Here is a 72,089-nt window from a genome sequence, read left to right as displayed (position 1 = left end):
TATATGTAATATAAAGTTATATATATAATTTTAGCTATATATTTGTATATCTATATATTTGCATATCTCTATACTATATTCACACACACATATATGTATAGATAGGTATTATAGATAAGAAGGGTCACAGCCCTTACATAAGAAAGGTAACAACCAACCTCAACATTTTTCATGTCTAGATTTGAAGTACGTTGGTTCTAAATGTACTGCTCAAAGTATGTTTATTACCAATGTTGTCCTTCACAAATAAAAACTTTCCTCAACTTTGAGAGCTAAACAATTGTTTTCCATTATATACGTCATGAAACTGAGCCTTAGAGAAGTGAAATATCTTGCCAAATGTCTCACAGATAGTAAAGTGACACAGTTATGTGCCCATCTCAGTTGTGAATGAGTTGGACTCCTCACTAGGGGTAGGAGTAGAGTCAACCATGTTAGGACGCCCCCTGACCTGCCAGGTGACATCTACCATACCACAACAGGAAGCATTTAACTCCTTCTGAGTTACCTTGGCAAAAACTCAGAAAAGAAAAAACACCTGGTGCTTTGAAAAATAACCATCTCAGAAGGAATGGCTAGATGGCCTCACTGCCTTAGAGTTTAGCTTAAAGGAATCACTGGTGTAACAGAAATTCTCTTTGAGCAGAATTTTAAAGGACACATCTCCCTATAGGTCTAATATGAGAGATATTTTCTAAGGAGGTTGGGGATGGGAAGGAAGTACTATAAAGAAGAAGCATCCTCCAGAAGATTCCCTGAATAGGTCAGGATGCTCCATTTCAGCAAGTAGGTATTAGGCAAGGATTGCACTGACCTCATTCACAGTGGGAACGTCAACCTTGTCTATAGCTATCTAGTAAACCACCTGCTCCTAGCTCAAATCCTTGTACTTATTTATTAACTTATGGGTTTAATATATTCCTTTATATTGACATACAAGGAAAACCCCAAAAGGCTATCAGATTTTTCACCAGAAACTTTGTGGATAGAAGGGAGTGGCATGATATACTATAAGGGCTGAAAGGGAAAAATCTGCAGCCAGGAATACTCTATCTAGCAAGGCTGTCATTCCAAATAGAAGAACAAGTAAAGAGATTCCCACACAAACAAAAACTAAAGGAGTTCATGATCACTAAACCAGCCCTACAAGAAATATTAAAGGAGACTCTTTGAGTAGAACAGAAAGACCATAATTAAGAGTATAAAAAGTAAAAAAAACCCACAAAAGCATAAAAATAATTATTTCTGCAACATCAGTCAAGGGATTCATAAAAGGATATAAAATATGACACCATATACCTAAAATGTGGGTGGGGAAGGAGTGAAGAATGGGTTCAAACTTAAGCAACTCTCAACTTAATATAGACTGATACATGCAGAAGATGTTATATATAAACCATACGGTAACCACAAATCAAAAACAAGTAATGGATATGCAAATAATAAAGAGAAAGGAATCCAAGTATATCACTAAAGAAAGCCACCAAACTATGAAAGCAAGGGAAGAAAGGATCAGAGAAAATGTATAGAAACAATCACAAAACAGGCAATAAGTACTTATCTGTCAATAATTACTTTGGAGCATTTAGTCCATTTACATTCAGTCAGAAGACAGAGTGACATAATAGGCAAAAACAAAACAAAACAAGACCCATCTATATTCTGACTACAAGGGAATCATTCAAGACTGAAAGTAAGGGCATGGGGAAACATTTATCATATAAATGCATGTCAAAAGAAAGCCAGGGTAGCAATATTTATATCAGACAAAATGGACTTTCAAACAAAGACTGTAATAAGAGAAAAAGGACACTAGATAATAATAAAGAGGACAATCCAAACAAGAGAACATAACAATTGTATTTATACACCCAACATGGAAGCAGCCAAATACTTAATAATGTTAATAGCGAACATAAAGGAAATAATCGGTAGTAATACAGTAATAGTGGGGGACTAAAAAGCCTACCTGAATCAATGGACAGATTATCCCAACAGAAAATCAAAATGGACATAGTGGCTTTGAATGACACACTGGACCAGATGGTTTTAACAGATATATTCAGAACATTCCATCCTAAAACAGAATACATATTCTTTGCAAGCACACATGGAACATTTTCCACAATAGAGCACATGTTAGGTCACAAAACAAGTCTCAACAAATTCAAAGAGATTGAAGTCATACCATGTATCTTTTCTAATGACAATGTTATGAAACTAAAAATCAACCACAAGAAAAAATCTGTAAAGAGCACAAATACATGGAGGTTAAATAATATGCTGCTGGGGCGCCTGGGTGGCTCAGTCGGTTGAGCGTCCGACTTCAGCTCAGGTCACGATCTCGCGGTCCGTGAGTTCGAGCCCCGCGTCGGGCTCTGGGCTGATGGCTTGGAGCCTGAAGCCTGCTTCCGATTCTGTGTCTCCCTCTCTCTCTGACCCTCCCCCGTTCATGGTCTGTCTCTGTCTCAAAAATAAATAAACATTAAAAAAAAAAATAAAAAAAAATAAAAAAATAAAAAAAATAATATGCTGCTAAACAATGAATGGATCAACCAAAACATCAAAGAAGAAATAAAAAATACATTAAAACAAATGAAACTACAATGGACAAAAATCTTTGGGATGCAGCAAAAGTGATTCTAAGAGAAGTTTATAGCATTACCTACTTTAACACAAGAAGCAAGAAAAGTTCTAACTCAAGAAGCAAGAAAATTCTCAAATAAAACATATCTGACACCTAAAGGAGCTATAAAGAGAACAAACAAAATGCAAACCCAAGAAAAAGAAGGAAATAATAAAAATTAGAGGAGAAATAAGTGGTATAGAAGCTAAAGAAAATAGAATAGGTCAATGAAACCAGGAGCTGGTTCTTTGAAAAGATCAACAAAATTGATAAACATTTGAAAAGACTCCACAAAAAAGAGGACCTAAATAAACTAAAGATCTAAAGAAATAACAACCAACACCACAGAAATACAAACAGTTGTAACAGAGTATTATGAAAACCTATAAGCCAACAAATTGGACAACCTAGAAGGAATGAATTCCTAAAAACATGTAGTCTATCAAAACTGAAGCAGGAAGAAACAAAAAATTTGAAGAGACCAATTGCCAGCAATGAAATTAGATCAGTAATCCAAAGACTCCCACCAAACAAAAGTCCAGGACCAGACGGCCTCACTGGCGAATTCTACCAAATAAGAAAGGAGGAGTTAATACCCATTCTTCTCAAATTCCCGCCCCCCCCCAAAAAAAAAAAAAAAAAAAAAAAACTAGAAGAGGAAGGAAAACTTCCAAATTCATTCCATGAGGCCAGAATAATCCTGATAACAAAACCAGATAAAGACACCACAAAAAAAGAGAACTACAGGCCAGGATCTCTCATTTTTGCATCTGCTTAGATGCAAAAATCCTAAGCAGAATATTAGCAAACTGAATCCAATAATACATTAACAAAACCTACACCAAGACCAGGTGGGATATGTTCTTGGTATACAAGGGTGGTTCAATATTTGAAAAAAAAAATTAGCATGATATGTCACATCAAAAAATAAAGGATAAAAACCTATGATAATTTTAATAGAATCAGAAAAAATATTCAACAAATGACACACATTCATTATAAACACCCTCTGCAAAGTAAATCTAGAGGGAATATACCTCAACATAATAAAGGCCTCATATGAAAAGCCCACAGCTAACACCATACTCAATAAAGAAAAGCTGAGAGTTTTACCCCAAGGTCAGGAACAAGACAAGGATGTCTACTCTCACCCCTTTTATTCATCATAGTACTGGAGGTCCTAGCCACAGCAATTAGAAAACATAAAGAAATAAAAGGCATCCAAAATTGGTAAGGAAGAAGTCAAACTTTCACTGTTTGCAGATGACATAATACCGTGTATAGAAAACCCAAAAGATTCCACCAAAAAACTACTAGAACTGATAAACTAACTCAATGAAGTCACAGGATACAAAATCAATGTACAGTTTATTGCATTCCTGTACAGTAATAATGAGGCAGTAGAAAGAGAAATTAAGAAAACAATCCATTTGCAATTGCTCCAAAAATAATAAAATATCTAGGAATACACTTAAGCAAAGAGGTCAAAGAATGTACTCTGAAAACTATAAAACACTGATGAAAGAAATTCAAGGTGATGTAAAGAAATGGAAAGATATTCCATATTCATGGGTTGGAATACTGTGAAAATGTCTCTATTCCCCAAAGTAATCTACAGATTTAATGTAATCCCTATCAAAATACCAAAATCATTTTTCACCTAACTAGAACAAACAATCCTAAAATTTATATGGAACCATAAAAAGACTTCAAATAGCCAAAACAATCTTGAAAAAGAAAAACAAAACTGGAGGTATCACAATTCCAGATTTCAAATTATATTACAAATCTGTAGTAATCAAGACAGTATGGTAGTGGCACAAAAATAGACACAGAGTTCAATAGAACAGGATAGGAATCCTAAACCCACAATTATATGGTCAATTAATGTTTGACAACAGAGGCAAAAATATGCAATGGGAAAAATAGAGTCTCTTCAACAGTTTGTATTGGGGAAACTGGACAGATAACATATAAAAGAATGAAACTAGACTACTTTCTTTCACCATAAACAAATATAAATTCAAATTGATTAAGGACCTAAATGTGAGGCCTTAAACAATAAAAATAATTGAAGGGATCACAGGAGTAATTTCTCTAACATTGGTGATAGCAACATTTTTTAAGATATGTCTCCTGAGGCAAGGGCAACAAACACAAAAATAAACTATTAGGTGAGACTACATCAAAATAAAAAGTTTCTGCACAGCAAAGGAAACAATTAACAAAACCAAAAGACAACCTACTGAATGAGAAGATATTTGCAAATGACATATCTGATAAAGGGTTAGTATCCAAAATATATTTTTAAAAATTGATAAAACTCAACACCCAAAAAAACAAAAAATCCAATTAAAATAGGGAGAAGACATGAACAAATGTTTCTCCAAAGAAGACATCCAGATAGCCAATAGACACATGAAAAGATGCGCAATATCACTCATCATCCTGGAAATGCAAGTCAAAACTACAATGTGATACCACCTCACACCTATCGGAATGGCTAAAATCAAAACACATGAAACAACATGTGTTAGCAAGGATGTGAACAAAGAGGAAGCTTTGTGCACTGTTGGTGGGAATACAAACTGGAGCAGCCATAGCTGGGAACCAGTATGGAGGTTCCTCAAAAAATTGAAAATAGAACTAGCCTATGATCCAGGAATTATACTATGAGGTATTTACTCCCCATGAAAAAACAAAACAAAACAAACAAAAACACTAATTCAAAGGGATACATGGAGCCTATGTGTATTGCAGTATTATTTATGATAGTCAAACTATGGAAACAACTCAAAAGTTCATCAATAGATGAATGGATAAAGATATATAGATATAGATATATACACACACACACATACAATGGAATATTATTGAGCTATAAAAATAATGAAATCTTGCTATTTGAAACAACATGGATAGAGCTATAGAGTATAACGCTAAATGAGGTAAGTCAGAAAAAGACCAATACCATATGATCTCACTCATATGTGCATTTAAGAAACAAACAAGCAATTTGACAATAAATTTCATATATTGAAAAAAAAAAAAAAAGAAACAAACAAGCAAAGGAGAAAAAGAGAGAAACCAAGAAACAGATTCCTAACTATAGAGAACAAACTAATGATTACTAGAGAGGAGGTGGGGGGGGGGGGAATGGGTGAAATAAGGGATGTGGATTAAAGAGTACACTTAACATAATGAAAAAAATTATATATATATATACATATACATATATGTATTCCTTTATTACAAGAGGAGATCTCATACCCACATACCATTATCTGGATGCTTTCTTATTCTCATTATACCATGTTATTTCTTTCCTTATTATTTTTATTTCCACTTAGTAATGCTTTCATTCTTTTTGCATATATGTTGATTTACTTAATAACCATATGAGGATTTTATACCATTAGATTTTCTCCATCTCATGCTTTTTTCAAACATATTTTAATAATACAGGAGTATCAATTTCACCTTCCTTCTTTATTCTGGCTACCACACTATTTCTGAATTTCTTTTCCAAAATTCATAGCCTCCTCAAATATGATCTCCAGCCCTCTTTAATTTCAGAACCAATGGAATGCACATATGAAAAGATATGCTTTCTTCTTCTTTGTTTACTCCGCCCTATCATCCATATTACAGAACACAGTTCTTGTCCTATGCTATGTTTAACATAAGAAACACACATTAAATGTTTGTGGGAGTGAATTAGAACACACAAAAAAAGAAAACATTATGTAATTTTTGAGCTTTTTAAAAATTTTTATTCATTAAATTTATTTAAATAAAAAAAAAATCACCCATCCCCCACCCCCACCCCTGCAACCATCAATTTGTTTTCTGTATATGAGCTGGGTTTTGTTTTGTTTTGAAATTCCATTTATGAGAAATCATACAGTATTTGTCTTTTTTGGACTTATTCCACTTAGCATAATGCCTTCCAGGTACATCCATGTTGTTGCAAATGGCAAGATTTGCTTATCCATTTGTCCACAAGTAGACACTTAGATTGTTTCCATATCTTGGCTATTGTTAAATAATGCTGCAGCGAACATGGGCATGTATGTATCTTTTCAAATTAGTGATTTAATGTTCTCTGGATAAAATACCCAGAAGTAGAATTGCTGGATCATATAATATTCTGTTTTTAATTTTTTGAGGAACCTCTATCCTGTTTTCCATAATGGTTACGCCAATTTACATCCCCACCAACAATGAACAAAAGTACCCTTTTCTCCAAATCCTTGCTAACACTTGGTATTTCTTGTATTTTTGATGACAGCAATTTCAACGGGTATGAGGTCATATCCTCCTTGAGGCTTTGATTTGCATTTCCCTGATGATTAATGATGTTGAACAACTTTTCATGTATCTGTTGGCCATCTGTAGGTCTTCTTTGGAAAAATGTGTATTCAGGGGTGTCTGGGTGGCTTAGTTAAGCATCCAACTTCGTCTTAGGTCATGATCTCGCAGTTCATGAATTTGAGCCCTGTGTCGGGCTCTGTGCTGACAGCTCAGAGCCTGGAGCCTGCTTCAAATTCTGTGTCTCCCTCTCTCTCAGTCCCTCCCTTGCTTGCTCTCTGTCTCTCTTACTCTCAAAAATATATAAGTATAAAAAAAAATGTGTAGTCAGATCCTCTTCCCATTGTTTATTAGGTTGTTGGTTTTCTGTTTGTTATTTGTTCTGCTATGTTTTTTTTTATTTTATTAATTTTCTTATGTTTATTATTTTAGACAGAGAATAAGTCGGGGAGGGCAAAGAGAGGGGAGATACAGAATCCAAAGCAGGTTCCAGGCTCCGAGCTGTCAGCACAGAGCTCGACACGGGGCTCAAACCCATGAACCATAAGATCATGACCCGAGCTGAAGTTAGGTGCTTAACTGACTGAGCCACCCAGGCGCCCAAGTTTTTGCTATATTTTAGATATTAGTCTCCTTACCATATATATGATTTACAATTATTTTCTCCCTTTAGTTGGTTGCCTTTTCATTTTGTTGATGGTTTCCTTTGTTGTGCAGAAGCTTTTTAGCTTGATGTAGCCCCACGTGTTTATTTTTGCTTTTGGTGTCAGATTTAAAATAATAATAATAAATCATCACTAAGACCTATGTCAAGGAGATAACTGCCTGTGTTTTCTTCCAAGAGTTTTATGGTTTCGGGTCTTAAATTCAAATCTTTTTTCCATTTTGAGTTAATTTTTGCATATGGTATAAGGCAGGGGTCCAGTTTCATTCTTTTCCATTGGCTGTTTTCCCAACACCATTTACTGAAGAGAGTGTCCAAATTATTATTATTTTGCTGAAAAATTGACTCCACTTTGATGAATACTCCTCCCACAACTTCTCAGCTGTTCCCCTCAGAGTGCTGGCTTACATGTTCTCTAACTTTTCTTGTAACCTTACAGCTCAATCACATTCGTTCTTTCCTTTGAAATTTTGGAAGATCTTTATTTACAGAGTGCTTTCTTACCCCAAAACAGGGGAAGCATTTTGCTTTTCAGAACAAGTCTGAACAAGCTAAAGTGGTAAGTAAAAAGAAACTACGATTCAACTTAGAAAAGAAAATCTCACCAATGAGAAAGTTAACTGCATAGGTTTAGTTTCCCAGACTTTGAAATCCCAGGGTTCAGATAGAAATATCACTCAACAGGGGTGCCTGGGTGGCTCAGGCAGTTAAGTGTCCAACTTTGGCTCAGGTCATGATCTCATGGTTTGTGGGTTCGAGCCTCACGTTGGATTCTGTGCTGATAGCTCATGCTATGTCTCTCATAAATAAATAAACGTTAGAAATAGCACTGGGTGTTGCATGGAAACCAGTTTGACAAATTTCATATTAAAAAAAATTTAAAAATATGTATATATATTACACTATATATATATGTATATATATATACATATATATGTACATATATATATATATACATATATATATACACACACACACACATTATTACACTAAAAAAAAAAGAAATATCACCCAGCAAATGTAACCTGCCTCTTTCCTGTAAACAATGGGGGTCATGTTTATATTATTGGGTCACAGAGAAACCATTTAGTCATAAGGGGACTAGGTATGGGCTTTGACAGGATACGGCTTATATCTCTAATTGCCTCAGAGCCTGGCATGAAGGAATGCAATGGAAGTAAAGAAAGATGGCAGGTTTTGCAGTCTGACAGACCTGCCCTTGCATTGTCCCCCTGCCACATTCCACCTGAGCTTTACGATTAATGCCCAGAGAAGACTTACTTGCATCAGTGCCCTACATGCATTATCTCATTTCATCCTCGGAACCCTCAGCTACTATTGCTACTGATTTTATGGATGAGGAAACAGATATAAAAGCAGTTGAAAGGACTTATCCAAGGTCACATAGCCTGAAGGTAGTGGTCTTATAATTTGATCCCAAGTTTACCTATCTGTAAAGTTTATCCTCTACCTTTATTATTTTTAGTTTTTAAATGAGAAACGCTTACAGAACTTGGACTTAACTTTTAGATTATTGTCAGGTAACATGTATGCCTTGTAGTGTTCATTAAAAAAAGTTGACAACAGATCTCCTTCATTGTGATGACTGAAACTCCCAGCATATGTGATTATTCATCTAGAATCACTCGCTAATAGGCAAATGCATTAACAGCCAAGCTAGAATGTCAAAGAATGAAAGATCCTGCCTGGGAAGAAGAAACTGCTGGGACTCCAGACAAGCTCTCCCCAGACTTGGAATCACTGAAGTATTCCTGCATGACCGGGAGAAGGATAGGGCCCTGGTCACTTAGAAATGGTGAATTAGAAAGGAGAGAGATGGACTAGCACAATGCAAAGAGCTTTGGAGGGCCAACATGGTGGAGAAGTAGGGGGATCCAAAGTTCCCTCATCTCTCCAACAAAGCAATGTTGAAGCTAAAGGACTCTGAACTCTGAGAGTCTGGGGGGCAAAGAGACAGTCACTTCCAGGGACCCACTGGGACAACCTGACAGACCATAGGTGCATGATTGCGAACTGGGAGAGATAAAATGAATGGAGGGGAGGGACCCCCTTCTGTGGAGAGACCAAGGGAAGAGAAAGAGCGGCTGGGGAAGCATAGGACTATATCGTGACAAGAAAAAAACAAAACAAAAAAAACAAAACATGGACCAGGGAGGAGAAAGAGCCAATGTCTAAATGAAGGGCTTTCTCCAGACCAGAGCAGGCTGCCTGGATCACACATCTGGGGAGGAGCCACCCCTGGCCTGGTGGCAAGGTCAGGGGCACAGTCCACCATAGGAGAAAGTGATCCCATCCCTGGAGTGCTGTGGGACAGGACAAAGCCTGCCTGCACCCGCCAGCCAAGAACCACATACCTGGTGGCACAGAGCGGTACTCCCCTAGTGCCAGGGCGTACAAAGCAGGAGTTTGAATACCAGTGGAGTGCCAGGGCCAGGATTTGGTGGAGTGAGACAAACCACCTTGTTTTCATCCACGGCACAGTAAGGATGACTCAAACAGAGTGGCTTGGGACACCGGATTCATGGAGGAGCAACTGAGGGTCACCATTTTTCTCACCACCACCACCAAGGCAGGGACTCAGGGATCAGGCCATGGGGCCCACAGTGGAGGTAGGACCAACCTACACCAAACCACGCCCCTCCACGCCTGCTAACTGCGTATCTACCCGAGCGGGATAGACACTGAGGAACCAGAAGGACCCCTCCTCTCGACCAGAGCTGCTGCATTGCCTGGATTAATTCTCAGACAATTCTTGTTATATAGATATATTCTTCCTTCCTTTTCTCCTTCTTATCTATTCCCTCCTCTAGTCTGGTTACTCTCGCTGTTGGTTTGTTTAAACAGACATATTTAATCCATTCTCTGGATACATGTTCCACACCTCCTTCTTTACTCTTTCTCTCTCTCTCTCTCTCTCAGAATTAAGCCATATAGTTTCTCTGTCTGGATAAGTTTTCTTTTCTTTTTTTCCCCCTCTTCCATCTTTATTTTCCTCTCTCTCTCTCTGGATTAAGCCATATAGTTTCTCTATCTGGTCAATTTTTATTTTTTCTTTTTCCCCACCCCCACCTTTTCTCTCTTTGTATGGAATAAGGCCTCTTCCATCAGCACCACCTCCACCCTGTTTACTTGTAGCTGGTGTTTCTGGTTTTCTTTTGGGGGGGGTTGTTTGTTTAATGTGTTTTTGTTTTCTGTTTGTTTTTTGTTTACTTTCTTTTCCAGGGCTCCTTCAACAAACAAATCAAAGCACACCTGGTGGAAGGTTCAAAACATCACTATAGTAGGGAGATAAAGTAACCAAAGTCACAACAACAGAGAGCAAGTAACACTCTCCAAAAAACACCTCCTAAAGGGCCAGGCCCTGGACAGTGTATGACCCCTTTTTAACATACTAGTGCTCGCAGGTGCAGGGCACATAACAGGCTTTAAAAACACATAAGGGACAGAAACTACCCAAAACGATGAAAGGGAAGAATTCTCAAAAGGAATTCCAGGAAAAATGGCAGCTAAAGAACTGCTCAAAACATACATAAACAACATAACTGAACAGGAATTTAGAGTAATAGTCATGAGATTAATCGCTAGAATTTAAAAAAGCATGGAAGACAGCAGAGAATCTATTGCTGCAGAGATCAAGGAACTAAAAAATAGTCATGATGAATTTAAAAAATGCTGTAAATGAGGTGCAAAATAGACTAAAGGTGGTGACAGTGAGAATTGAAGAGGCAGAGGGGAAAATAGGTGAAATAGAAGATAAAATTATGGGAAAGGATGAAGCTGAGAAAAAGAGAGATACAAGAATTCTGGATCATGAGGGGAGAATTAGAGAACTAAGTGATTCAATGAAATTGAACAATATCCATATCATAGGAGTTCCAGAGGAAGGAGAGAGAGAGAAAGGAGCCAAAGGTGTGCTTGAACAAATAATAGCTGAGAACTTCCCCAATCTGGGGAAGGAAACAGACATTACCCAGGAGGCACAGAGAACTCCCTTCAGACGTAACTTGAATTGATCTTCTGCACAACATATCATAGTGAAACTGGCAAAATACAAAGATAAATAGAGAATTCTGAAGGCAGCTAGGGATAAATGGGCCTTAACCTACAAAGGTAGACACATAAGGGTAGTAGCAAACATATCTACTAAAACTTGTCAGGCCAGAAAGGAATGGCAGGAAATTTTCAACGTGATGAATAGGAAAAATATGCAGCCAAGAATCCTTTATCCAGCAAGCCTGTCATTCAGAATAGGAGAGATAAAAGTTTTCCCAAACAAACAACATTGAAGGAATTCATCACCCCTAAACCGCCCTACAAGAGATCCTAAGGGGGAATCTGAGAGTGTTGCAAAGACTGCAATGACCAGAGGCATTACTACAAGCATGAAACCTACAGATAACACAATGACCCTAAACCCATATCTTTCAATAATAACACTGAATGTAGTCCATTTAGTCCATTGACTAAATGCTCCAATCAAAAGACATAGGGTATCATAAAGAATAAAAAAAAAACAAGACCCATCTATTTGCTCTCTACAAAAGACCCATTTTAGACCTGAGGACACCTTCAGATTGAAAGTGAGGGGATGGAGAACCATCTATCATGCTAATGGAAGTCAAAGAAAGCTGGAGTAGCCATACTTACACCAGACAAACTAGATTTTAAACTAAAGACTGTAACAAGAGATGAAGAAAGGCATTATATAATAATTATGGGGTCTATCCATCAGGAAGAGCGAATAATTATAAATGTCTATGCACCAAATTCAGAAGCACCCAAATATATAAAACAATTAGTCACAAACATAAGCAATCTTATTGGTAAGAATGTGATAATTGCAGGGGAATTTAATACTCTGCTTACAACAATGGACAGATAATCTTGACAGAAAATCAGTAAAGAAACAATGGCCCTGAAATGTACACTGGACCACATGGACTTGACAGACATATTTAGAACTCTACATCCCAAAGCAGCAGAATATACATTCTTCTCAAGTGTACATGGAACATTCTCCAAGATAGATCACATACTGGTTCACAAAACAGCCCTCAATAAATAAAAAAGAACTGAGATCATACCATGCACACTTTCAGATCACAATGCTATGAAACTTGAAATCAATCACAGGAAAAAGTTGGGAAAACCTCCAAATGCATGGAGGTTAAAGAACCTCCTACTAAAGAATGAATGGGTCAGCCAGGAAATTAAAGAAGAAATTAAAAAATACATGGAAAAAAATAAAAATGAAAACACAACAATCCAAACCCTTTGCAGCCAAGGCAGTCCTGAGAGGAAAATACATTGCAATCCAGACCTATTTCAAGAAACAAGAAAAACCCCAAATACAAAATCTAACAGCACACCTAAAGGAACTAGAAGCAGAACAACAAAGAAACCCCAAACCCAGCAGAAGAGAGAAATAATATCAGAGCAGAAATAAACAATATAGAATCCAAAAAAAACAGTAGAACAGATCAATGAAACTAAGAGTTGGTTTTTTGAAAAGATAAACAAAATTGATAAACCTCTAGCCAGGCTTCTCAGAAAGAAAAGAGAGAGGATCCAAATAGATAAAAATCATGAATGAAAATGGATTTATTACAACCAATCCCTCAGAAATACAAGCAATTATCAGAGAATACTACAAAAAATTATATGCCAACAAACAGGACAACCTGGAAGTAATGGACAAATTCCTAGACACCGACACACTACCAAAACTCAAATAGAAGAAACAGAAAATTTGAACAGACCTATAACTAGTGAAAAAAATTGAATCAGTTATCAAAAATCTCCCAGTAAGAGTCCTGGACCAGATGGCTTCCCTGGGGAATTCTACCAGACATTTAAATCAGAGTTTATACAGATCCTTCTCAAGCTGTTCCAAAAAACATAAATGAAAGGAAAACTTCCAGACTCACTCTATGAAGCCAGCATTACCTTGAATCCTAAACCAGACAGAGACCCCCACAAAAAAGGAGAACTACAGGCCAATATCCCTGATGAACATGGATGCAAAAAAATTTCAACAAGATACTAGCAAATCGAATTCAACAGCAAATAAAAAGAATTAGGATTCATTCCTGGGCTGCAGGGCTGGTTCAATATTTGCAAATCAATCAATGTGATACATCATATTAATAAAATAATGGATAAGAACCATATGATCCTGTCAATAGATGCAGAAAAAGCATTTGACAAAATACAACATCCTTTCTTAATAAAAACCCTCGAGAAGTCAGGATAGAAGGAACATACTTGAACATCATAAAAGCCATATATGAAAATCACACAGCTAATATCATCCTCAATGGTGAAAAACTGAAAGCTTTCCCCCTAAGATCACAAACACGACTGGGATGTCCACTCTCACCACTGTTGTTTAACATAGAGTTGGAAGTTCTAGCATCAGCAATCAGACAACAAAATGAAACAAAATGCATCAAAATTGGCAAAGAAGTAAAACTTTCACTTTTTGCAGATGGCATGATACTCTACATGGAAAACCCAAAAGACTCCACCAAAAGACTGCTAGAACTGATACATGAATTCAGCAAAGTCGCAGGGTACAAAAATCAATGTACAGAAATCGGTTGCATTTTTATACACAAATAGTGAAGGAACAGAAATAGAAATAAACTGATCCCATTTACAATTGCACCAAGAATGATAAAATACCTAAGAATAAACCTAACAAAAGATGTAAAAGACCTGTATGCTGAAAACTATAGAAATCTCATGAAGGAAATTGAAGAAGATATAAAGAAATGGAAAAACATTCCATGCTCATGGATTGGAAGAATAAATATTGTCAAAATGTCAATACTACCCAAAGCAATCTACACATTCAATGCAGTCCCAATCAAAATTGCACTGGCATTCTTCTAAAATTTATATGGAACCACAAAAGACCCTGAATAGCCAAAATAATATTGAGGAAGGAAACCAAAGCAGGAGGCATCACAACCCCAGACTTTAGCTTATACTACAAAGCTGTAATCATCAAGACAGTATGGTATTGGCACAAAAATAGACACATAGAATAGAATAGAGACCCCAGAATTGGACCCACAAATGTATGGCCAACTAATCTTTCACAAAATAGGAAAAAACATCCAATGGAAAAAAGACAGTCTCTTTAGCAAATGGTGCTGGGAAAACTGAACAGCAACATGCAGAAGAATGAAACTAGACCACTTTCTTATACCATACAGAAAAATAAACTCAAAATGGATGAAAGACCTAAATCTTAGATGGGAAACCATCAAAATCCTAGAGGAGAAAGCAGGCAACAACCTCTTTGACCTCAGCCACAGCAATTTCTTGCTCAACACATCACCAAAGGCAAGGGAATTAAAAGCAGAAATGAACTATTAGGACCTCATCAAGATAAAAAGCTTCTGCACTGCAAAGGAAACAATCAACAAAGTAAAATGGGAATGGGAAAAGATATTTGCAAATGACATATCGAGTAAAGAGTTAGTATCCAAAATCTACAAAGAACTCACCAAACTCCACACCTGAAAAACAAATGATCCAGTGAAGAAATGAGCAGACATGAATAGACACTTCTCCAAAGGAGACATCCAGATGGCCAACCAACACATGAAAAGATGTTCAACGTCACTCTTCATCAGAGAAATACAAATCAAAGCCACACTGAGAAACCACCTCACACCAGTCAGAGTGGCTAAAATGAACAAATCAGGAAACTACAGATGCTGGTGAAGATGTGGAGAAATGGGAACCCTTTTACACTGTTGGTGGGAATGCAAACTGGAAAACGGTGTGGAGGTACCTCAAACAATTAATATTAGAGCTACTCTATGACCCAGCAATAGCAATACTAGGAATTTACCCAAGGGATACAGGAATGCTGATGCATAGGGACACGTGTACCCCAATGTTTATAGCAGCACTTTCAACAATAGCCAAATTATGGAAAGAGCCTAAATGTCCATCAACTAATGACTGGATAAAGATATAGTTTATGTATTCAATGAATACTACTTGGCAATGAGAAAGAATGAAATCACACCATTTGCAGCAACGTGCATAGAACTGGAAAGTATTATGCTAAGTGAAATAAGTCATTCAGAGGATGACAGATATTATATGTTTTCAGTCATATGTGGATCTTGAGAAACTTAACGGAAGACCATGGGGGAAGGGAAGGGGAAAAAATAGTTACAAGCAGAGAGGGAGGGAGGCAAACCATAAGAGACTCTTAAATACTAAGAACTAAGGTGGATGGTGGGTTGTGGAGAGGGAAAACGGGTGATGGGCATTGAGGAGGGCACTTGTTGGGATGAGCACTGGATGTTGTATGTAAGCCAATTTGCCAATAAATTATATTCATAAAAAAAGAGCTTTGGATTGTAGATAAAAGGTCTGGGTCTGTGCCCCAATTCTTCCCTGGTCTCCAGTAAGTCCCTGAGCTGAATTCTCTTATTTATATACAAGAACTAATCATTATTGTCTCTCTGGGAGTTGTCCTGGGGGATCAAAACATGCACATAAATATGAGACTTCTCAGAGGCCCAAGACCAGGCTGTTTTAAGTGTGCTCTGAAAGAGAATTCCTTCAAAAAGAAAAAAAAATAGATAATGATAGGGAATAAGAATGATTTTAGGCAGGGTATGCAGTCGCTGTTCACCAGGGGCTCTACCGGTCCCAAATGCTTTTTATTTTTGCTACACGCCTCTTTTACAGGCATTTCTGTCTGTACTTCTACTAAATATTAATCATTCTTTATGATCAAGATGGAATACAATGAAGTTCACTTATGTCACCAATTGATTCAACCTTCTGAAAATTACTAAAGCAGAAGGACTACAGCATGGGTTGAGCGAGTAGAGATTTCAGAAAATGAATCCCCCAGCCACACATTCAACTCAGAGGAAAAGAGCAGGGGAGCAAAGAGAATAGTTTTACAATATCTTGCCTGATGTTCCAGAGCAGGTGCCATTCTCCTAGCTCTTGGAATGATGCCATTGAGATGGGGAGGAAAGTTCGGACAGGATGCTACCATCAACACATCCCTTTTCTATAATTATTTTGAGCATCCAGGATTTATCAAGTAATAGATGCTACACCAACTAGGAGAACAAGAAAAGCCAAATGCATAGTAGAGGAGGAAAGATATGAAAAAGGAGAATGAATTTGGGCATCCAAAAGGACTGATCATTAAGCAGTAATAAGAATTTAAAAGCCATCCTCTGAAAGGCTTCAAACAAGTATCTCTGGAGTGTTCTGGCAGGCTGATCAGAGGACAAATTCAGGAATTGCAATTCAAATAGCAACTGGCCATTCATCCTGAAAATAAATCTACTCTGGTCATTATTTACCCAGCAGTGATCTTTGATTGCTAAATGAATCTGTGGCACCTAATGTTTTTTCCCCAACTCTTTGATGTTTAGTGTCAACCAGGCATTTAATAAATGTCAACAGAGATACTGTTTTATGGGAATATATTCAGTGAAAGATTAAATTAGGCACTGCAACCTGACCACCTACTGAGCATGGAAGTATTCTGTGCTAGAAAAAAACATTACCATCATAAGGATAAAAAGAATTTCAAATAAGAGACTTAGGATTTTCCTCCCCAAAATGCACGGTGTGAGTTTTCATCCTCAAACTAGGATATGTGTGGCTTGGTCTGGTTTCAAATGCCCTCCTGGTGCCCCTTATCTATCATGGCCTTTGAGACTCATTTCCACCCAGATACTTTCCCTGATTAGCCCCATCGCACTCATATCATTCTTTGTATCCGAACTCCTCCGTCAAAACATTCAGGCAGCATAGAAAGACTACCATACTTGTAATCTGAACATCAGAGCTTCAGTAATAATTCCTTTCCCCTCTACCATGTGACCATTGGACCTCAGATCACCCATAAGTACAACAGATGTTACATGAGTGCATGTGCTGTTAGAGCTATAGCATGTCCAACATTGCCTTCTAATAGCTGCACCACTGTTTCAAGATGTTTGATTTGTTAAAACTTGATTGGCATATTAGAGGACGATTACAAAGAACAGAGTTACAGATAAAGAAACATAGCAAAGGTAAAGAAACATGTGTCCAAGTTCATGTAAGATGAAGACAGATTCCAGACATGCAGAGAAAAATACAAAAGAGAGTTATGGCAGTTACAGGTTAAATAAGAACAGCTCTAGTGGACAGGTTTGAATTCTGCTCCAGGGCGGATTATAGTTGCACCCTCTCTGCACTCCTGGCTACAAGTTGGTGGTCCTCAACCAAAACCAAAAGTGATTAAACAAAACCAGAAAGTCGGGAAGCAAAGGTGAATCCACAGTAGGATTTAGTCATCTTATCTCTGTAGGCCTCAAAAACTTTAAGGAAACTGTTCATCAAATTTGGCCCAGTGTAAAATATCAAGAACTACTCAGAAGAACCACAGCTGTAAATGTTCAGAGAGCCACACCCTTGCTAGTAGTAAGTGACTTTCAATACAATTTGATTCCCTACCATACGTGAAAGATTGCATTCTTAGAAACATGGTAGATATAATTGAAAAATCAGGGTTTATTTTATTTTTCCCTTATTTTTGTTTCATCCACTGTCTTCATTTCCATTGGCTGTATTAAAAATAGCTAACAGTGAGACTTCTTAGATATCAAACACTGGACAAATACTTTAGATAGCAGTATCTTATTTAATCCTCATAACCAATCCTTTTACAGATGAGACAAAGGAAACCTAGAGACATGAAGTACCAGGTGCAAAAATCAAAGAATAATCGATAAAGTCAGAATATGAGCCTAGTGCTGTCTGATTTAGTCAAGAAAGTTGTTGTGACATGAGTAATTTTGTCTCTGGCATTGCTTTTATTCTTACAGCAGTAGAACTTCTACCCACAAGAAGAGAACAAGCAGAGTGGCTATGGCCTATCTTTGGCTTCTTTACCCAGAATCTAAAGGTACTTATGGATTGTTTACAACCTCTAATCCATTCTGCCTATTTCTTGGCCCTCCACTCATCATGGAAACCAGCTACAAACAGCTACTGTCCATCTATTTTATTTACCTCATTTCTTAGGGAGTTGATACTCACTTATTGGGCAATTTTTCAAAGCCACCAAGATTGTATTATCAGTAGGCCATATGAGCTGATCTTAAAGCCAGAAAAGACATGTAATACCATGAATTCTAGCTTCACAGCTGTCTACAAGCCTATGTTTTATAACGATAGAAAAAAACCTAACCAAGTCTGGTAGGCCATATTCTAAGTGAGATAGTTAGGGAAATTATTATTTTGTGTGGGTATTTTTTTCACAGCAAATGATTAGAACAGTTATAATTTAGCTTTAATAGTGTAGCTCTGCTAAAGAAAACAAGCCTTTTGGCTATATACCCAAATATTTCTTATAGGCTGTTAAGACAATCAAGCATGTTCTACATTTTCTTCTTTGCATTGGGAAATTGCTTCTTAAATAAAAACACTGAAAATATGTATCCTGAGAGATTTTATTGTTCAGAAAATGTAAATTCTTCTAATATGAATTTAAAAACTGGATGAACATTAATGAAGGAACTATGTGAAAGTCCTGAATTCAACTGAAGGCTAATTTTTTTTTCTCTTAAAACCCACACCTGTTCATCACTTGACATTTTACCCCTACCCTTTTAATTCTTGTGGTCTCTGAGTTTCTGTAATTGGCCTCTCAGATTTCCTATTTAGTGAAGGGTCTGAAGTATGCAGTATCCAAATTTGTGGCACGTCTGAAATGTTCAGTTTGGCTGTTTCAAAAAACCATCTGGATTGATTCAGCTGTGATGCATCTGGTTAGATTGGTTGTGGGCCAGGTTAAAAAAAAAAATACACTGGATGGAATTGCCTGTCAAGAATCTGATCATTTTGCTTTAAATGCTTGGCCATAAAATCATAAATTAGGAAATAGTCTCAATGGGTAAAAATGCTTTCAAAGAGTCATCTATTCTAGTCCTGACTTACTATTTAGGAAATTTTCCTTCACAACTAACCTAACATTTTCTTTCTACAATTAACAAAAAGCCACATTGCTTTATTTAGCTTCAGCATGGAGAGTGAAGTCTTCTAGGCAATCCTGAAAAGTTGTAAATTATTTCCATAAAATTGTGATCACACAGATGAGTTTAGATTAATTGGGGATTTCAGGTAATTGATTGCAGGCTTAAAAACCTTCTTCTGACCAATGATTATTTGTTTTGACAATTTTCCTCCAAAATGTCTGATTTCACTTTTGCGATACAGTAATTTTTACTCCTCTGCTTTTTAATAGTCTAATTTTTATCTGTGGCAAGTAGTTGCGTTGCATTTCACTGGACAATCTCAAGTGTCGGCACTCTCTAAAATGTAAAGGCTTACGAAGTCAACCATTATTCCACAGAGCATCTCAGTGACTTTTTAAGACATGTCCTCATACTTTCAGCCTATTCTTAACAAAGTGTGGTCTGAACAGAACACTGGGGACTGAATGGAACTCATCCAAGTAGAATAGGAATTCAGAATGGCACCTCTCCTTACAGATGACCTATCACAGGGTCCCTAGTCACCTGTTAACCTTCCTCTAAGAAAGGCACTCAAACCAGACCTGTTTTTCCCTCCTCTTTGAAAACATCATCACTTCTATCCATTTCTCAAGCCAAACCTGAGTCATTTTTTACTTTTTACCTCCTCTAGAACAGTCAATTCATCAGTAAGTCCTAACCCCACTGCCCCCAAATTATATCTCCAATGTATCAACTTCTTATCAACTCCAGTGCAACCAGCCTTCAAAAGTGACCATTATCTCTCATGTGCAACAGTTTCCTACCTGGATTCTCAGTTTTCACTTTTGTCTCTTTGTCTTCCATTATTTTTAGGCAAATAAAAACATCATAATCTTACATTAAAGGATCACCATCAAAGTTAACATCTTAGTATATGTGTCTATGGATCTTTTTCTATGCATGTATGTATACATGTGGGGTTATTTTTAAGTTTATTTATTTAGAGAGAGAGAGAATCCCAAGCAGGCTCCACACTGATAGCCCCATGTGGGGCTCGAACTCACCAACCATGAGATCATGACCTGAGCCCAAATCAACAGTTGATGCTCAACTGACTGAGCCACCCAGGCACCCCTGCATGTGTTGTTTTTTAACCAAAGTAAGAACATAGTGTATACTATTTTTAACTTGTTTCTCATTGATAATATCACCTCTATATTTCAGTAATTTAAAAAATTTCTCTAATGATCCTGAAATGTTTTTTACAGGTGTTTTTTTTTTTCTATTTCAGGATCATACTTTAATCCTACTTTTAATATAGCATAGTCCCTTTCTTATGTTTCTGGCTTATTGAAAAGACTAGACCAATTTTCTTAACATGCCTTTTTTTTACAGAAAGGTCTGACCTCTTGTAAATGTAAATTAGATCAGTTGACTTTCTTTCTTAAACATATTAATGAATTCTCACTGCATGTAGAACGAAATCCAAATTCCTATTGCCTACAAGGCCTTATGATCTGCTTCTGCCCAACCTCACTGGTTTGGTCTTCTAACCACTCTTTCTTCTTACTCACAAAGTACCAGCTGTATAGGGCTAAATCTCAGATCCTCAAAAACTTCAAGTTTTTCTTACCTCAACACCTTTGTACCTGCCCTCTTCTCTCTGATCTTACAGTTTTTCTATCTCAGTTCAAATAGCATAGCTTCTGAGAGGTTTCTCCTGTTTTCCAATATAAAGTAGTCATCTTCCCCTATCTTTGGTGACTACAATAAACACTGGCCTGTTTTCATGCACTTGTGTAATTCCCTCCCACAGTGACTCTGGGCTTGCCCATCTGTTGATTTGGTCAATGGGACATTGAAAAACAGGACAATCATGTATGCTTGGGGACACCTGCACACTGGGGTTTGTGCATTTAATATCCACCTAGTAATATTATTCTAATAAGCAGCTTGGGGAGGAATGCAAAATAATGACAAGGTAAAGAGAACCCGGAGAATGAGAGGTCATCTTGGATGTTCGAGCCCCAAATGACCTCCCAGCTGACTGTGGTTGCACAAGTAACTTTGACTGTAGCGCGTGGAGGAGGAGAGTAACTTGGTTGAGTCCAGTCAACCTACTGATTCATGAGAATAAACAAATCATTGTTGCTCTAAGGCAGTGCATTTTCAGTAGTTTTTACACTGCACTTGAGAACTGAAACCAGTTCTTCTTCATTTTAGTGTACTTCATAACATTTATCACCACTTGATATAATCAGACATTCCTGTCCCCCTGATTATAGTCCATCTCCTGCCATTGTAAGTTCCATAAAAACAAAATTTTTTCCTGATCATTTACCATCATATGCACCTTCAGTGCCTATGACAGAGCCTGCCAGCTCAGTAAAATGTGTTTAATGAATGAATAAATAAAAAGCTGCAAAACCTGAGAAAAGTTTGGGGAAAATGTATAAAAGACAAGCTAGACAGGGCTCCTGGGTGACTCAGGCAGTTAAGCGTCTGACTTCGGCTTGGGTCATGATCTCATGGTTCATGGGTTCGAGCCTGTGACGGGCTCTGTGCTGACAGCTCAGAGCCTGGAGCCTGCTTCAGAGTCTGTGTCTTCCTCTCTCTCTGCCCCTCTCCCACTCGCACTCTGTCTCTCTGTCTGTTAAAAAAAAAGTGAATACAAGTTAAAAAAAAAAAAAAAAAAGACAAGCATATTCAAAGATCATCTAAGCCAATCTTTCCTGTTATTGGTGAGGAAAGGTAGTCCAGAGAAGAAAAGGTTAGAACAAGGCCTAAACAATAAGAAAGAATCTGTAAACCAAGTCTTCTAGAAAGCAAACCACTCAGATTAGGAATCCCAGATCCAAGAATACAAAAAGCTCTTTAAGTCTGAAAGTGTTACAAAAAAAGTGATTTTGGACTGGAAGCATCTGGATTTGGAACTGTTTTTCCTGAATAGTCTGGAGTAGAGCTGTATGGTGCTTGGGAAGGTACTCTTGGCCATATAACTACCCACTTTGTGCAACCTCTGGGCAGCCACGATTGTACATATTGACTCTAATTGCTTGGTAGTGACTTAGATCCCCACAGAAGCCTGGTCTCCCAACTCCTGCTATAGCACTTTTCCATGCCAACATCCTGTCCCCAAGCTGTGGTGGTGTTTTTGGTGTTCTTTTTTTTTTTTTTTTTTTTTTTAAACCATGGTATTACCCAGGTTTGCTCTGTGACACTGATCCCCATAACTACGTGGACAAACTTACCAGCCTCTATTCACTGTTCACAGTATGTCAGGACCTCTAAGTGGTTTTCATGAATTCTTTCATTTAAAATTCACAGCATCTCTTAGAAGTCAATACTATTATAGTTCCCATGTACTGATGAATAAACTGTGCCTCAAAAAATGTAGGTAATCTGTTAACAACTAAAATAAGTAAAGCAGTCTGGCTTCAAATCTCTATATGCCTATCTACAAATCTTAAATCCTACTGCCTCTTCTCTGTGATGCCTCAACCCTCATGGGCTTGTATGTGCCAACCTCGGTCCATTTCCCAACCCTGGATACCCCTTCACTGGGAAGTGCCTCATTTCTTTGAGCCCAAATTTACTGTCATGCTTAAACTGAGAATTTGTGGATTTTACTTGATATGTCACATCTCCCAAGTGGCTCAGGAATAGTTCATGCCTTAACTCCCCCAAAAGTATCTCATCTTACATATTTCAAATCTGCTGGCAGCCTAGTGAGGAATGTATTTTGGGATAGAGGAGCTCTAAGAGCTTGGCTATACGAAAGATAACTTCCCCCATATCTGTATTCTGGCATATTCTGCCCTGTGTAAATATTTAGTTATGTTTAAGAGTGGGAAACAGTCATTTTATTTAGAACCTTAAGCTTAAGGAAACCCAAACACCATTTACTCCAGGATTTTTAGTAATATATCATTTTCCTCCCATCCTCTCATGCAAATGCAGTACATAAAAGATAAGAATCATGTTTCTCTGATTTAAGGAAGTATGTGTATGTGTGGTAACTGTAGTGGTAAGGATAGGGAGAAATTAGCTATATCTGGCTCCTTGGCTTCCTGCTTTTGCCAGAAAATCTGAGGCTGAAGAAAGTGACTACTCAAGGCCATACAGTTTCCCAGACGACAATATCGTTTCCAGTAAGTGTTGGCACCTAGTCCTTTGATGCTAAAATGCACAACGTAATTCAGTGTATGCGCTACATCTTTACCTGGGTAGTAGGCAATGCTTTTTCCTTTCCTGCCTCTCCAAGAAAAGAATTGCTTCCCCCTTTTTTCCAGGCCCACCTCCCTGGATTCTCTCATGGTGTACACTGGTTGCTGCCTCCAGACTGGGTTGCCTAGCAACCAAGCTCTGCAGGCTTCGTAATAGACAAAGGCTTTTCCTTCTAGTCCAACTGCTGTGCTAATGCTCATTGTTGACAAGGGAACAACTCCCTACTGAACACACTCTGTAATATGGAGGCAGATTTAGGGACATGGTACCAGGAGCTATGGACATCTCTCCTAAACGGGAAGGCGAATACAAGTTTGAGGGCCAACTTAGTTTACTGCACGGACTATTTCATACATTGATAGATGACTATGCATGCATTTCTACTTGATGGCTCACCAAAATTGTATTATAGAAGGCATTTTGTCACAGTGGAATCTGAATTCAGAGAACCATTCATATCACCATCTTCTTGGCCCATAAAACCGACAAAGAAATTATCTGATATTGCAAGGTACGTAACCACACAGTTAGAAATTATTTCATGCCTATCAACTAAGTGTCTCAGATGTAAACTCCATTTAACTAGAAGCACTTGAATTCATAGAACACTTTCAAATCCTTTTCACTGGATCCTAACATTGAGCAACCATCAAGGTAGGCAGAACATGGAATGGTATTTTCACCTAACTGAACAATGAGGTGACTCACCCAATGGTAGAAATAAGGAGACAAAGATTATTCTTTAAAACCGGTTCTTCAGAGTCCTCTGGCTCCAGGTACTTGTTCAGCTCTGGGACAGATGCATCTTCATATGTAAAACGACTTTATATGTATAGCTTGCTTGTTGCAAAAGGAGGGCAGAAGGTCACTTTCTAAATTGCTAAATAAGCTTGGAGAAATGTAACAACTTATTATGCAGTATTCAGCAAAGCTGTGACCCTCTTATCTTTCTGAATCAAGGCAATCAGCCATTAAACACTATATTACTGATGTCTCCATAGTGTTATTCTCAGATGGCATGTGAATGCATGTAGAAAGATATGCAAGCAACTAAATTTTAAATATAGATTGGCAAAATGCAATTAAATACACTCCACTATTGACTATGGCAGGATTTCATAACCTTTTTTGTTTCCTAGGAAAAAGCAAGATAATCAACTTGATCATAGCAATTGTGTCTATTTTCCTTGGCTTTGTGTCTTTTATATGCCTCACAGAGCCTGGCATATAGAAGTCTTAAATATTTATGGAACTAAAGACTAAAGAAAAAATAAGAAACCAGTATGTTACCCATTATAGCAGAAAGATCCTGTGTTCCAATTCCTACCTCATATCATCCAGTTAGACCTTAGGTTCAAATTCAGGAAGATTCTTCTCATGTTTTAGTATTGCTAAAATTTTGCAAAGTTTTCCAGTGGAAAAATAAAAGATCTTTCCTTTGAAATAAGACCAGACACCCAACTGTAAGTCCAGACCCATTCAGATAGAAATTCAGATAGAAAACATAAAGATTCAACCAAATCAGAATTTCCCTTCTTACCCTCAGTATCTTAATTCTCCTTCTCACATTCATTAGTATTCCATCTTTGAACACAATGATCATCAGATGTTTTGCTTACCTAGTTCTATAATCCATTATTTTTAAGACAAGTTTATTATAGCACATACAGCATACTAATCAAAAGTATAAAATTTGGACTCAGAATAACCTAGGTAAAAGGCCTCTCTTCCTAATGGCTGGTGACCTTTGGGCATCTTTGAACCAGTTTTATTATAAGCAAAATGGGAATTATAGCACTTTATGTCAGTGCAGTGGTAGGTAGATATTTAATAAGATATATCATGTAAGACTTTTTGCTTGGACCTAGCATATAAGGCTCAATAAATGTTAGTCATTAAATGATAAAAAAATAATAGTGATTTAAATAAGTAAATATTTGGCTTTATATTGAGTTATTTTTTGAGGGGTCCACATTCTTTCAAGGCCCAAGATGCCCCAAACTTTTCAATCAACACAAAGAAAGAGTTCCTAATACATTTCCAAGAAATGTGTTCAAATAGCATTTAACAAGACTTTGTACTCTTCTAGGACCAGGGAGGAACTCTAGAGAAGCAGCAAGCTAGACCTTTTCCATGAAGGGATTTGCTGTTGGTACCCTACTATCTCCCTTCTCTTCCCACCTCCACCACCTGGAAGGAGGAATTATTCAGTACACCCTGTTCCTGCTCCTCCCTATGCTGGATAGAAATGCACCATGTTTTTCCATCACATGCTAGATTTTTCTGACACCATCTGTTCTCATAAGCCCACGGCACACAGTTTGCCTTGCTGTCACAACTCGATTTGAAAATGTCGAGAAGAAATGTGATGAATGATTCTGAGGAATGTTGTTTACCTACCCACAAACCACCATTGAGTTGTAGGGATTTGGGGCTGGATAAAATACTGAGATCATATGATTAGCCCTACTAATACCTCACAGAGTTTGAATGAAAGAGACAAGAGCTGATTGCAAAGATTTTCAACCCAGTGAGGACCCGTTGCTACAGATCAGGCCTTAGCTCTTATTTTTGAAGTCCTAGTTTCCACTACTATGTTAACCACCTTCCACACATAACACAATCCTCAACACCCTAACAAGACAGAAGACGCTGGTTATCATCCACCTGCATGGTTGAGAAACTAGAGGTGTAGAAGGATGAGTTAATCTCCTTACACTCATACAGCTAGTAAATGGCAGAGTTGAAATATGAATCCAAGTTGTCTGTCTCTAGACTCTCCGTCCTTGACCAATGTATATAATGCCTCCTACAGGAACGGTAAACTAAGAACCAGTTGGCTTGCACTCTCTGGTTCCACCTTTAAGAAGATGCCATATCCTGGAGTTACAGTTTTATTTTGCCATTATTGTAACCCTAAAGTGTAAGGAAGTTCATTAAGGGCAGAGACCATGAAATACTTACATCTACACTTACATACACATTCACACCACCTTTAATCATGCATAGTAGGTGCTCTGTAATATCATTGATTTATCAAATAGAGACAACTAACCAGGGTGATCAAATAATTTATCACCCAAATCAGGGTATGTTTGAGGGGGAAAGGGGTCCTTCTACAACAACAACTATAAATTGAGATCATCCTACACAAATTAGATCACGTGTTTAATCTAGTTATAACCTCTGTTAATCTATTCAGTGTTATGAGCTCCCTCTGAGATTAAGATTAGAGACAGCCTTTGAAACTGCAACACCCGAAAAATGGAGCCATCTATCCTAAACACAAACCCAGAAACAGAGACTATAAAAAAGACAACCTGGATGTCACCCTGATTTTGTTTTCCCTTTTATAAATGTGTTTGTGATTTTTTTTTTCCCCACTCCTCAGCAGATGCTACCTGATTTGTGCTCTGGCTAATGTCACTCTCGTCAAAAGCATTGCCAAACGCAATGAGGTGCGACTGACACCAGGAAAGATGATGAGCAAGGAGAATGGCAGCTGGCTGCATTTCCTTCTTGTAGAATTTTAATGAATCAAGGAGCATTCTGATAGAGTACATCTGTACATGCTAGAAGCAAAGCAGAATGCTCTCGATCCAAACTCTGAGATCTGCAAACTCTCAAGTAGGCTCCACCCTCATGACAGGGCTGGATGGGTCCTGAATGGAGGATGAGGATTGAAAAATACATGCAACCGCTGCAGAGCCATAGGAAAAATGGCAGAGAAGTTGTTACAAAACTGGAGTTCTCTCTCACTCTGGGCTACTCTCCAGTTCTCCGACTTAGGCAAACTCTTTGTCTTAACTACAAATCTATTAATAGTAATAATTAAAGCTACTTTAAGCAAAAGCAAGAACACAATTGGTTTATCTCAAGGATCCACAGGCATTTCATGGAAGCCAAGGGCAGGAACACAGCAGGGTCTCAGAAGCACCGTAAATCTAGGAAGGGACCTCGTTTCTTCTTTAATTACTGTTTTTTGTTTCTGTGAATTTGCTTCTCTCTCTTCTCTGTCCATCTTTATTCTCCCCCCCCCCCTCTAGTTTTCTGATGGAAGACAGAATAATGCAGCTTTTCACGGTGTCAGTAGCCACAAGGAAAGACTAATTCTCAATTCTTATTCTCTTTTCCATGTCTGATTCCCAGCCTAGTATCTGATTGGCTTAGCTAGTGTCAGGTGTCTTTCCCACCCAGGCTCAAAAGCATAAAAAGAGTATTCATCAATTTTAGATATCATGCCTGGGATCTATTCCTCTGACTCAATAGAAGACAGATTCATCCCCTTTGCAGAGGAACTGTTTGTGAGTGGAGACATTTTCAAAGGTGTCCATTCACTTGTGTACCCGTGTTCCCTCAAAAGTAAAATCCAACTTCTCTCCCCTGATGTGGTTATATCTTAAATGATACTACGTACAAGGGAAAAAAAAATGTGGAATGAAAAGGGCTTTACTTCGGTCAGGCACTAGCTTTAAACATGAATGACCCTGTAAGTCAGATGCAAAGCAATCATAGTTAAGCCTATATATTCTAATTTCCCAAGTTGTAGTCCTCCTTCCACAGATACCTGGTAGGTCTATGTCACTGCCAGAAAAGAAGAAAAAGTTTCCTCATTTGAATCTTGTGGGCATAAAGTTCACTCTCAAGTCAAAACCCTCTCCTTCTCTAGATTTACAATTAATTCATTTATTTGCATTATGTAAATGGTACCTTCTATAAATTCATATTAATAGTTATCATTAATAAACTCAGTTGCTATTTCTCTGAGCTCTGAGATGCTTAATTATTAGAATTGTAAACACAACATAAGGGGTACAGAAAGCATGAATATTTAGAAATACTGACAGATTTTGTTCATGACCTGCCATGATTATTAATATTACTATAAATTTTGCCAGGGCAGCTTGTCAGCATGGGTACTAAGTATGAAGCAAGGAAGAATCCATTACCCAGAGCAGAATTCTCGACGAAATGCCACTACAAAAGAAAAGAACACACATCTCACTCAAGCCTTAAGGTAACAGTCAAGCAAATAACAGATCTTCACTAAGGCCTGTAGTGGGTCAAGACTCAACAATGTCAGGGGTTAGGACAGGGCTGGGGTGTGAAATAATATTTTTGAAGTCTTTATTCATAGACCCTTCCACATATGTCTGATCTAGACCTTCCTATCCAACCCTCTATAGAAATGACTTAGTGAAAAAAAACATCAAATTCCTTACCATTAAAGGAGGCATAATTAAAATATCTGCCCTGCCTAACTCAACCTGGCAGGGAGGGAATATTTTGTCACTGAGCCACAGAGAAGAGTTGAAATTCAGGGTTTCAAGCATCGTTTACCCAAGAAAGCTTGAAGTCACATAAACCCTGTGTAAACATGAGCCATCTTACTTAGAACCACAGAAACAAGATCCATCACATGATGCTCTTGACAGGTAAAAATACAAGGAGGCTCTCACTGCAAAGAGCAAGATGGTAAGGTACAGATTACTGATGGGTGGTGCCATCTGAGAGGGTAAAATTTGAGATGAAGGAAAAGGGACAGAGACTAGAGAAAGGGGATGTAAAGGGAGAAAGGAAACAAAAGAGAACATTCAGGCAGAGTTTCAAAGATGTATAACATGAAGACTGGTTGTTCTTTATACTCTCAATGGTGCATATATGCAAACCTGCAGACATGGACACACATGGTCATGTACTTCCTCCACCCACAGACACCACATATATATGTATATATATATATATATATATATATATATATATATATATATACACACACACACATATATATACATACACACATATATATATACATACATATATATACACACATATATATATATATATACATACACATACATATATATGTATATATGTATATATATGTATGTGTATATATATGTATATATATATACACAATCTCCTCATATTCCTCAATATGTACAATGCATGTGTCCACGCACACACATAAAAATATTCCCACAAGTCACACACACAAACACACAAACACTCCCCCCACCTTGCAGACTTTGTTTCATACACAAGGGTATCAACAGCATTTTAGCAAAGCTGTCTGAAACAAATGCAGAAATGAAGCACACAAATACTTTAAAGACAGACATAGGGACAGAGGCTGTCTGACCAAGACTCAATCAGGAAAACAGGAAGACCTAACTATAAATGCTAATAGAGAGGTCAGCATGACTGACTCCTGCTTCCTTAAAGCAGTTGGTAATTTTTTCTATATTACTGTCGATAGAATTAAAGATAGAAGAAATTCAGGTTAATGGCTGAGTGCTCTCATTAGCCAATCGATTGGTGATCATTTTGGAAAGAATATTTAAGTGGCATATTTACCAAATGGTCCTACTCAAATGCTAACTAAAATAGAAAGTTATAAAAAACATAAGTCACTATACTTGTTGATCCATCTACCCAAATGCACACAGGAATCAACTGAGACACAAATATACAAACACACACTTGAACATCTGTAATTATCAAATATATCGCTCCAAATGCCCACATGTAGCTTTGAGTTGTTAAATAAGCTTTTAGTTGTATGTGCGAAATGGTACTGCATAAAGGAAAGGGTAACTAAGTTCACTTGAGAGCCACCATTTATTAAGAAGCAACTATGTGCAGACACTATTTCAAAATTCTCCACATTATCTTATTAAAACCTTACAATGTTTCTGTAGTGTAGGTACTATTATCTCCATTTTGTGTATGCCCCTGAAAAAGGGGCAGAGCTTGAATGTGAACCTAGGTGATCTAGTTCTAGAATATTATACTAAAATAAGGACATTTAATTCCCATGCTGATCATCAACTAGTAGTAACTGTCTGTAATGCCATATAGAGTACTTCTGACTGCATCTGGGCTTGTAAAGAAAGTGCTGTGAAGTGTGCAATGGGTAGAAAGGTGAGTAGAGTATGCATAATGAGTATTTGCAACACTGATCTGGGTTGCAGAGGATGAGCAACCACTAACCATATGTGTGACCTTGCCCAAAATGGCCAGTGGAAAGTGAAGGAATCACAGACAGTACCACTAGTTTAGCAATATTATTATGGGTGTGAATACGACAAGGACCTCTTAGCATAATCCTGGATGGCTAGAACAGCCTAATAGCCTAAGATCTTAGATCACTAGTCTCTAGTTTAGAATATGATTTCATGACTACAATCTTTATTATCTAAACTCCACCCATCCCCACATATATTATTAAAAATAATAGAATTCAGGGGTGCCTGGATGGCTCAGTCTCTTAAGTGTCTGATTTCGGCTCAGGTCATGATCTCATGGTTTGTGAGTTCGAGCCCCACATTGAGTTCTCTGCTGTCAGTGCAGAGCCTGCTTCAGATCCTCTGCCCCCCTCATTCTCTCCCCGTCCCCCACTCAGACTCTCTCTCTCTCAAAAGTAAATAAACACTAAAAGTAAAACATTAAAAAACGATTCAATCAACAATAAAGTTCCTCTGTGTGCTTATCAATACAGTGGGGATTTAAACGCACATCCAAAAGTCATATGACAATTAAAGAAAGCGACTTTCCATATTCACAAAAGTTCACTGGAGAAGAAATGTAAAGGGTAGGTGAAATTCTAACATTTAAACAACCCTCAAAAGGTTTGGCAGTTCTACTAGTCCAAAAATGTAATAAACATGCTCACCTTCCTAAAAGAAGATCATGCTTAACATTTAACCTTAATAAGAATCGGTAAGAATACTTGGTCGATTTAGTCTTTATAACAACTTTGGAAGCTCTGTTAGAAAACTTATTCAAGGTTACCTCACCATTCTGAGCAGATCCAGAACTATTACCCCAAACTTCTAAAGCCAACTTATTTTTTTCTATGCTCTCACGTTTGCCATTTGGGGGTGGGGTGAACAAACATGTCTCTATCTTATAAGCAAGAGTCTATGGGCTGATGACTGGCAAGGAAGAAGGCTGTGGGCTGTGACTGTGGCACAGCTTGGCACTCAGCCTGGCTTCTTTTGAATCACATTCTCAAGTGACAGAATTAACCAGCCACAGAGATTGAGTTCACTGAACAGGAAAAAAGAGGCTGCCAAAAAAAAAAAAAAAAAAAAAAAAAAAGTTAATGCAATCCAAGGCTGTGTTTAATAGAACAACAGCCATTTATTTTTTTCCCCTACCCTCCCTCAAGAAAGATTTAAGGGGGCAATAAACAATAATGTCCAGAAACAAGTAGGTGAAAATCTCACTCCGCTTTTGGTTTCCAAGTGACACATTGAAGAGAGTCCTAGATTCCATAAAAATACTTCACAAGGTCTTTTGAGAAACTAGAGCTCATCTATTTAGGGTGACCAGGATGATGTTGGGGCAGAAAATCATGGCATGTTGTGATGCCTGAAGAAACAGAGGATATTTAATAAAAAGACCTTGATTAGTTATTTTTTTTAATTAATACTTAAAAGGTGTATCGTACTGAAGAGCGTTTGGACTTTTTTATGCCTTTTAGGGAACTGAGTAAGACTGGTAAGTAGAAGTTCCAAAACCTGTCCAAAAATGAAAAACGATACCCATGAAGTAGTGATCACCACTCACATCAGAGCTATTCAAGAGAAACACAGTTATAAATCTCTCCACAAATGGCTGGAAGGGACTTTTAAAAATCGTGCATTTAACCAACTCAGAGTCATATACATTCTCAGCTATCTTTTCATCTTTACCAGACACTGGTGTGAAAGATTTCATATACTTTATGCTTTATTTGCTAAGCACAGGAAGTAACTTGGGTTAGAAAGAAGAGTGAGGGTTTTTCTGTAAAAAGCCTCAGAATTTTAATCAAAATTAAGTAGCGTGGAAGCATGTCACATTGCTGAATGGACCAAGATGTCTGGGGTGAGAGTTCACTTACTTCAATCATCATAGAATTTATTCTTTTATTTTCCCCACATAAGAGCAAAAAAATGCCCCATCCGTAGGGACTTCTGAGCTATAGATTATACTGGCAGCCATTCAAGAAAATTTGGACAATAGCAAATCATTTATCACTGGTGGGTAGCATTAGCCAGCTCATTTGAACTGAAGGGGCTTCAGAAGCAATCCCAATATCCCATTCTTTTCTCTCTTTATGAATTCTACTAAGCCATTATCCTTGCAAGAATCAGCAAACCTGATCAAACTATTTGTAATGCAGTTAGTGACCTCATCGCCCCTACCCCAGTTGAATACCTTATTATACATGGGAAGAAAAGAATAAACGTATTTTTTCATCTGTTCTGCAATTTCCAGTTTAAAAAAAATAAATCTCCCTGCATTTTCAGAAGGTGTTATGTCAGATTTTCTTTACCTTGCTTTGCTGATACAGCAGTAGACACAAGAGCTGTGTGGGGCAATTTTCTAGCCAACTTGCTGCAACTGAGAAATGAAGGAGAATTGTATTCAAAATTCAGTATCACAGTTCTGTCTTTCCAAATGAGTAAGATCTGGCTTCCATGCATAAAAGAGACAATAAAAATAACAATGGTTATAGTAGAAAAATAAAAATGCTTTCCTTATAAGTAGATGCTATATATATTTAGAATCAAAGACTACAAATCAGACCATAAATTAAAAAAGCATATTTTAAAGGCCCAGGCGGATGAGGTAAATATGTAAAACAGGCTGGTTATGAGGCCATAGAAAGCATAGTGTTGGCATCCCCAGTTGGAAATTCTGCACCCTAAGCATATTGTAATTCAACAACAGCATTAATGACAACAAAATGTGGACTAACCAAACACTTGAAGGTTTCCAGCTTGTAGACTCCCATTTGAGCTGGAAACCACCAGATTCAGTGGTTTTCAATTCTGACACCATACTCAAATCCGTGAACAACTGTCAAAAAAATTGGGGCGCCTGGGTGGCGCAGTCGGTTAAGCGTCCGACTTCAGCCAGGTCACGATCTCGCGGTCCGTGAGTTCGAGCCCCGCGTCAGGCTCTGGGCTGATGGCTCGGAGCCTGGAGCCTGTTTCCGATTCTGTGTCTCCCTCTCTCTCTGCCCCTCCCCCGTTCATGCTCTGTCTCTCTCTGTCCCAAAAATAAGTAAAAAACGTTGAAAAAAAATTAAAAAAAAAAATTATTAACGCCTGGGCCCCATACTAGATTAGATGAGCATCTCTTTGAGTGGGAACCACCATCAGTATGATTTTAAAATCCACCAGGCGATTCTAGTGTACAGCTAAACATAAGAAACAATATGAGAAAACTAAAGCTGAAAGAAGCAAAGCATCTATATCAAGACGACATTAGTACTTGGTAGTACTAGTCGGCAAGGGCTGCCTTAATTATCAATGATGAACTTCTTAGGTTCCCAGCTAGAAGATGCCCGGAAGCAAATACAAAGTGGAAGTAATAAAAGGGTAATGTAAGAAAGTTAAGATTACTATTTGAGTCTGGCAAATATTTGACCACTTAGAGATTTGGCTGCATTAATGAGATGATGCACCTTCTTAGTGCCTATAACATGCCCCAAATAATTAAACATTTAACATCCATTTCTCTCTCTAAATGCTGTAACAATCCATTAAAGACATTGCTGCACAGAGAGACAAATAATGTTGCCAAGTACACAAAGTTAATAAATTGTCAAGGATAGATTTAAACCTATCTATTTGAGGCAAAAATTATAGGAAGGAAATGCTCAGAGTTGAGCTTATGATTCCATCAGTTTGGCAAATGTGTGCACCCATGTAACCAACACTGCAATGAAGATATGGAACGTTCCCATTACCCTAGAAAATTCTCTCCTATACACTTCCAGTTGTTCCAGCCTGCATATGATTCTCATTTCTATCACAATGAACTAGACCTTCATATATACAAAATCTTATAGTGTGTTCTGATTTGTTTCTCACTCGTCTGCTCAACATGTTTTTTGAGGTTCATCCATATTGTTCCACGTGTCAATAGTTTGCTACCTTTATGTAGCTAAGGAATATTCCATGATATGAATATACCATAATTTGTTCACCTACTGTCCCGATACTGGTCATTTTGCTATTGTTAGTAAACCTCTTTGCCCATTTATTAGTAAAGTTGCTATAAATATTCTTGTTCAAGTCTTTTTTGTAGAAATATATTTTTATTTCTCTTGGGTAAATACTTAGAGATGGAATTTCTGGGTCAGTAGAAACAGTTGCATGTTTAACTTTATGGGAAATTCCCAAACTGTTTTCTAAAGTGGATGCTTTATTATGTACATACTTCCCTGAACAATATGAGAGTTCCAGTTACTCCACATCCTTGACACTTGCTGATGCCACAGTGAAGTGGTATTACATTGTGGTTTCAATTTGTGTTTCTCTAATAACTAATAATGTTAAATACTTTTTCAAGTTCATATTCACCATTCACATTTTCTTTTTTGTGACGTGTCCAAACCTTGGCCTAGTAAAACAAACAAAAAACTTGCTTGTCCTCTTATTACTGATTTCTTCTTTATTTATTCTGCATCAAGTTCTTTGTCAAATATATATTGCAAATATTTTCTCCAAGATTATAACTAAACTTTGTATTTTCTTTCAACGAAAAGAAGTTTGGTTTTGTTTGGTTGGTTTGGTTTGGTGAAATCTGTCACTTTTTTTGTGGTTTAGTGTTTTTCCTTTCCTAAGAAACTTTTGCCCATCCCAAAATCACTAATACGTTTTTCTATGTTTACTTCAGAAAGCTTTGGTTATTTTTTTAAAGATTTTATTTCTAAGTAATCTCTATACCCAATGTGGGGCTTGAACCCACAACCCTGAGATCAAGAGTTGCATGCTCTACTAACTGAGCCAGCCAGATGCCTCCTAAAAGCTTTAGTTTTAGTTATTATGATTAAATTGCCTGGCCTTGTGGTGCAATGGATAGCGCATTGGACTTCTAGACAGTTATTATGATTAAATCTATAATTTATCTAAATTAATTTTGAGAATGGAGTGTAGTTGCAGTCGAGTCATTTTTTCCATGTGTTTATCCAGTTATTCTAGCACTATTTGTTAAAAAGCCTTATCTTTTCTCATTGAATTTCCTTTGAGCTTCTACTGAAATTGACTCTATGTATCAATGTATTTGTGAACTCTACTTTGTCCCATTGATAAACTCGTATATCCTTATGCTTATACAATACTATCTTGATTACTATGACTTATAGGAAGGCTTGATATGAAGTATTATAACTCATCTGACTTTGTTCTTTTGCAAGATGGCCCCGAATGTTGTATACTCTGCATTTTCATATAATTTTTTTAAGTTTTTATTTAAATTCAAGTTAGTTAACATACAGCGTAATAGGAGTTTCAAGTGTAGAATTTAGTGATTCAACACTTATATGTAATACTTGGTGTTCATCACAATTGCCCTTCTTAATCCCCATCACCTAACTCACCCATTTCCCCACCCACCTCCCCTCTGGTAACCATCAGTTTGTTCTCTATAGTTAAGAGTCTGTTTCTTGGTTTTCCTTCCCCCTACCATGTTCATTTCTTAATATTACTCAGCCACAAAAAAAAAACAATAAAATCTTGCCATTTGCAACAGCATGGATGGAGCTAGAGAGTATAATGCTAAATGGAGTAAGTCAGGGAAAGACAAACACCATATAATTTTACTTGTATGTGGAATTTAAGAAATGAGATAAATGAGCATTTTCATATAAATTAAATTATTTCCACAAAAAAGTTGAAATGTTTCTTAAGATTGTGTTTAATCAAAACAGGATTGAGTCTTCCTGTTCATTAACATGTTATCTCCATCAATTTAAGTCTTCCTTAAATCTCTAAGGAATATTTTTAAGTTTTTATTACAGAGGTCTCATACATCTTATTAAACTTATCTCTAAATATGAGTATCTTTTGCAATATTCTATTGCAAATGTTACATTTAAATTTCATTTTCCAAATGTTTGCATCCAATATATAGATATACAACTTATTATTTTATATTGATATTGTATTAATCACCACCCACTAGTAATTATAATGTGCCAGAAAACTACACTAAACATCTATGAAAATCTTTACAACAATCTAAGAGACAAGGCAACTGAGGAAGAGAGAAATTATATACCAAAGACATAAAGTTAATAAAGTTCCAAAGTTTAATTATATCCTGTCTTTGTAATGTTAAACTCTAAGTTCAAACCTCTGTTGCTTTGCTTATGTCATAATATGGGGGTCTTGACAACCATAGCCTTGAGGTTTTAATACCAGTCAGTGGATTTTCATGGTAGATTCTTGAGCAAGGAAATAACATTTTGAAGGAGATTTTCTAAGGAGCCTATCCAGATGGAGGTGGGAAGAATGAAATGGATGGAGTGATGAGAAACAGATTACATTGTGTCAAACATCCCACACACTGCCTCCTCTAACTTGACTCTATTTCTTTACATTCACCAAGAGTTAAATTTCATGCCACCACATTTGCAAACAGTCTGATAGTTCTTTAAATGATTAAACAACTTAGTATATAACCTAGCCATTCTACTACTAGTTATGTACAAGAGAAACGAAAACTATGTCCGCACAAAAACTTATATGTACATGTTTAAGGCAGTATTATTTATAGTAGCCAAAAGGTGACAATGATCCGACTGTCCATCAGCTGAGGAATGGATTAACTAAAATGTGATATATCCAAATAATTGAATATTTTTGGCCATAAAAAGGAATGAAGTACAGATACTCACTATAATATAGCTGAACCTTGGAAACATTATACGAAGTAAAAGCAGCAAGTCACAAAAGACCCTTAATATGACTCTCTTCATATGAATAGAAAAATCTATTAGTAGGAAGTAGATTAGTGTTTGTTTAGGGCTAGGAGAGGGAGGAGACAGGGGGAAAATCTAACTGGTATAAGATTTATTTTTAAAGTGGTAAAAATATTCTAAAATTGACTTTGGTGATAGTTGCAAATATTGATAAATACACAAAAAACCTTGAATTTTATACTTTAAATGTATGAATTGTATATTATGTGTCTTATATCTCAATGAAACTATTAAAAATAAAAGAATGATTGACTTATTTTGCCTCACATAATATACTCTAGTTCCAGTAGAAAAAAGACAAATAAATATATGTGGAATTTAAGAAACACAACAGATGAACATAGGGGTAGAGAAGGAAAAACAAGTTAAAAACAGAGAGGGAGGAAAAACATAAGAAACTCTTAAATACAGAGAACAAACTGAGGGTTGCTAGAGGGGAAGTGGGGGTGACAGGCTAAATGGGTGATGGGCATTAAGGAGGACACTTGGGATAAGCACTGGGTGTTACATGTTGAGTGATGAATCACTGGGTTCTGCTCCTGAAACCAATACTACACTGTATGTTAACTTGAATTTAAATAAATAAAATAAAAAATAAAAGAATGAAGGTCTTGTTCTTTTTCACAATGAAAAATACCTGATACCTAATAGGTGTGCAACAAATATTTGCTGGAAAGATAAAAAAGAATAAATTCACCAATATTAGGATCCTACTGTGTCCAAGTACTGGGCTACAATGAGAGAGAAAGGTTTTTAAAATATACAAAAAGTAACTCTCTTTCTTATTTATTAAACTGTGTAATAAATCACCTGGGACACCACTTAACTATTGTAGGCTTCATTTAACTAAATCCTTTACTTATTTGGGGGTTCCTTCTGAAGTACTGTTGTCATCCATATTTTCAGCACTGCCTTGCAGAATGACCTTTGGTAGGTCACTTTAGTTTTCCTAGCTTGTTTCTAGTAGAATTCTTGAAAGCATCCTTGAGAAGGTGACTAATGAGAAGAGCCAGGGAAGCAGTAAAGGATATGGCAAGAAACCACAACAAGCTATAAGATCACTAAATACAGTAAGAAATCTTGTATCCCTTGGCAATTTTTGCCTCCAAAATTTTCAACCAACAAAAAAGAAAATATTTTTACTATATCAGTAGGGATATATATATATATATATATATATATATATATATATACACACACACACACGTGTGTGTATGTATGTGTGTGTGTATCTCCCACATATATGGGCCCTACTTCTTTATTTTCTCAGAAAGAGTATTACAATCACTAAAGATGTTTTGTTTTTGTTTCTTATTTTTCTCTTAAGCACTTTTAGTTCTAAAAAGTTAGAATAGAAAGTTACCTTTAGAGATTCTTTAGTCCAATACTGTCCAAAATTCAATGAGGATTTTGTTAAAATGCAGATTCTGAGGCAGTAGGTCTGTAGAGAGGCCCACAATTCTAGAAAGCTCCTGGGTGATATGGATATTGCTGTTTCACGGACTGCACTGTGAGTAGCTAAGTTCAATTCCAATGTCTTTACATTACAAATGAAAAAATCCACAGGAGGACAAGAAAAAGAAACTTATTCAAGGTCACAGAGCTTTGCAGTAGGAAGATCAAGCCCAGAGACAGAATCTCTAAAATCCTAACTCAGGTTCCTTTCCACTACATATCATAAATCAGAAACCCAAAACACATTTCCTTTTCATTATGTAGTCCTTAAATTTTTAAATGTTCTGAGATTATTATACCTAACAAGCAAAAATCCCCAATTAGTTTTTTTTTTTTTCTGCCCTATCAAGCTCTTAGGAACATGAAACATGAGAGAAAAAAATCAAACCTACTTTTGGCCATCAACTGTTGCTACCGTAGATCCTGGCCTGAGGTCAGTCTCTGTTCTACCATCTGTCATCATCAGTGTGTAATCGGAAATAGAGATGTGTTTTAGCTTAAACAATCCATTCTCATAGCAGATGTATTGAAGAAAAAGATTCATAAAACCTTTCAAAAGAAAAACCCCATAAGTTTATTTTATTTCTAATCTTGTCACTATGGATAAATGAGAAAGGATTTTATAACTCAAATATATGTAGACTTAATAGAATGCAATAATATTTGTATGCATATGTTGGTGTATGCATAACATTTTTGAAAGATTACACACAGTGAATAATGATTAAATTTAGTCACTATATAATTGTTAACCAAAGTACATACTCTGATGAGGAAAAAAGGACCTTTTAATTACTCACACTGCATTTTTTGTCTTATTTTCATTTTCATTTCTTATCATCATTTCATTTTGCATGTATAAGTTTAATTATTTCTTAAAACCAAGAATGTTTAAATAAGGTTAATAAAACATAGCAAGGAAGATTGTAATTTCTAAAAATGGCTACAGTAATATTTTCAGTCCCACATGTCTTTCCAGAACCTTACAACATTCCATCAAGAATTGTAGTCTATTTGACTCCCCATTAAGCCTGGGAATGTTTGTGAATTTTCTATCTAAGAAAGTAAAGGGATGCTATGTGATTTCTGGGGCTAGGTCTTAAAAAGAAGACAGCTTCCACCTGGATCCCTCTTTTTGGGATGCTTGCTCTGAAAAAGCAAATGCCATACTGTGAAGATACCCACATTTACCCACACAAAATGATCCTATGCAGAGGGCCTTGTAGAAAGTAATTAAGGCCTTGGTCAACAGCCTTCATTAATCACCATACCTACGGGTCAAACAAGCCTTCACATGATTCCAGTCCTTAGAATGAATCTTCTAGCTGACAGCCAAACATCATGGAGGGGGGATAAACCCATCACCCTACACTTATCTAAATTCCTAACTTGGAGAATCCACAAACAAAATAAATAGATATATTTTATCCTAAGTTTCATAGTAATTTTTTATATAGCATTAAATTGCTGGAATAGATTTTCACACCTGGAAGTAGGTACACTGCCATTACAAAAATACCTACAACCAGGGTAGTGTATTTAGGACTTGGTGGTGGGCAAAGACTAGCAAAAACACAGGGGAGAGTATTAGTGAAAATGTAAAGCATCTTAATAAGTGTATCTGAAGAACCTTGACAACCCGCAAGGAGATTTTAAGTAGGAGATTAAAGGAAAGGGAAAGTGTTACTGCAAGTTGGAAGAAACAAGACACTTGTTATATAGTGGTGGGAAGTTTGGAAACATGGTCTCCTATGATAACATGGAAATAGAATTGTATTCAATGGTTTGGATAATTGAGCCATGGAGATTTCCGGGCAGATTGCTAAAGGTGCCACCGGTAGTACAGGCTGCTACAGTAGCCTAGAGTAAATGGAAGAAAATAGAGAAATTCTAAAGGAAGGATTAGTGAATATAAAGGAGCCAGGACTTTCTGGGTCTGAAAATAATAGTGTTTCTCATTCTCAGCCTCCCCAGATGGTAAATGAGGCTAAAATTAATAAACGGCTTTGTTGAAGAGATCAGATCTGGGGTACTGTCAGGAAAACATGATCTAAAGAAAAAGTCAAGTGTGTGATTTTAAAATCCTTTAAGATCTCAAAAGAAAAAAAAACAATAATGAGGTTGTATCCCAAACAGATAAAAGTCCATTTAAGGAAAATAGCAGTGTAGAAGATTCTGAGCTCACCTCCTCCCGTGGACACACCAGTTACAAATATACATATAACAAGTTTCTCTAAAAAAGACCTAAGACTAGCAGAATAGCTCTTCCACAACACAGGGAGGGAGGGAGGGAGGGAGGGAGGGAGGGAGGGAGGGAGGGAGGAAGGAAGGAAAGAAAGAAAGAAAGGGAGGGAGGGAGGGAGGGAGGGAGGGAGGGAGGGAGGGAGACCACATTCACATGAATAAAAGGGGCAGCTAAGTGGTATTTCCTGGACTCCCACCGTGACCCATAAGAGGAAGAGACATCACAAGTGTGTAGCTCCACATTGAGGAGTGAGTGGTCCAAGCCCCATAATGGACACCACAGCCTATGGGACCTGCAGTGGAAAGGACCCCCAAAATGACTGGCTTTGAAATCCAGTGGTGATAACCTCTGGGAGAGCAGGAGAACTATAAAAAACCAAGAGTCCACTCCTAAAGGGCTTGTGAACTGGCTCACTCACTATGAATCCCTATAGTAGAGGCAGTAGCTGGAGAAGTGCTTGGGTAGTATGTAAGGAAGATTCATTGACTAGTCAGTGGAGTATACCAGAGGACCAGTAGTCAGTTGGAGATTTCTCTAGGAACAGAGGATCTAACAGATGTTTTTCGGGAGGGGGGAGGCTTGTTTTTGTACTTTTTTTTTCACTCTCCTTATTCCTTGTTAGCCTGGCACTAACAGGTGCCATTTTTGATGCTCTCAATTTTCCTTGTTAGTGCCACTCACCCTGTCCTATATCCCCCTGAAGCCCTGCCCTACAGCCAGCCTAGTGCTCATACACCACAGCCCCTACCCAAAAGACCCAGAATGGGGCCTCACCCTAGCCCAGTGATTTTCTACCACGGCCCTTGCCTTGACAGACCCAGTGCAAAAGTTTGCCCTGGGCTGGCACTCCTCCACCACAGCCCCTACCCTGCCTGACCAGAAGGTGTACACATCCATGCAGGGGACATCTGTGAATGTCTGTCCAGGGGGGCTTACATTTCTGGACCCCATAAAACTAAAACATTGAGACAGAACTTGGCAGGCTACCACCCTGAGGGCACTGGACAGACTCCCAGCCTTCCAGTGGCAATTTCTTCAATATTGGGAGACAACTACTTCATTTAATACAAAGATACAAACACAGAGAGGCAGGGAAAATGAGATGTAGGAATATGTTGCAAAACAAAGAACAAGACAAAACCTCAGAAAGTCATTAATGAAATGGAGATAAGCAATCTACCACATAGAGAGCTCAAAGTAATAGTCATAAAAGTGCTCATTAACTTGGGAAAAGAATCAATGAACCAGGACCCAAAAGGACTCAATGAACAAGGACCCAGAAAATATAAGAAAGCTTCAAACAGCAGTTATACAGCTGAAGAATATAACTAAAATGAAAAGTACACTATAGGGGTCAACAGCAGACTAGATGAAGCAGAAGAAAAGATTAGCAAGCAGGAAGACAAAGCAATGGAAATCACCCAAAAAGAAAAACTAAATAAATACGATAAAGTGAAGATTCCTTAAGAGACCTTTTCATCAACATCAAGCTAAATAACATTTGCATGTGTCAGAAGAAGAGAGAGAAAAAGGGCCAGAAAACGTACTTGAAGAAATAATGGCTAAAAATTTCCATAACTTGGGCAAGAAAACAGACATTCAGGTCCAGGAAGCATACAGAGTCCCAAACAAAATGAACCCAGAGATCCACACCAAGACAGATTATAATTAAAATGTCCAAAGTTAAATATAAAAAGGGCTAGAAATAGCTTCTTACTTAAAAGGGAAACTCCATAAGGCTATCAGCAGATTTCTCAGCAGAAACTACAGATCAGAAGAGAGAAGTGTGACATATTCAAGTGCTAAATAGAGAGAGGAAAAAAAAAAGTTTCCAACCCAGCATTCCCCACGTGGCAAAGTTATCATTCAGAACTGAAGGAGACACCAGAAAGCAAAAGCTGAAGGAGTACATCACTACTAAACCAGACTCACAAGAAATGTTAAAGAGATTTATGTGAGCTGAAAGAAACAAACTAAGTAATAATAAACATACAAAAGTAAAAATATCACTGGAAAAGGTAAATATGCAGTAAAGAAAGAAAAGTAGAAAAACATACTTGATAAGAAGTATTTATAAAGTATTTATAAAGCATTTATAAGAAGCTTTATAAGAAGCAAGTATGAAGATTAAAAGACAAAAAATAAAATTAAAACTATAGTAATTAGTCAAGGGATACATGAAATAACAAGATTTAAAATGTGACATCAAAAATATAAAATATGGATGGGTAAATAAAAATGTAATGCTTTGGATATGTTCAAATTTAAGCTGTTATCAGGTTAAAATAGACTGTTATATACATAGACTGCTATATGTGAACCTCATGGTAACCACAAAGCCAATAGTCATGGTAAATAAAAGAAAATGAGAAAGGATTCTAAACATAACAATAAAGAAAGCCATCAAACCACAAGGGAAGAGAGAAAGAGTAGAAGGTAACAGAGAAGAACTATGGAAATAGCCAAAAACTATTAACAAAATGGCAACAGCTACATACTTATCAATAATAACTTTGAATGTAAATGGACTAAACTATCCAAGCCCAGAGTGGCTGAGTGGATTAAAAAAACAAGATTCATCTATAGGCTGCCTATAAGAGACTCACTTCAGAAGTAAGGACAAACACAGATTGAAAGTAAAAGCATGAGGAAAGATATTTCATGCAAGCAGAAATGAAAAGAAAGTTAGTATAGTTTTGCTTCTATCAGAAAAAATAGACTTTAAAATGAAGACTGTAATAAAGGACAAAGAAGGACATTACATGATAAAAGGGTCAAAAAGATCCAGCAAAAAGATATAACACTTATAAATATGTATGTCCACAAAACAGAAGCATGAAAATATATAAAGCAAATATTATTACTTATGTTGGGGTAATTCAACCTATTCACCTAAGGGGAGGAATTGATAGAAATATAATAAGAGTATAGGACTTTAATATTCTTCATATGTCAATGGATAGATCAATTAGACAGAGTATCAATAAGGAAACACCAACCTTAAACAACATCATATGTGCCTACAGAGTATTTTCTAGGATAGTGAAATGTTAGGCCACAAAACAAGTTTCAATGGATTTAGCAAGACTGAAATCAAATTAAGCATCTTTTCTGACCACAATGGTATGAAATTAGAAATAATTTACAAAATAAAGGAGAAGAGAAAAATGTGGAGATTAAACAATATGCTACTAAACAACCAATGGGTCAAAGAAACCAAATAAGAAACCAAAAAATACACAGAGACAAATCTTTACAATGCAGCAAAAGTAGTTCTAAGAGGAAAGCTCATAGCAATATAAGCCTACATCAAGACACAAGGAAAGCTTCAAACAATCTAACTTTACACTTAAAGGAATTCAAACAAGAAGAACAAATGGAGCTTAAAGTTAGTTGAAGGAAGGGAATAATAAAGATCAGAGAAGAAATAAATGAAGTGGAAACTAAAAAAGAAATTTAAAAAGATCAAAGAAACTGAGAGTTGGTTCTTTGAAAATGTAAGTGAAATTTTCAAATCTTAGCTAGCCTAACCAAGAAAAAGAGAGGGCTCAAAATCAGAAATGAAAGAGAAATTATAGCTAATACCACATAAATACAAAGTATCAAATAGACTACTACAAACAACTATATGTTAACGAATTAGATAAACTAGAAGAAATGGACAAAGTCCTAGAAACACACAATCTTCCAAGACTGAATCATAAAGAAATAGAAAATCTGAATAGACTCATTACTAGTAAGGATAAGGAATCAGTAATCAAAAACCTCCAAACAAAAGTCCAGGACCAGACAGCTTCACTGGTGAAATGTATCAAATATTTGAAGATGATTGAAGAACAGGGAGTACTTCCAAAACTCATTTTACAAGGCTGTATTAGCCTGATACAAAAACCAGACAATATTGCAAGAAAAGATAACTATAGATCAATATCCCTGAATAATATAGATACAAAAATACTCAATAAAATACTAGCAAACCAAATTTAACCGTACCTTAAAAGGATCACACACCATGATCAAGTGGAATTTATTTCAGTGATACAAAGATGGTTCAACATCTGCAAATCAATGTGATGCACCACATTAACAAAATGAAAGATAAAAATCATACGATCATCTCAATAGATGAAGCAAAAATTCAACATCCATTTATGATAAAAACTCTCAACAAAGTAGGACTGGTGGAAATGTACCTCACCATAATAAAGGCTATATATGACAAACCCACAGCTGACTTCATACTCAATGGAGAAAAGCTGAAAGCTTTTTTCTCTAACATCAGGAACAAGACAGAAATGCCTACTCTTGCTACTTTTTTTTAAACATTTTATTTAAAATCCTAGCCATACCAATTAAGCCACAAACAGAAATAAAAGTATCTAAGTCAGAAAGAAAGTAAAATGGTCATGATTTGCAGATGGCATATACTTTATATAGGAATTCCTAAAGACTCCACCAAAAAATGATTAGAATAAATGATTTCTGTGAAATTGCAGGATACAAAATCAATCTATAAAAATCAATAGCATTTCTATACACTAATAATAGACTAGCAGAGAAATTAAAACAATCCCATTTACAATTCCAACAAAAACAATAAAACACCTAGGAATACATTTCACCAAGAAGGTGAAAGATCTCTACACTGGCAACATTAAGACATGGATGAAGGAAATTGAAGATGACACAAAGAAATGGAAATATATTCTATACTTATAAATCGACACAATCACTATTATTGACCCAAAGCAATCTACAGATTCAGTGCAACCTCTCAAAATTTCAATGGCGTTGTTTTACAAAACTAGAACAAATGATTCACAAATCTGTATGGAACCACAAAAGATCGCAAATAATAGCAAAAGTGACCTTGAGTAAAAAGAACAAGGAGGGAGGTATCATGCTCCATGACCTCAAGCTATAATCCAAAGCTATAGTAATCAAAACAATATGGTACTGACATAAAAACAGATACAAAGATCAATGGTATAGAACTAACAGCCCAGAAATAGCAGCACACATATATAGATACTTTATGACAAAGGAGCCAGGAACATATAATGGAGAAAAGATAATCTCTTCAATAGATGGTATTGGGAAAACTGGATAGCTGCATGCAAAAAAAATAAATAAAACTAGACTGACCATATTACACCATATACAAGAACTAACTCAAAATTGATCCAAGACTTAAATGTAAGACCTGAAACCACAAAATTCTGGGAGTAAAACATAGGTGGTATACTCCTGACATTGGTTTAGTGATGTTTTTGTAAATCTGACACCAAAGACAAGGAAGCGGCAAAAACAAATCAAACTACATGAAGCTGAAAAGCTTCTGTACAGCAAAGAAAACCATCACCCAAACAAAAGGTAACCTACTGGATATGAGTGAGGTATTTGCAAATCACATACCCACTAAGGGGCTAATACCCAAAATACATCAAAACTCATACAAGTTAACACCAAGCAAATAACCTGATTTAAAAATGGGCAGAGGATCTGAATAGATATTTTTCCAAAAAAGACATACAGATAACCAACTGGTCCAAGAAAGGGTGTTCAACATCACAAATCATCACAGAAATTCAAATCAAAACCACAAAGAGATAAAACCTCACACCAGTTAGATTGGTTATTATCAAAAAGACAAGAAATAACAAGCATTGCAGAGCATGTGGGGAAAAGAGAACCCATACACTGCTGGTGGGAATGTAAACTGGTATAGCTACTATGGGAAACAGTATGGAGATGCTAAAAAGATTAAGAATAGAACTACCACGTGATCCAGCTATTCCACTTCTGGGTATTTAGCTGAAGAATACAAAATTCTAGTTTGAAAAGATATCTGCATCCTGATATTCACAGCAACATATTTACAATAACCAAGCTATGGAAAGTGTCCGTCATATGTGTCCGTCAATAGATGTAGGGACAAAGATGATGTGGCATATATACACAATGGAATACTCAGCCATAAAAAAGAGTGAAATGTCACCACTTAGGATCACATGGATAGACCTTGAGGGTATTATGGTAAGTAAAATAAGCCAGAAGGAGAAAGACAAAAACACTAAGACTCACTCCTATGTGGAATCTAAAAGAACTGAAGAAAGCAACACAACAAACTCAAAGACACAAAGAACAGATTGGTGGTTACCATAAGAAATGGGGGGCGGAGGGGAGGGGTGGTGCTAAGGGGCAAAACTGGCAAAGGGGGTCAAATGTACCGTGACAACTGATAACTATTCTTTTGGAGAGGATCACTTTGCAAGGAATATATATGTCTAATATGCTGTTGTAAGCCTTACACTTACATAATGTTATATACTAACTTTACCTTAATTTAAAAAGAAAGAAAGAAAGAAAGAAAAAGTCCCTTTAAAGATCTTAAGAGTATATGGAAGAGATCCTCTCTGTTTAAGTGTGGGATTTCTAAGAATCTTAAGGGCATTTCCCCTGCAGCCTAACAAGAAGTCTGAGGTAGATAAGGGTTTATCTCAATGATATTTGTAGCTGTGGCTTTTGTTTGAGTGAGTTAACCCAAGTAAGATCAGTAGGAAATCTGTAACACTTATGAGATAATTGTTTTGAGAGAAACACTGCTAGACATTTCTTATGGAAATGAAAGCATGACTCAGAGGGCAGATCCACGAGCCACAGAGAATCATTCTCAGAGAGTAGTCCTGAAAACCAAAGAAGCTGCAAAATATGCCTCTCTCGATTACAGAAATCCTATGGACCAGTGACTGATTTGTGCCTCCTATCTTCTCATTTTATTTTTTTAATGTTTATTTGTTTTTGAGAGAGAGACAGTCAGTGAGCCATCGAGGGGCAGAGAGAGAGGGAGACACAGAATCTGAAGCAGGCTCCAGGATCTGAGCTGTCAGCACAGAGCCCAATGGGGGGCTCGAACCCACGAACCATGAGTTCATGACCTGAGCCGAAGTCGGATGCTTAACCTACTGAGCCACCCAGGAACCCCCTATCCTCTCATTTTTAAATCAAAGTGTCTTTAGTGGTTATCCTATGCCAATTCCACCATGGTATGTTGGATGTTTGTAGGGAATAAAACTGTGTCTACAGACCACACTTCTTTGAATCAAAAGAAACTGTCCTTAGAAGCTCCAAGGAACCTTACCCACTCTTGTACCTGCTTCAGATGATGAGATCCTGGACTTCAGACCTGAGCCTGAAAATGTAATGGGGGGGCGGGGGGGGGATGAGACTTTGGTGAGAGTACATTGATGGAAAGGTTAATGTATTTTGCACATATGGGGGAAGGATATGAATTACCATGGGCAAAGGATTGACTGAGGCTGATTATATTTTTTGAAAACAGTCATAGAAGGGGTGCTGGGGTGGCTCACTCAGTTCAGCATCTGACTCTTGATTTTGGCTCAGGTCATGATCTCATGGTTATGAGATCAAGCCCCACAACAGGTTCCTCACTGGACATAGAGCTTGCTTAATATTCTCTCTTTCCCTCTTCCTCTGTTCCTCCCCTGTTCACATGTATGCTCTCCCAAAAAAAAAAAAAAAAAAAAAATAGTAAGAAACAAAGATTTTTAAAACATAGTCACGAAATTATTTCAGATCCCATATGTTCTTCTATAACCTTGCTTTCCCCACCAAATTATACAGTGTATTTCTCTTCCTCTTAGACCTTGACTCTCTTGTGACTATTCTAGCCAATAAAGTATGCCGAGAGTAATACTACATAATTCACAACACCAGATCTTTAAAAGGATACAGTTTCCACACGTTCTCTTCATTTAGAACATTGGCCCTGAAGAAGCCAGCAACCATCCCTTGAAGAAGCCCAAAGCAGCCCATGCAAAGAGGCCCACATGGAAGGGAACTTTGATACTTAGCCGAGAGCTAGCATCAACCACCATAACATGTGAGTGAACAAATGTACAAATGACCCCAGCTCCTAGCCTTCAAGTCTTCCATCGCAGTTTCCAGGAAGCAAGGGAACAGAGACAAGCCATCCTTGATACATCATGTCCGAATTCCTGACTCCCAGACTTTGGAAATGTAACAAGTAATTATATTGCAACATGAAATCTTGGGATAATTTGTTTTGCACTGTTAGATAACCACAACGGTAAAAGGAGTGGCCACCTGCAACACTTTCACTCTGCTCAGTAATCAGATAGATAAAACCATTATGAAAGTGCTTTCATATCCAATAATATATTTGATGTTTATTAAAAAAGCATGGTAAACATTTTCATTTCTGAATTTACTGTAGCAGATTCTGGTAATAAAAATTAGTGGTCTAAATCCACAGCTTTTAAAATCCAATTGAACCACACAAAACTGAAACGGCCGAAATTAAAGTAACTTGACCAAAATCATCTACTAGTAAAAAACAAAGCCACATTTTCTGAGTAAAAATTTTTTCTGACCCAAAATTCCTGCCTATAAATCCAATGCTTATATTAAATATTAGTATCATGTTCATGAATGCCTATGAAACCCAAGTATAAATTAGGGATATTGGCTCCTTCAAAGAAAGAACAACCCAGCATCCCTAGGAATTAAAATTCTTTCATTTAATTACGTAGAAAGAAATGCTTAGTTTACTACCATGCTCCTTGGGAAGTCACCAATTCAATTCCCCATGAATGATATCAGAATGTTTTTAGAAAAGACAAACATATATCTTACACATCAAACTGACTAGAATATCATCTCCACCACAAGAGTATAAAGTTTGCCTGTTTTGTTATTATATTCCCAGTGACTGAAACAGTATCTGAATTTTGGTAAGTGCTCAGTAACTTTGTGTTACATGAATAGACCTAGAAAAATTTCAAAAGCGATCTGCCCACATTCACTGTCTTATAGACCAAACTGTACCCACCTCTCCATTCATTTCTTAAAGCCCAAATCCTCATTTGGAGCCAGAGCTTTGGGGAGGTAATTCAGTTTAAAAGGAGGTCATTAGAGTGGGACCCTTCTAAGAGATTAGTGCCCTTAAAAGAAAAGACACCAGAGGACTTGCTCTGGCCCTATTTGCCTTGAGGACGACACAGGATAAAGACAGCCATGTGCAAGCCAGGAACAGGGCCCTTAGCAGAAACTGAATCAGTCAGCACCTTGATCTTTGACTTCCCAGCCTGCAGAATTGTGAAAAATAAATTCCAGTTGTTTAAGACACCCAGCCTACGGTATTTTGTTATGGAAGCCTGAGCTAATAGAACTCTAAGGCTCTAATCAGATAAATTCAGAATAAATTATAGGAAATAAAGTTTCCATGAAAAACTTCAAACCTCATGGGGAACTTAAAAATTATTGGAAATAAGCACCCCTATTTTACCAGTGGGGAAAATGAGCATCTGCCTCAGGTCACATGACTACTTGACATCATAAAACTGCAGAGGCATCTCCTATTTCAATGTTCTTTTTTAAGTCTGGTAAATTTATTACTTCCAAAGGGCTATGCAGAACTAAAATACGGATTTAGAAAAACTAATGCATCACTAAAGGAGAATATGGTATTTTTTATCATGTCCCTAACCTTTGAAACTAAGATCTCAGGGAACAGTTGTTTTCTTCCATCCCTGTCTCTTGGGTTATTGCTTGAAACAGACACCTTACATGGAGATCTTTGGAAGATACTGCTGGTTTGTGTCTAGGTTTCTTATTGTATATAAGTGGAAACTAAGATTCAGAAATGATAAAGGGGGGGGGGGGTTCTAGCCTTGCAGTTACAAAGAGAGAATTATAAAAAGAGGATAATCTTACCTTTATTAACATTTGAGTGATTACCAAGTGCCATACATTGAACTAAGTGCTTTACCACCATCTTTTAAAAATCTCTTATCAACAGTAAGGTAGAAACAACCAAACACATCTCCTATTTATAGATGAGAAAAACAGAGAATGGCAATCATTTGTCCCAAATCAAACAGTGAATTGGTGATAGATTTGAACCCAGGTATGCCTGACTCTTAGGTCTAGGATATAGTTTATAAAGAAAGTGGCTTCTGGTTACTACAGCATGTCCTTTGACCCAATGGGGCTGTTGCCACATCCTCCTCCCCTGAGTTTAGGATTCTGTGATAAGACTCACATTTAATCAGAGGTCCCTCTTAATGAAAACAAAGTACTGTTATGCTAAGTGAAATAAGTCATACAGAGAAAGACAGATATGATATGTTTTCACTCTTATGTGGATCATGAGAAACTTAACAGAAGACCATGGGGGAAGGAAAGGGGGGAAAAAGAGAGGGAGGGAGCCAAACCATAAGAGACTCTTAAAAACTGAGAATAAACTGAGGGTTGATGGGGGGTGGGAGGGAGGGGAGGGTGGGTGATGGGTATTGAGGAGGGCACCTGTTGGGATGAGCACTGGGTGTTGTATGGAAATCAGTCTGACAATAAATTTCATATTAAAAAAAAAAAGTACTTTTGCAAAGAACACTCTTTCCTACTGACCATTACTTCCCTGTCTCCCTTATTCCCCCCAGAGCATCTTCATCAATGTTGCACTTCATTACTGACTATAGGGTCTCAGGCTTCATTACACCTACTCTAGAATACCCTCTTCTGTGTTTTTCCTCCATTTGCTAACATGAGGATTGGGGTGGAGAGAAAGTCAGCAGGCCTTCATTTAGCCAGCTGGTCTTCAGAAGTTCACACACGTCACTGCCAAGATACAGGTCCTAGGAAAGGAGTCTGAAAGTTTGCCACATCCCATTTGTTTTCTTTCAAAGGCCACTGCACTGGCTGTAGACAGATATCTGGAAGGCTACATATGAGGATATTTACTCCACGCCTACCCACAGATGTCTTTACCAAGTTTCATAGCATAAGTTTGATTTCTTTCCCAAGCTTCAATTTGTAAGTAGGGATTCACAAAAGTTATGGCTGAATACATACTATCATTATGACTTATGACAGCTAATATTTGAATACTCACATGCTAGACAATATACAAAGTACTTAATAATACCTCATTTAATGCTCACATGAACCCTTTAATGTAGGCATTATCATTATCCCCCTTCTAGGAATGAATAAGCTAAGAATCAGAAGGGCAAGTCACATAGCTAATAAAACATGGATTTGGCTTTAAAGCCAAAATAGAGCCTATGTTCTTTACCACTGTGCAATAAAAGCTAATAGAGATGATTATGATATTAAGGATAACAACAGCAGCAACAAAAATCACAGCCACACTCCCTGCATTGTGACAAGTACTTTACATGCACCATTTCATTGAGCCCTCCCAGTTCTTCATGGGATGTGGTATCAGTATCTTCAGCTTACCTGAAGAAACTGAGTTTAGAGAAGTTAAACAACTTTCTCAGTGCTGCACAGGACGATGACAGCACCAGGACGGGGCCAGTGCCAGTCCAACCACCCAAGATCTTATTAATTACTAACACTAGCACCTTATTTTAAAGGTAGGGAAATGGAGGCTCGGAGAGGGAAAGGGCCAGACCCCTATACCCACAACAAGCTCATTGACAAGTCTGGTGGTGACATCCCCCAAGCCTGGATTACCGACTCCCAGGCACGTGTTCTCTCCTTAGTGCCACCTATGAGAAAACTCAACCAGGTCTCATTTCAATCAGTGGAGGAATGTTCTGAGAAACAGTGAGGGCAGAGTGGCCCTGGAGCCAGAAAATAAGAACTGAACCATGTATTAGCTGCTTCACTTTGACTAAGACACTTAACTTGTCTCTGGCTCTTCCTTCATCACTAGAGAACTTATTATGTGATTGGAAAGTTTTTCCATTAGAGACTATTCCAAGACAGTGAGTAGGCAAGAGCTAAATTAGGCTGTAAAAATATTAACTGCTATCATTTGAGACTGAATAGATCTCTATGGGTCAAAGTAATAAAAAGTGCCTTAATTGAGAAGGTGGCACCTAAGGTTGGCTCTGCACTATATTAGAACAGTAACTTCTTTTTAAATTATGTTATTACTATGTATCAGGTCCTGAAATAGGTAATTTACATGTATGATTTCAGTTTTTCCTTATGAAACCCTATACATTTACTATTATTATGGTTCCTATTCTGGAGGTATAGTAACTGAGGTCCAGAATGGTGCATGGTTAAAGAGCTGGTAGATGACACAGCCAAGATTCAAACTGGGATTTAGAATCCATCACTGCATTACGCTTCCTCTCTGGGCTGGCTGAAAAGACAACTGTGGGAATGGCTCTGTGAAAGCAACAGGCATCCAGAGAGTTAAATTCTCCATTGAAACTAGCAATACATGCATTCTATAATATGGGATTTGGTACTGAAGACACCCTAACATGATATTCTAGTTGTGCCTTGTGCTTTCAGAGAGGGCAAGCATCACCACCATACTGTTTCATGCTTGAAGGATACTCCCAAAGTCAGACATCTAGATAATCATCCCCTCTTCCCACGGCAGTGCTTCTTCCTTAATCCCTTGCCTTGAAACCCTGTTTAAATTCATGGACATCCAGGTCTCAGGTAATAACTGCTCTGTCTACCTTATACATATCTGTTCTATAGGCCACAGATTATAAATAAGGGTGCTGAGGGTCTCTTTCACAGACAGAAAACTATAAATACAAGGTATATGGAAACCTAGAATAGAAGGCCTGGAACCTTCTATGTATTCATAGACACACAGCCAAATGGAAAGTGGAATGCATAGCCTTTCGTGCCCAGAACAGTACTGTAGGTGGAAGAAACCTTGGAAGTTGGTTAATCCAAACCACTCATGTTACAGACAGGAAAACCAAGAAACAAAGGATAGAATGATTTGAACAAATTTACACAGACAGCCAATGCTGAACCTAGGCCAGTGCCCAACTTCCAGATTTTTAATTTGCTCCTCTTTCTTCTTCACCATGCTACCTTCTCCCTCACATTTCTATCACTGTTAGGTCTACCCCATTGCTTCTCATTTGAATTACTTGCCAGCTTACCTGAAGCCATGCCCCCATAATCCATTGCTTTTTAACTATCTGTCCCTTATTAAAGCATTCTCTTTGCTGGCCTTTTTACCCTCTGCATACTTGGTTCCCTCTGAGAGAGGCACTAGAAAGTTGTCATTAACTGACAGGATGCTGATGGGACTCTCCCACATGTGAATGTGCCCATCCTACTGATTTGGCCCTGGATACACCATGCAGCATAGGCCTTCTTTTTGACAGAAAGACCAAGAGGATTCTGAATCAGGACAACTATCAGTGTGTGGGAAAAGAATAGCCTGCTGTGAGCGGAACAGCTTCTCAGTATAAAAACTCATTTTACATAATGGAGGCTGAGAGAACTCAGAGTGAATGATGGTGGAAGTCCATTTACATTTTTAATGAATATAACATTTGCTTAGGGGCAATACTTCCTCCTAATAATCTAATCTGTAAAACACACTATTCCTTTTTCTCTTTTTTCAAATCCTTTTCCTTAAGGTCAATAAACAAGGACTTTTCTGCTGCCCAAAGGTTTTACTATCTGTATATCTTTTAAGCATAAAATCAAGACTGGGCCTTCAATGAATGACTGGTGGAAGCCACATAAGCATTTCCATGAGTTAATAGACTGAGTGACTCCTGGGATCCTGTCTTCTTCAAATGCAAAGAATTCTCAATGGAGACAGATTCCCTAGCCAGACCTCCAATCTCCCCTTCCCTTGCAGGGTAAGGAAAAGAAAGAAACATTGCCTGACAAGAATGACTTCATAGATGCTTCAGTGATTCCCAAGGTGATTCCACAGAGAAACCTCCACTCCCTTCAGGCACCTGGGGCCACGTGACCTGAGTGTGCTGCACATTTGTTACTCAATGAAATTACATTTTTGAAACAGAATCAACTGAGGATGTCCAGAGTCACGAGAGAGAGGCCTGGCAGGAGAAGAGATGATTAATTTTCTTATCACTAGCTTCTCCAGCAAGGGTTTAGAGGGACCTTGTATAATTTAATTCTTCCAGGGTTGTATAGTAGAAAAAATACAAATGAACAAAAAATTAGTTATGACCCCTCCCATCCTGTGACCATATCAAGGGACATACTCTTACCCTCCATCCCCAAACATCCACCAAGGAAAACAAGACTTCATGGGAGACTCTGACTCCTCATTTTGTTCCTTCCTTTACTTGATCAGGTCGTCACACTTTTTAGAACCTTGCTTACCTATCCTTAAAACTACGAGAGAGGGTTTGCTTCACCTTCCTTCTGTACTTTCTCCATTACCACTGGGACGGGAGCAGAAACATGAATTATCAGGAGAGTTATCAGGCTGATATCTAGACTATTGTTCCCAAAATTTGGTTGCATACTGTCTTTAGTAAGTAATTTTTAACTGTGCATGCTCAGTATATTTATTTATGAATCCATACAGACCCCATATAATGTATATTATAAATATATACAAAAATTTTAAATACTTAAACCAATATATTAAAATACAAGTGAATACAAGTTCTAACTCCCTCCCCCCAAGCCTCTGTGTTGCCACCACTCAGTATGCAGACATTCCATTTTGAAAACCTGTGATCGAAACCATCACTGAATGACCTCTCCTTCCAATGGGTATCACCCCAGAATCAGACAACAACCAGTGAGAGAGCAACTGCCGTGCTCAGGTAAAGGGCAGGTAGTGTGGGAGCTTTAACAAGCTGTCACATCTTGAATGCCCTATGCTTGTGAAAAGCTAACTGTTCAATTGTTGGTTAGGGGTTATAACAGTTCTACCATCTAAATAACCCTTTCCTGGCTCTTTGGATCTGGAATATTCCTTTTTCTCCAATAAATCCCTGTAATGAATTTGTTGAGTACCAGGCATGTAGTAGGTGCTTTATAGGTGTTCTTACTTGTGTAATTTTAGTAACACTAAGAGAGAAGGAAATTAGTTTCCTTTTTACCAGATTTTTACTAAAAAAGAAAATTGGTTGAAATCCCACCGTTATTAAGTTGTAGACCTAGAGCATTCAAACCCTAGTGTTATGCTAAATTGTTATGCTAAATTATGTCAACTACACTGTCTTTACAATAATACAAATCACCTGTGCCATTCTCTGACATTTAACACGTACTACCTTCTACAATAGTAATTAGCTGGACCTTCAAGCTCCTTCAGCAAGCTATTTCTGAGAGTTCCTACTGTGATATTGTCTCTTTTAGCACTGAAATTCCTCCATGAACTTACACTGAGTACTTGCTATATTCCAAGAATAGCACATAAGCTATCTCACTCAATTGTCCTGGTCATTTTTCAGCATTGTGTAATTATACTCATCTTGAAAATGAAAAAAAAAAAATGTCCTAGATCAGTTAAAAACTTTCTAACCAAGATAGTAATTTTGTAAGGCATGGAGTCAGGATTTGAATTGTGCTTAAGTCCCAAAACCTTGTACCATTGGATCTTTTCATATGCCCCTTACTATGCATTGGTCCCTCACTATACATCTCACTGATGAGCTTCACACTTTCCTGTTATGTGTGACTGACATCTCTATTAGCATCAGTCACATGGTAAATTGCAAGTGAGTGACTCAGCACACTGATGGTTTATTCTTCTGTGATGTGCTACTTTAGAAAAAGGACAATTGCTGTTAGATGCTAAAGAATATACTGTACTTCATTTCATATATATATATATATATATATATATATATATATATATATATGGAATTATATATATGGGGCCTTTCTGCCTGCCTCCTTTCAGCCTAGTTTAATATTTTCAAGGTTCATCCATATTAGAGCATGTACTAGTACTTCAGCCCTTATTATAGTGGAGTAATATTTCACATTTCACTTTATGGATATACCACATTCTGTTTATCCATTCATCAGCTCATGGACATTTGTGTTGTTTCACTTTTTGACTATTATGAATAATGCTGTTATGAACATTTGTGTGAAAGCTTTTGTGTGGACATATGTTTTAATTTCTCCTTGATAGATGCTTTGGGCAAAAGGGACAGAAAGAATATTTTAGGAAATAATGGCCAAAAATTTCTCAAACTTGATGAAAAATATTAATCTATGCATCTAAGAATGCTAATGAACTCCAAGAAGGATAACTCAAATAGCTCCACATCTAGACACATCATATTCAACTATTGAAAATCAAAGACAAAGGTATAATTTGAAAAGCTGCAAGAGAAAAATTATTCTTCACATACAAAGCATCCTCATAAGATTAAGAGCATACTTCACATCAGAAACCATGGAGGTGAGAACAAAGAGAAATGACATATTCAAAGTGCTCAAAACATATCAACGGGTACTTAAGTGGCTCAGTCGGTTAGGCATCCAACTCTTGATTTCAACTCAGGTCATGATCTCACAGTTTGTGGGTTTGAGCCCCATATCATGCTCTGTTCTGACAGTGTAGAGCCTGATTGGGATTCTCGCTCTCTCAAAACAATAAATAAACCTAAAAAAAGAATACCAATCAATAATTCTATACCCAGCAAAACCTAGGCAAATCTGCGAAGACAGAAAGATGAATGGTTGCCAGACACTGTGGGATAGGAGAGGTAACTACTAATGGGTACAAGATTTTCTTTATAGGGTAATAAGTATATTATAAAATTACCAGTGATGATTTCATAACTCTGTGGATATACTAAAATCTGATGATTTGTACAGTTTAAAGGAGTGAATTTTGTGATATGTGAATTATATCACAATAAAGCATTTTATTAAAAAATGGGATCTGGTACATAGTAAATACTACATTAGGGACAGCCATTACTCTCTATTTTTTATATTATTTTTATTGTTTTTAGTTTTACTTTTATTCATATCATGGATCATTCATATCATGGATCTGTGTGGAGAATGGATTGTTTGGGGGCAATTGGGTAAGGGATGGGCGCAGTACATTAAGGTAAGAGAAAATGGTAGCCTGGATGAGATGACTGTGCAGATGGAGAGAAGTGGCAGGATTCAGGATAAATTCTGAAGTAGAGTGCCCATGGTGTGAAAGAAAGCACTCTATTTGGATAGGATTTATGAGTGACTGGATGCCTGTAATAACCTTGGTTAACAAATAACTATCAGCTTCCCCAGTAAATACAGCTGCTATCAAAGGAACCACTTGAGTGGAGACTATTTTCTTTTCCTGTCCAGTTGCTGGCCCCAAACCTATTTCAATCAGGTACCTCTGGTTCTTAAAATAAAAGAAAAAGACTTTTCTCCAAGCTGATTATTATAAAGATTTTCATGTGGGAAGTCTTGAGAACTTCCACATTGAGGAAGTACAATTTGAAGGAAAGGAACTAATTCAGAGGACGAGTGGCTAGCTTCCTGGTTCAGCAAATACTGATTGATTAGATGTTCGGTGGCTCCATCAGTTAAACGTTCAACTTCAACTCAGGTCATGATCTCACAGCTTGTGGGTTCGAGCCCCGCATCAGGCTCTGTGCTGACAGCTCAGAGCCTAAAGCCTACTTCAGATTCTGTGTGTCTCTCTCTGTGCCTCCCCCACTCGCACTCTGTCTCTGTCTCAAAAATAAATAAATATTTTTAAAATGAATTTTGAATACCTTTGCAGATCGTGTGATTACTATAAAGCACCATTATCATGACTACCAGAATTCTGCCTTGAATAGTGAAAAAAATTTGATGGTCAGAAAGGAGGATGTTTTACCTTAAGAACAGTTACATGGTCTATAGAACTTATAAAAATTTCAAGAACTGTTTCCACCTACTTTTAAAATTACAGAATTATGGACTAGTATGGTAATTCTTAAGAAACAAACAAACTTGAGATATGAGAAGGAAAGGACACATGGACTCTGTCTTCAAAGGCAAGCTTATCCCAGGAAGAAGTGGCAGACTTGCTTCTTGTGGCTTCAGAACTGATGGTTGGATGTCAGTAGAGAAAATATTCTCATATGCATTTACTAACAAGGACACTATATTAATAAAACATGTTTTTAATGGTAATTGGAAGCTGGACATTTTGTTGTTTTAGAGTTGTGGGGAGAAATACAAACAAAGTAGAAATCCAGTCACTCTGGCCCCATAGTGGTTTGCTCAGCTGACTTTGATGTCTTCATACCATACCCACGATAGGGTAGTCCAATATGATAGCATTTTCATACCTGTACCCATATCTACCCCATAACACCCCAAATTACCTATTATCCCCTCTAGATAAACTCACAAAATTCAGTTAACTATTTGATGACTGCCCTATATTCCTGCTCACCTTGATGCATTTCTCTCTTCTTTGAATTCATGTAACATGTACTCTTTGAGTTCCACAATACTATCTCTTTATTATTTCTCTGAACCAATCTAATTTTCTAAGCAGCAAAAGGCAAATCCATATCTTCTTTCTCTTGTGTAGCTCTGGAACAGCATAATGCAAATACAGAAACAAGATAGATGGTAAACAACAGCACAGATAGTTTATATTCCAATAACAGGTGACCAGGTACTCCTACATACCTTCTTCAGTTGAAATCCACAACAACCTACTAATGCAGTTGTTGAGAAAACAGAAGTTGAAACATTTAAGTGATGTGTCTAAGGTCTCAAAGGTATTAAGTAGCATGAGTTCTACTCCTGCAAAACTGAGCCTTATGTGATTAGGTTATTTTATTATATGGTTTCATAGTACTCTGGACTTCTATATGCTCTCTGCAGAATAAATAGATCAGCAATCATTTTTTGTTTTTATTTTCTTCCCCAAGTAAGTCTAAAAACTCCATATGGGTAAGACTCTGTCTGGTTCGCTTCAGCACTTTCTGTAGTCTCTAGTATATACAGGCACAAACTAAATTTGTGTGGAAGAAAGGGAGAAGAGGGAAATAAGAATTTGGGGTGTTGAGAAATATCAGACTGGATTTTAAGTCTAAGTCAAAAAACCTGGATTTTAAATTCTTCTAGGTTACATCCATTTAGGTAAATTCAGTTAGACTGTTTCTGGGAAAGCAAAGAGGAGCAGTGAAAAGGCAAGTGAGAGAAGGGATCAAGATAGCATAATTCCACACATCATTCCCCTTATGAGCATAGTACCTGGCAGAAGTCCTGTTGGACTTCTGTAGTATTATGTTACCTGCCTAGAGTATTTTTAAGGGTAGTGATAGCCAGACTGAATTTTTTTTCACATGCTGATTTGAGAGCCTAACTCTTTACTAAGATGAGGCCTGACTGCCTCATTAGTCTTCAGTGATCCACTAGTTCTACTCAACTTTCCTTTTACTTAACACCTTGATATTCTATAATTTTAGAACAGAATTTTCCTTTTTTGATTTCTTTTTCTGACTCCCAAAATATATGTGAGTCTAAATAGAAATAGAAATCACCCTTTCCTTCAAAATACCTGCAAAATACCGTTGGCTAAGAACTTCAAATCAAATTTAAAAATTCACACACACACACACACACACACACACACACACACACTCACATCTTGAAGAATTGCATAAGGTGGTCTATAAAATCAATATGGCTGCAATGCACTCAGTACTGATGAGCTGGTCTTGGAAAAAGAGTACTCACCTAAGAAAGCAGAGATTCTCTCCTACTGAAACTGAGGTTAATTAATTATTTTATAGGAAAAGATTTACTTTCGTGAGGATCTGAGATTTGGTTTTTAAGCCCTTTTACTGACTTCTGTTGTGACCTTCAAAATTTATTCCCTATCTTTGAACTTAATATCATCATCACTTTAAAGAAAGGTCAAAATAAGTGATATATATGCCTGCCTCCATCCTTGGCAAGGCAACTTTCTGCTCCAGCTACTCCAAATAAGTATATAAGTCAAAACAGTATATCATATCAAGACCAGGTTTCTAGCCCATCAAAGACTCTCCAGTAGGAAAATTCTGGTACTACAACTAGCTGCAACTATGACCTGGTTTGAAAAGTTGGGTAATATAGGAAACAAATAGCCTATTTTTGTTTGTCATGTTTTTCAAGTGTAACTAAAATTTCCAAGATAACTCCCAAGGCTTCCTTAAGTATACAGTGAAAAATAAAGCCTCATATGGATGGACTTAGGGTATGTCCAGGTCAGTTAACGATATCTTTCACAACCCCAGAAACCTTTCACAAATTTTACCTTTTAAAGGTAAAAATACATCTTTAAGATGTATTTTCTGAGATGATGGGCCTTTTAACTTCCCCTATTAGGAGGCAAATCCTATTGGCAGGGCAACCTCTTAACCTGTGTTTGTTACTCAGGGGCAGAGGTATAGAAATACACAGATTCAGGGCATGAAAGCCACATTTCCTTTATTCCACAACTTGCCAAGGTAGCCTTCTACACTTAGGCCTTTAGATGTTATAGATGAATATTTCATATGGTTCTGCCCAAAAGGCTGCCCACTTTGCCAAATTTTTTATCTTGAGCCTCAAAGAAGATGAAGACTTTTCATTCTATTTATTGAGATACCCAGTCCTGGAAACCTAGGAAGCACAGGAATTCGGAAGAGAAGCCTAGAGCAGAGACAAAGCTGGAAGGCAAGCAGGGGGGAACTTTCTATACCAGTTATGGTTTTATATAAATTAATAAAAATAATCATATAACTGGCTTTTGTTAAGACTCCGATGAAAAGATATCAGAGGAAACAGTCATAAAGCAAAACCTAGGGAACCCTAGACTACACACAAAAAGGATGGTTACTTTCTTCACGTCAATACACTTCCATCAACCAACAGTACAGATAGGGCTTGACTCACCAGCTCCTTCCATGGTCATCCCCCATGGCTGATCATAGATATTGCTTTGCCAAGATATCACCTATTCTAACTCCCCCACTCACATTTGGAGTACTGAGGCATAGTAGCAAAAAAAAAAATGATTTGCTTATGGACAAAAAACTGGTTTCAGTGGTTAAAACAAGAATAGAACCTGATAGGGTTCAAGAGAGGCTGCCCCAGAATGAGCCATTTTGGCATGTGGAGTATTTCAAGATGAAGATAACCAAGGCCCAAAAAAGTCAGAATTTTTACCTTTCCTTTTAGTGCCTGGTTCATCTATCACCAGAAACAAGTACAAAGAGTGTGGGGTGGGTGTGGTAAGCTGGGGGAAGCCCAAGTGGGGCCTGTTTGTTCCACTGTCTCTGCACTGCATGACAAACATTTGTTTGCCAAATATTTGCTCTTTCCACCTTCCTGTTGTCTGTCTTCCTTCCCTTAGGAGCCCCAGACCCTAACCCCTTCTCCTCAGCTCAGGATGGCATGTAAGCCTCAAATGCCTCTCTTTGAGCCCCCTATCTTTTAGGTTCTCATACATACAAAACTAAATTTTTCTCCTGTTACTCTGTCTTATGCCAATTTAATTATTAGATCAGCCAAAGAACCCAGAAAGGAAGGGAAAGTTTTCCTCCCCTACAAACTTGATCTTTCCTGAATACAACTTAGCTGGTGGCTGTGTTTATGACAGTGTCTTAAATTATATTAATTCTCCCATGAACAATATTTTTTTCCAGAACCATGTCAACCTGTGAGAAGTCACAAAATTCATAGGAATTACTCAATTCATTCTTTCTTAGGACAGAAAACGACAGAAGTGCCTAAATGAAAAAAAAAAAAAAAAAACAAAAACCTTAGAATTCTCCAGTCTTTTCTGCCAAGTGCAGAATTTCACACTAATTCATGTCTGTTCACTTCCCACAACCATGTCTCCCATTTATAATCGCTAAATATGTCAGGTTCACAACATCTCCCCATTTAGGTGCCCTATTTGAATCTGTGTATAAATACTCACTCCTCCAAATGTTCTATTTGAATACACAAATATTCATTTCAGCACAGAGTGCATAAATTCAGGAATGGAGGCGTGTGGTATACTGCGGAATAGCACTGATTCAGGAGTCAGCTTGTGGAGGTGTGGATATGGTTCAGCTATATGTTCATGATAGGACCTCCAGGACATTGGTTTCCTTCACTGAACATGTTTTCTGATCCCAAAACTGGGGTAAATGAGACTTTTCATTTTCCTCTTATGGATGAGAGACTCATAGGAGATTGTGGACACATTTTAAAAAAACTGTCCATGATCCTCACATTGAGAATAAAGGAGAGAAATATAAGCAAAGGCATGTATTTAAAAAAAATTATAAGTAATGTGAAGAAAATAAATAAAGAAAGTCAAATAATATGGACTCAGTTCCCATCTTTTCACTATTTGTTTGTATTTCTTCTCTGGGATGCAGAATCTCCATTAGTAAAATGTGGGATCAAGACTAAATTTTTTATGTCTCCAGTTTGGTTTCTGGCTGATTGAGTCTGCAGCATTATTAAGCAGTACTTAATTGCAGCCTGAATTTTAGTCATAGCAGTGCTTGAATTAACCCTTCAGAATGCCTTCAGAGCCAGGATTCAGCTACTGTAATGTAAAATATAGGATTATAATCTAAAGCAAAAAAATTTGTAGTAAAAAAAACCCTGATGAAATATGAATAAAGTCTATGGTTAGCTAACAATATTGTTCCAATGTCAATTTCTTCTTGTTGTACTATATGGTTTTATAGAATGTTACTATTAAGGAAAGCTGGATGAAGGGTTCAGGGGCACTCTCTGTACTATATTTGCAACTTTTCTGTAAGTCTAAATTATTATTCATTAGTAGAAGTAGTATATTTCAAAAGAAGGAAAAAAAAACACTGTATTTCACAGAAAACACATCAAGTACATGTTGAAAATGCAACATTTCCAATTTCAGAGATAAGGAAATGATAGCCCTGGAGCAAAACTCAGGAGTCTTCTTCCAACAGGCACACAAGGAGTTCCTGATACAATCTTAGTGATCGTAGCTGGAGAAACTTGGAAAAAAAAAAAAAAAAAACACTGATCTGTAACCAAACGAGTGATAATATGGTAAATAAAAAATATAACCAAGGCTATAAAAAGGCTCTCAGGTGAGATCTAGGTTTTGGCTCTACCTCTGCCAGTTACTGTTTAAAATTAAGCAAGTTATCTGCTGGGCCTCAGATTCCTCATTTATAAAGAGAGAAGGTATCAGATCTATAGATTTCTAGTGGCTACTCATTCCTGTATAGGACATAAAAAGAAAGTCCAGAATGGTAAATAGTAGTCTTTAAATCCTTACTTTGGTAGCCCTACATCTTTTCCAGAATCTCTGCAGATTCCTTTTCTCTTATGGCATCCAACAGAACTAGGCTTCATGTAGTATCATTCCCATGCATGCAAGTGTCTGGCCCTTCAGTGAGTTAAACACAGCCAAAGGGAGACACAACCATGATGAAAAAACACAGCCAATGTAACAAGGTCAGCAGCAGGGGACATTAGATTTTGAATTTGCTTTATTGAGTAGAGAAGCAGAGACCATAGTTCCGATAGCATGCCCTTTTGCTTTGTGAAATAGAAATCCTAACTTCCATCTGTGAAGGCTCGGGGGAAATGAAATGAGGTCTTTGGCTCTAGGCCTTTCATTAGAAAGCAGTTTTATACCAGACGAGGCCACAGATTCATAGCTACCATGTCTCTACAGAGAGTCTGCCCAGAAGAAGGAGAAACATGGATGTAAGTCAGCTCAGAGTCTTGGGATTTTCCCTGGTTTCTTGTTGGACTGGTCTTCTCTAAGTATGTGAGTACTCACAGACCTTAACATAAGTTTATACTTTTCAAACCAGAGAAGATGAGGTGATATATCCAAATAAAAATTCCTATGGGGCAGATAATATGCCAACCTCACCCCATTCAAATTCTGTTGACCTGACTCAACAGTCTACGCAGATGAACAATTTTTAAAGTACCTATAAATCAACTCTAAGCAGACAGCATATCAGAAAAACATATGACACTAACATTTTCTGAGTACAAAAATGTTATTTGCTATTGTAGAACATAATTGTACAGCATATTTAACTTTTCTAAACCTTTGTTTCCTCATTTATGCAGACAGCTAATAACACGTACAAAATTTAATTTGATCTTGACAATAATCCTATGAGTTTTATTTTATATGACCTTATCCACATATATGGAAAAGGTAAGTGAAATTTAACATCTCAATTTCTCACTGTAGACATTAAGTGCAGTAAAGTGTAAGAGCTTGGATTTAAACTCAGATCAAACAACTCTAAAACTCACACATCCTTTGGGATGACTCCAGGCAAACAACTGTTAACTATGGTGATTTTCCTAAAAGTCAAAATGAATTTTTCTCTTAAGCATGAAAAGAGAAAATTGGGGGGCGGGAGATGGTATATCCTCTTTAGTATCTGTTTTGTCAGTGTGATAGTTTGTGATTAAGTGTGGTTTCCTTAGAATGAAATGTATTAGCTATATACAAACAGTCCCCTCTTGACATTTGGAAACTGAGATCTACCCTCCAGTGAAGCATAATGAACACGAAGGATTATATTTATTCATCCCAGAGATGCTGGTCTTCTGGATTAAGAATTAGAGAAGACAGAGTAGGAAAATTAAACATATTCAGTAAACTGGAAGATGGTAATATAACTAAATCAGGAGTTTGGTTTTCCTTTATGTTTGTTTTGTTTAATTTTGTTTATGTGGAGGGAAGATCACGTTGTTTATTTTGCCAGGGTCATTCCTTATTGTTGTGTACATTATCTGTTTCCCAACATTAGAGGATATCATTTTATACTTGTTGAGATATTCTGTTAATTCTCAGGCAGATGATAATAAAGTGACTTGAGAAGTCTAGCTTTAGAAATGTATCATCATGGGGCGCCTGGGTGGGTCAGTCGGTTTAAGTAGCCGACTTCGGCTCAGATCATGATTTCAGGGTCTGTGAGTTCATGCCCCGCGTCGGGCTCTGTGCTGACAGCTCAGAGCCTGGAGCCTGTTTCAGATTCTGTGTCTCCCTCTCTCTGACCCTCCCCCGTTCATGCTCTGTCTCTCTCTGTCTCAAAAATAAATAAACGTTAAAAAAATTTTTTTAAAGTATCATCACTATGAGGATACAGTTTTCAATGATTTTAAGTTATATTATAAAGTTGTTATCATCAAAACAACATAGTACTGGCATAAAAACAGGAGCATAGGCTAATGGATCAGTATAGAGAGTCCAGACATAAACACATGCATATACAGTCAACTATTTTCTTATGATGGTGCCAAGAACACACAATGGGGAAAGGATAGTCTCTTCAGCAAATGGTGTTCAGAAAACTTGACAGCCATATGCAAAATCATACAACTGTACAGTTATCTTATACCACTCACAAAAATTTACTCAAAAAAGATCAATGACTTAAATAAAACACCTGAAAGTATAAAACTCCTAGAACTAAACAAGAAAGAAAGTTCCTTGACATTGGTTTTGGCAATGATTTCTTGGATAAGTCACTAAAAGCACAGGCAACAAAAGCTAAAATAAGTAGGACTATAGTAGGGGCACCTGGGTGGCTGTGTCAGTTAAGTGTCCAACTTCAGCCCAGGTCATGATCTTGTGGTTCGTGAGTTCAAGCCCCACATTGGGCTCTGTGCTGACAGCTCAGAGCCTGGATCCCACTTCAGATTCTGTGTCTCCCTCTCTCTCTTTTCCTCCCCCACTTGCACTTTGTCTTGCTATCTCTCAAAAATAAATAAAGAATAAAAAAAAATTTTTTAAGTAGGACTATAGTAAACTAAAAAGCCTCTGCACAATAAAGGAAACAATTAAAAAGGCAACCTACATAGTGGAAGAAAATATTTGCAAATGATATATCAATAAAGGGTTAATATCCAAAACAAAGAAATAATTCATACAATTCAATAGCAAAAACCTAAGGAATCCAATTTAAAAATGGGAAAAGGACCTAAACAGACATTTTCCCAAAGATGTTCAAATGGACAACACATACATGAAAAGGTTCTCAACATCACAAACCATTAGGGGAATGCAAATCAAAACCATGAGTTATCAATTCAACACATTAAAATGGCTATTATCACAAAAACAAAAGATAATAAATGTTGGTTAGGATGTGGAGAAAACGGAATCCTTACATGCCATTAGTGATATTGTAAATTGTTACAGCTATTATGGAAAACAGTATGGGGGTTGCTCAAAAAATTAAAAATAGAACTATCTGCTGATCCAGAAATCTTACTCCTGGGCATATATCTGAAGGAAGTGAAATCACTATCTCAAAGAGATACATGCTTATGTGCATTACAGCATTATTCACAATAGCCAAGATATGGAAATAATCTAAATATCTTACCACAATAAATGAATAAAGACATGAGATATGTATGTATGTATATACATAAATATATATGTGTGTGCACAAATATAATATGTATTATATCTAAAGGAATATACAATGTGAGATGTATACATACGTACATATACATATGCACATATACACATGCACACACACAGGAATATTATTCAGCCATTAAAAAGGACGAAATCTTGTCATTTCCAACAACTTGGATGAACTTGGAGGACATTATGCTAAGTGAAAATAAGCTGAAGTATCAATTATATGGTATCAATTATATGTGGAATCTAAAAGGCATAACTTGTATGTGGAATTTTTAAAAATGTGGAATTTTCAATTTCATAGAAACAGAAAAGAATGGTGGTTTCCAGGGGCTGGGGGAAAGGGATAAATGCAGAGAGGTAGGTCAAAGGGTGCAAACTTTCAGTTATAAGATTAAGCTCTGAGGACCTAATGTACGGCATGGTGACCATAGTTAAAAAATACAATATTTTACACTTGAACATTAGCTGAGAGTAGATATTAAACATTCACCATATATACACACCACACACACGCGCACACACACACACACACACACACACACACGGAGTTAACTATGTGAGGTGATGGATGTGTTAATTATCTTGATCTTGGTAATCATTCCACTATGTATGTATGTGTGTGAGTGCGTATGTGTGTGTATAAAATCATCAAACTGTATACTTTAAATATACACAGTTATATTGTCAATTAGTACTCAGTAAGGTTGGAAAACAAATTTATCATCAGATAATACTAGGGTTGCACTTTGCCTTAGAATCACAAAGGGAGAAAAAGGAAAGAATCATCTGAAGTTTGCCTTAAGTTACAGGGTGAAGTCTATTACTACAAAGATGCTAAAGCAGGAAAATTCCAGGAATTCACAGGAGAAATGAAGTGCTCAGGGATTGTGGCACACTCTTTTCTTGCTTTCTGTCCAGGTTTTCCACTCCACCTGAGTTCCGCACACACTTACAAAGCCCATGATTTGGATCAATTCTACAATCTTCTCTCTCTGCTCCTCTGATCAGGCCACCCAGCATTGCTGAAGAAATTCAATTCACTGTGTAAATTGGCGTCTCTACAACTTCATGAGCTGGGCATACTTACAAGCTTTATGCTTTTTTTGGTCAGCTCACTTTCCCATCCTTTTTGGGGATTTCCAAGCTTTTCTCACTCTCTTCAAGCCCAACACTCAGCCCTTAGATGGCTGTATCTCCCATTTCATAAAACAACTGAGGCTACCAAAAGTGATTTGTATCAACTTCCTACTCTACCCAACCATTAACATGCCTATATCTATACCAATCCTCACCTTCATTACTCTACTGCTTGAAAATAATATGCCGTGGTATTCCCTCCAGAAGCTGCTCTCTCTTATATTAACATCCCTTTTCCAACCTCTGGTTATATATGTTCAAGTGTAGTCTGAACAACTTCATCTGAATCTCCCATAGCTATCTAAAATACAGCTGGTCTAAACTTACATCCCCCTCCCCCTTGCTTTTTCCTACCAATATTCTCAATCACTTGTTAGTACCAAAAAGCTGTAAACCCGAGGGTCATCCCTGAATTTCATCTTTCACTTTCACATGCAATAGAATTATTTATCTAATCAATCATTAGGAGTTCTACTGATTTTGCCTTCTAAATACTTCTTGAATCTGATCTACCTTATTTCTGGATATTATTTCTCTTATGGACAGCACTTCTAGTGATATGGTGGCCTATGGTGCTTTTTTCTCCTTCTGATACTTTTTCTACCTGGTGCCCACAGGTATTTATATAAAATGAAAATCTGAACATACTGATGCTTTACCTAAAACTCTTCACTGAATACCTACTGACCTACTTTTCCAACCTCATCTTCCACTAGGAGCACTATACCTTCTTAGAAAAACTCACTCTTAGCCTTCTAAGTTTCAGAAAATAAAAATCTATCTATAATTCTCTATATATGCCTACATATCTCTGTTCATGCTATTTCCTCTTAATTAAATGTCCCTTAACTGCCCCCTTTCCTCTATAATAATTCTTCATCTAACTTCACTTTCATTTTGGAACCTATCTCAGACATCACTTCCTCTAGGAAGACTTTGGTAAGCATCATTACTGATAGACTAGGTTATATGACTTGTATTCTGACTTGTATATGACTTGTATTCCCATAGTACATACTACGTGATTTCATCACTGTTCTCACACAGTATTCAACTTTCCCCTCTCCTCTACAATCCAGTTTTTAGAGAACAGTGAAACTATATCCCCAATCCAGTCTGTCACCTGCTTTAGTAAATAAAGTTTTATTGGAAGACAGCCATGTCCATTCATATACTTATTGTCAATGTGCTTTTGCACTACAACAGCAGAGTTGAGTGGCTGTGACAGAGACCATATGGCCTGAAAACCCTAAAATATTTACTATCTGGCCTTTTGCAGAAAAAAATGTCTGTCAACCTCTATCTTTGAGGAAGCAACTCTTTCTCATGGACTTTTGTATCCCATTACCTTATCAAAAGTATTGCATACTGTAAAAAGTATGATATTGCTTAAAGAAATGTTACCAAATAATTAAAGGTAGTTCTGAAGTTTCTCAATTACATTAATTAGTGATCTACCTATAGGACCTATTCAAGATCAAATTTTGAGGTAGAAATATTTAATGCAATTCTAATGACATAAGGGTCCTATGTAGGTATTTTAGCAGGAAACCTTAAGAAATCTATTTTGAATATTGATTTTAATGACACTGAGCACCTTATAACAAGTACTTTCTGTCTTTCTCTCTCTCTTAAAGAAAGTAAAAATATTCTCAGGTGAAAGAAAATTTTAAAAACTGTTGCTTTAAAATACTTGCTTAAAAAAGAAAAGTAACTAATGCAATTATTGAGTTGCCTAGGTGGCCAACTCTTGGTTTCAGCTCAGGTCATAATCTCACGGTTTGTGAGTTGGGAGTCCCAGGTCGGGCTCTGCGCCAACAGCATGAGGCCACTTGGGATTCTGTATCCTGTTTACTCTCTCTGTCCCTCCCCCACTCTCTTTCTCTCTCTCGAAATAAATAATAAATTTTAAATTAGTGTAAAATATTTGGGATCTTATGATCTCACAGTTCATGGAATCAAGCCCTGCATTGGACTCCATGCTGACAGAGTGCAGCCTGCTTGGGATTCTCTCTCTCTCTCTCTTTCTCTCTCTCTCTGTCTCTCTCTCTCTCAAAATAAATTTTAAAGAATAGTTGCTCATGAAAGATCTTCAGACAGAAGGAAAATTATACAGAAAGAAAACTGGGAATATCACGAATGAATGAAGAGCAGCTAAAACAGTAAATTTACACACAATAAGTATATACTACTAAGTTTCTATTGAGTTTTTAAATATAAATTTGACTATTTAAAGTTGAAAGTTTAACATTGTCGAGAAGGGTTTTCCTGGGAGGTATATGTAATCTATAAGAAAATTGCAACATTAAGAGGGTGGGAAAGGAACTCTATATGAATGGTTGCCTTTTAGTTTTGTTGATTGTTTCCTTTGCTGTGCAGAAGCTTTTTATCTTCATGAGGCCCCAATAGTTCATTTTTGCTTTTAATTCCCTTGCCTTTGGGGATGTGTCAAGTAAGAAATTGCTGAGGTCAGAGAGGTTTTTTTCTTGCTTTCTCCTCTAGGGTTTTGATGGTTTCCTGTCTCACATTCAGGTCCTTTATCCATTTTGAGTTTGTTTTTGTGAATGGTGTAAGAAAGTGGTCTAGTTTCATCCTTCTGCATGTTACTGTCCAGTTTTCCCAGTACCATTTGCTAAAGAGACTTTTTTCCATTGGATACTCTTTCCTGCTTTGTCAAAGATTAGTTGGCCATACATTTGTGGGTCCAATTCTGGTGTTTCTATTCTATTCCATTGGTCTATATGTCTGTTTTTGTGCCAATACTATACTGTCTTGGTGACTGAAGCTTTGTAGTTCAGGTAAAGTCTGGGATTATGATGCCTTCCACTTTGGTTTTCTTTTTCAACATTACTTTGGCTATTCGGGGTCTTTTGTGGTTCCATACAAATTTTAAGATTGTTTGTTCTAGCCCTGAGAAGAATGACAGTGCAATTTTGATTGGGATTGCATTGAATGTGTAGATTGCTTTGGGTAGTATCAATATTTTAACAATATTTGTTCTTCCAATTCATGAGCATGGAAAACTTCAGTTTCTTTCATAAGTTTTGTATGGTGTTCAGCATACAGATCTTTTACATCTTTGGTTAGGTTTATTCCTAGGCATTTTATGGTTCTTGGTGCAACTGTAAATGGGATTGATTTCCTGATTTATTTTCCTGTTACTTCATTATTGGTGTATAGAAATTCAACTGATTTGAGAAACTTATTTCAAATGTAATGATGTAAGCAGTTTAAAAATCAAAAGGATGAAAAGAAATGGTACTGGGAGAACTGGACAGCGACATGCAGAGAATGAAACTAGACCACTTTTTCACACCACACACAAAAATAAATTCAAAATGGATAGAAGACCTAAATGTGAGATAGGAAACCATCAAAATCTTACAGGAGAAAACAAGTAGCAACCTCTTTGACCTGGGTCACAGCAACTTCTTACTAGACATGTCTCCCTAGGCAAGGGACATAAAAGTAACAATGAACTATT

General features: G+C 37.1%; 1 long non-coding RNA gene across 2 annotated transcripts; it reads left to right on the top strand.

Moving 5' to 3' along the window:
- The first annotated feature begins 24,065 nt into the window (after positions 1-24,065).
- Positions 24,066-64,819, top strand: LOC144614890 (uncharacterized). Of its 2 annotated transcripts, none has more exons than XR_013553176.1 (3): positions 24,066-24,359; positions 28,747-28,865; positions 64,736-64,819. It is a non-coding gene; the product is annotated as an uncharacterized LOC144614890 (long non-coding RNA). The 2 variants fall into 2 exon arrangements; XR_013553172.1 differs by lacking the exon at positions 64,736-64,819 and adding an exon at positions 39,416-39,572.
- The last annotated feature ends 7,270 nt before the right edge of the window (positions 64,820-72,089 follow it).

Source organism: Panthera onca, chromosome A1 (genome assembly GCF_046562875.1).
Source record: "Panthera onca isolate mPanOnc1 chromosome A1, mPanOnc1 haplotype 2, whole genome shotgun sequence".
NCBI classification, from domain to species: domain Eukaryota; kingdom Metazoa; phylum Chordata; class Mammalia; order Carnivora; family Felidae; genus Panthera; species Panthera onca.
This window is presented reverse-complemented; position numbering and strand designations above follow the sequence as displayed.